General features: G+C 32.8%; 4 protein-coding genes across 4 annotated transcripts; all 4 read left to right on the top strand.

Annotated features, from left to right (window-relative positions):
* The first annotated feature begins 20696 nt into the window (after positions 1-20696).
* Positions 20697-23161, top strand: LOC131650146 (probable E3 ubiquitin-protein ligase ZFP1). The gene is made up of 3 exons (XM_058919874.1): positions 20697-22187; positions 22643-22783; positions 23003-23161. Exons 1-3 carry the CDS (start codon positions 20697-20699, stop codon positions 23159-23161), a joined length of 1791 nt encoding a protein of 596 aa, XP_058775857.1.
* Positions 23162-55595: 32434 nt separating this feature from the next.
* LOC131650142 (uncharacterized) lies at positions 55596-58021 on the top strand. Its single transcript, XM_058919871.1, has 3 exons — positions 55596-57047; positions 57503-57643; positions 57863-58021. Exons 1-3 carry the CDS (start codon positions 55596-55598, stop codon positions 58019-58021), a joined length of 1752 nt encoding a protein of 583 aa, XP_058775854.1.
* Positions 58022-61512: 3491 nt separating this feature from the next.
* On the top strand, positions 61513-62859 carry LOC131650141 (uncharacterized). Its single transcript, XM_058919870.1, has one exon. The coding sequence runs from the start codon at positions 61513-61515 to the stop codon at positions 62857-62859; it is 1347 nt and encodes a 448-aa protein (XP_058775853.1).
* A 3402-nt stretch (positions 62860-66261) lies between these two features.
* On the top strand, positions 66262-67275 carry LOC131650140 (uncharacterized). Its single transcript, XM_058919869.1, has one exon. The coding sequence runs from the start codon at positions 66262-66264 to the stop codon at positions 67273-67275; it is 1014 nt and encodes a 337-aa protein (XP_058775852.1).
* The last annotated feature ends 4814 nt before the right edge of the window (positions 67276-72089 follow it).

Below are 72089 nucleotides of genomic sequence, written 5' to 3'. Positions count from 1 at the left end.
TTTTCCTATTTATATACATTTTATATTAGTATATTTTTCTATAGTCAATGGAATTAAAACCGGAGTATAAGGATACTCCAATCTCTTACAAAAACGGAAAGTTTTTATTAAAAATAAAAGAGCCGTAGAATATTCCACGTAAAAGTTACAATTCTCCGCTAACTTATAACTATATTAGTATTAATTTTATCTTTTAACCAAAGAGAGCCGATTTAAGAATGTTAATAGAATATATTTAATAATAATAAGAAATATATTTAGTAAAATAAAAGCATCATAGCATTATCATTGTAAAGCCTTGAGCTGTCAAAATGGGCCGAAGCCCATGGGCCGGCCCATCGGGCCCAAAAATAATTAGGGTTTGGGCCTTATTTTTCGAGCTCATTTACACCCGGGCCTTTTTAAGTCCGGCCCTAAAAAGCCCTAAAAAATATGGGCCGGCCCGTATGGGCCATGGGTAGCCCACCAGCCCGAATTTTTATTTATTTTTAATATAACTAGAAATTATCCTTTCTTAATTCATAAAGGTATGCTATAAACAATTTGCGTATTATTTATTTTAATTTTTTCTTGGTATTATAAAGGTATAAATATCAAACAAAAGTTTATGGTTTGACTTAATTTTAAACTAAAAGGTTTATAGTATAACAAAGACAACATGATGTATTATAATTAAAAATAAGGTTGAAATGAGATTTAAAAAGTTATGATGTAATTTTTAGGGTAGAATATAGTGCAAATCATATATATAACAACTTGCTATAAAATAATATCCCATCATAAAAATTAAGGGTTAGAATAAATAAATATATATATCCACATGCCCAGGACCTCAAAAAATAGGGGGCCTTAATTTTTATGGTTGTAGTTTAGAAATATAATATTGAAAGAATATATATATATATATATATATATATATATATATATATATATATATATATATATATATATATATATATATATATATATATATATATATATATATATATATATATATACACACGTTTTAGCAAAATTCATAATCATCTTGTTGCTTGTAGTCTAGGGGCATTGTAATTAATTTGGGCATTGTTGCTTCTAAATGTTCAATTATCTAGAAAGAATATGGAGAGATAAACTTGGTTAATTATACCTATTTTTAAAATAAATTGAAAAAGATAAACTTAATTAATTATATCTAATAATTAGTCTTTTTCAATAAATTTTTGATATAACTATTTTGAAAATTAGAATTTCTCAAATTTTAATCATAAAATAAATTGTATATCATCAATTAAACTTTATAATGAGATTTTAAATTAAATTTTATTTTTAATAGTTATTTATTCTAACCCTTATAATTTTATCTTACTTTATTTTAGTATAAATTTTAAAGAATATTTATGTGTTATATAATTAAATATTTAAAAGTTTATCATAACAATTAACTTATTTATTATCAAATTTTTATGATGAAATCAAATATATTGTCGTTTGTGCTTTGATTTATTATTTTTCTAATCAAATTGAAATTCTTTTTATTTTTAAAAACAACCAAGACTTTATATTTTTTATTTTGTCTCTGAGATTCTTCTTCATTTTAGAAACGAATGAAAAATCAACTTTTTGTTATGGGTCCAGATTTTTTTTGCCCTGGACCTCAAAAAAGTCGGAACCGGCCATATATATATATATATATATATATATATATATATATATATATATATATATATATATATATATATATATATATATATATATATATATATATATATATATATATATATATATATATATATATATATATATATATATATATATATAGTAAGAATAAGTAAGTTATATGAGAATGTGAAAATGAGTAAGAACCATCAAATTTAAAAAAAGAAAGGTTGAGATTAAATTATAATTTTCATTAAATTATGTGGATTAAGGAGAAAAAGAAATCATTAATTAAATTTAAAAAATATATTTTAATATCAATCATTAAATATAAATCCAACGGTTACTATTAAAATTTTCACAATTTCATATAACTTATTCATTCTCATATTTTTTTTTTCTGTAAGCAAGATATATTAATTGGGAGAATATAGATGTGAACGTATCTATGAGATACCAGTGATTGACGAATCATTTTAATGTCTATCTTTTAACTATTTGTTTTGTTGTTGTTTTATATATTTGAAGTTATAAAATTAATTAACGGGTAGATGTTAATGTATATATGAAATATTATTGATTGAAATTACGTGAATATTTATGAACTGCAAAATAAGTTATATTATGTTTGATATTTCAAACACATGAATTATGTTTGATATTCCAACCACATGAATCAAATTTTGATAAATGATTATAAGTTATAAATATATTAATGTTACTTAACTGAAAATATGATGTCATATTTAATAATTTAGTCATTGATACGTGTAATATAAATCCATATGTTTATTGTTTTTACTTATAGAGCTAAAAAAAATTAATGTATTATTAGCTCTTTCATTGTTAAGGGATTAACATGGACTAAAATTTGTTTGCATTTTGGTTAAATATATATGGTTGATTTATATTAAAGAACTTTACAAGTGATATTTAAATACATGTAATGTGAAACCTCGACCAGACCCGTGCGATAGTATATGAAACACACAATATTTATATGCCTTAAAGTTTATTCTTAATCATATATTGTTTTATACATTTTATAATGTAGGTATACGATGCATGTTGTTGGCTGGTTGCAATCATACCAGAAGATAGCATCTGATATTTATACCAGCAAATATGTTTATTGTTTTTATTTAAAAACATAAAAAATTGAATGTATTAATAGTTTTTTCATTGTTTTACCGTTGTTTATCATGTGTTTAACATTTATTAATATTTACTAAAACTTGCAAAACACTTTGGCTAAATATAATTTATATAAGGAACATTACAAATGATAGACTGATTCATGTAATATGATCTCGACCAGACCCGTGCGACAGCACGGGTTTCCTACTAGTATATATAAAAGAAGTATCTCTTATATTAAAAAGGGTAAAAAAACAAAAATAGGTTGTATTCATTAAAGAGAAATTGGTAAATGACTTTGGGGGAATGTATAATGACAAATATTGGTTAACAATAGCTATCCATTTAAAATACTGTATCATATAAAATTGGATATTTTATAAATACATGTTTAAATATAAATTAAAATAATATCTACGTTAAAAAAAACTAAAACTCACTATAAATTAAATCTTCTCTAGCTTCATTTCTACCTCTTATATTTACACGGAAGAGAGAGTAAGAGACAGTGAGAGAAAATAGTGACATTGGTAGAAGAGATTAACTTTTAAATGATAATTTGCAATGTTTCATATTCCTAGGTTTCTTAATGAATCTTGAAGCTCATTCATGTATCTATAATTTTTAAATAGAGTCATTTAATACTGTTAGATATTTTCACTTATCACTAAAATTTTCTATGCACGAGTATAAATTGAGGTTCACTGTATTGAAAAAGGTACAGCATGAAACAAAAAAAAATTTCTTCAAAGTAGAGATTATAAGGTTCCATTTTCTTATTACTTCCTTTGCCTCCAACTTTAACTTCTTAGTTCTTGCTTTTTGGTTCTATAGAGGTATGCATTGAACTCTCCTTTCTTTTTAATGTGTGAAATTAATCTTCATTCTGTGTATAGGTTTGGTTTTGATGTTCTAGAATTTGAGTTTTTGTCTTGCAAAAACAAATTGCATGTTTGAAATTTTATGTACGATTATAATACTCATCAAATCTATTATATCTGTTAATTTTTAATTTAATTCAATATATAATAAATTATTATAGATTAATGTCAAACTTTACATGTACGATCTATATGATAGTATGTTTCAATCTAACGGTTTATTTTAAAAAATATTTATTCAATGTGAAAATATTTATTCAATGTGAAATTATTGAACGAATGTAACTCATTGATAATTGTTCGGGTGTAATTTGATCCCTTCTCATATATAGTAGTTGTTTCAACGTTTTTAAACTATTTTATATCAAATATATTTTATTTAGTTACAATAACATTTTTGAGTTTTTTTTTATTGAAATAACATTTTTGAGTTTAAGACAGTATATATTTGCAACATTATAAATATTTTAAAATTGACATTTTTTATTAAAAATAATGTAACTAGAGGTATACATCGAACTCTCCTTTCTTTTTAATGTGTGAAATTAATCTTCATTTTTTGTTTCAAAATGTAAGAGAGAAAAAAAAAATTCACCCATAATCTCCACCATTTATTTTAAAATTCAATGGTTCAGATTCATTCTCACATTCTCATATAAATATGACATTCTCATATGATATGCCCTATATATATATATATATATATATATATATATATATATATATATATATATATATATATATATATATATATATATATATATATATATATATATATATATATATATATATATATATATATATATATATATATATATATATATATATATATATATGAGAGATGTAATTTTAACGTCTGGATAAACTTTCATATAACGTTAATTTTGATATAATTCAATAACATAGTAATTTATTATAGATTAATCTCAAACTTTACATGTACGATCTATATGATAGTATGTTTCAATTCAACGGTTGATTTTAAAAAATATATTCGATGTGAAGTTATTGAGCGATTGTAACTTATAGTATAACTCTTCCGATATAATTTGATCCTTTCTCATATATATATAAAGCAGTTGTTTGAATTTAGAGTTTAAAATTTTTATTATGAAATAGTTTCAACGTTTTTTACACTATTTTATATAGTTACAATAATATTTTTGAGCTTAAGAACAATTTTTTATTTCTTTCCATTACTCACTCATTGTAACAATTCACACTTTAATGCCAAAATTCATTTTAAATCATTTTAAAAATATTTTTAATTCTGACTTTTTGATTAAATATTATGTTAAGTGTTCGTTGTGGTTTGGTGATATGTGTTTTAACCTTAGCATTATAGTTGAATTATATTTAGGCTTACAAATGTGTTAGAAAAATAATGTTCCTGGAAATACGTTTTTTTTTTCAATAGGCAAAGGGATAACTCAAGTGTTGTCTGAAACAATATATCTCATTCTATTTAATAAAGTTTCTTATAATTATTTGAAGATAGACACATATGAATTTATGTTTTGAGGACAACTTCTCTACCTATCACAAAAAAATGAGTAGTGTACATTCAGTCAATTACATATCATCATTTAACTTTTACATATTTAATTATTTATTAAAAATATATTTGTTTGTTGTTTTCAAGACATTTTACACTAAGGGTAACCTTACCCAACTTTTTGAGTTGGGTAAATAAGAATTCACCTTATGTTTTTACATTACACTTATACAATAAATTTGATTGAAGATGTATTTGGTGTACTATACATATATGTAAGATGTATAAGAGTTGATGTATAGTGGTTGTTTGCCATGCATGCAGTTAAGAAGCATGGTCCGATGCATCAGAACAACGCGCAACCTATCACCTGTGTATCCACGCCTTGCAGAACTTGCAGCTCGATCATATTATCATCAAGTTCAAAATAGAACAAAAAATAATAATGCCAATTCTACTTCAAACAATAATGGTGAAAATAACAACGCTATTGCATGTGCTACTATTAAGAAGTCCAAGAGAAAAAGAAAGAAACCAACATGGCTTAGAGATTTCTATCAATTTTAGAAGGGGGTGCAAAAGTAATCGTCTCTACATTATTATTATTATCTTTAGGATGTTAAGTATGTGTTTTGAAAAGTGTCTTAGACCCATCGATGTTTAGAAAACCCTAACTATTTAAGTGTAATGTTGTTGCATTAATGGAGGAATGAAATGATTCCGAAATTTGTTTTATTTTTTTTCCTTTGCAATTTAGATCTATTTTGTCAGTCAAACACTAATTTATCAATTACTATCATTTCTACCGATACTAATATTGCTTCCTGCAAGAGAATTAGATCACCGAATTTTGTGAGAGGAGAGAGTTTAAATCAAAGAAGTAAAAAAGTGTGAAAAATAATAACATGTCTTCAATATCTTCAATTATGATAGTGTCTTTTCAAATAATTTGATAGAAGAGTATTATAGAATTTATATTAATAGTTACTAGTATTGTTATTGGGTTTCCACTAGTATTTGGGCATTTTAGTTATTGGCCCATTAGTAACATTATATATGTAGTGTCATTGATACATTACAAATGAATCAATGAAATCAAGTTTAATTTTATCTTTTATTTTAAGTCCCTTTTATTGTTCTTCCCCTTTCCTAGTTTAAACCCTAGTTTAGAACCTTGGTAGGAATTGCTTCTTATCAATTGGTGCTTTCATCTATGTACTCAAATCCTCCTATGGAGTATCATTTTCATACACCTTCATATCATTCATGGAGTATTCCTCCTACCTATCCCACAAACCCCTCATTTACATCTCCTACCACACCTTCATTTCCATCTTTTCCATGGGAACTTTTTACACCTTATTACACTCATGCATCTTCATCACCAAAATTATATTTAAATCATGGATATTCACCACATTCCCATTACTCATATCCATGGAACATTCCTCCATTTTATCCCACTAACACAACTCTTCCTATTACTTCACAAAGTTTGGATTTTAATGGTTATCCACTCGTTTCCCCACAACAACACACATGTCATACACCACCTTCACCATGGATGCCATTGATTCCATATCCAAATGTATAGTGAAAAAGAAACGGCGCCAGTTGTCTATGAGGGTAGCCTTCCTATTATCTGTTAGAAATGACAAACACAAAATAGGAAAGAATGACGAATCGAAAAAAAGATTCTGAACAACAAACTCCAACGAAATTTCCGGCGAAATACCCGACCATTTCATCAAAGTCATCTCCGATGATATATGTGGCAACAACTGACGACATCCAGGTCGGTGAATCCTATCAACTTCAGGCAAAGACAGTCTCAGATTTTGAAAAGACCCACCTCGCTGACGAATCGGTGACAACACCACCACCATCGAATCCATATGATTCGAACACTCATGATGCTAACACAAAACCATATGAATCAACGGAGGAGAACGAAGTAGAAACTGTTCAAGAATCTTCATTCTTGAAAGAGCAAAGTTATTTTGCCAAGGAGAACCTAGACGGATCATCATATCCGTATGGAACACAACCAAAAGGTTCAGGTATGTTCACAGTGGCTAATCGATTTTCAACCAAGGGGCCAGTTTCATTTGCTCATATAAAGCCACCAAAGGGAAACCAATCATTGACGACACTACCAAAATCACCATCTTCAACAGTCAAGTTTTCATCTCCTCTTATTTTATCTAATTCTCCTCTAATAGAATCAACACTCCGAGTCTTACATCCATCCAAAGAACCGCATCCGAAACCACCAGATCAAATTGATTTTGAGTTTTTGTGTTATGAACCGAGTGAGTCAAACTCAGGTGTTGCCCACAATGTGTTCGTTGAAATACCCCTGCCAACCATTCCCTTATTTTGTTCAAACACTATTATCTTCCAAGACATAGCTCTAGAAGCTGCAAGAAGTGGCATTGTACTTTTGAAAAACATTGACTCAATTTTCCCACTTCCAAAATCAACAAACTCCATTGCAATTATTGGGCATTATGCGAATTCACAGATTGGGGGAAAACTAGATATGGAGTATGAGACGACTGGTGGCATTGATTGTAAGCAAGAGCAGCATATAATGAAGTACCAAAGAGAAAACAATTTAACTTTATGTATAGGCTCGACGAATAAGGCATCTGCTATGATTAATACTTCTTGTTCGCTGTCTTATGCTGCTGCTAAAGCTCCACATCGGCTGAGTGCTGCTATAAGAAACTCTAAACATGACTTGGTGGAAAGTAGTTCTTCTGGCGGAAAGATTTCCAAAACTGCCATTCATAAAAAGTCATGGAAGAGTTGCGCAGCTCATGTTCACATCAGGAAACTCATCCGGAGTTTAGAACTACCAAAACAACAGGTTGCCGACGAACCCGTTCTTTATGAGTGTGATCAAATCAGAGTACACCAAGGATCAAAATGTGGAGTATTTCATGCTATCAATCCCCCTTCACAGCCGCCGCCGACACCACCTGATCGAAGTGTTTCTAGAGAAATCATTGATTTTGAATCTTCAATACCTCTCATGGGCGAGCCTCAAATCGACGATAGTGGGTTTCACGATAATGCTAATTTTGCGATTCCACCAAAACCACCCGATAAGATTGTCATTCAACCATTGTCACTGTTCTTGGTGTGTTTTTCAAACCAATTCGTTCAACACTATCTAGAGAAGGAAGAGGAAGATATATTTTCGATGCCTGATACTCAGAGCCTATGCTATGTATCCGCGGCTTGTTCGTTTTTTAGCAAATGTGTTAAAGATCTTTTGTGCTATCAGAATATTGATTTGACAATACTTATTCTTAAGGTTAACAATGCAGTAGTGGCCACTATGATGATTCAGCGAGCTGGAAAGGCACTAAGGTCTCTTATACTTGGTGTTGTCCTTGCTATTGTTTCTTCTCCTGGATTTTTTCAACCATTGGTTTCTACCAACAGAAAATCTATTGTAGAGGCGCCTAATTGTTCATGGAATGATAAGAGGTCTCGTCAAGGGAGAGAATCATCAATTCTTACAAGATACTGTTTAAACCCTTTAAGCATAGAGGGTGGTGCACCGTGGGCTCTTTTGAGAATGTTACACCTGTACAGCATTGAGAGAATGGATAATGCATCCCTTTGTTGTGCATTGTCAGCATGCATTTCTCTCCTTGATTTGGAAATTGTTGGAATCCATGTTGAGCTGAGGCAAACTCTAATCTTAGTAATTATTGGAATCCATGTTGAACTGCCACTTGATGGAATCCATGTTGATTTAGAGTCTTCCAGAACAGGTAGAGATGACAGCTTGAAAATGCAACCCTGTTTTGAGCTAGTAAATAATTGTCCTCATCTAACCTCTTTATCTCTTCGAGAGTTTAAGCTACATGATTGTAAAGTTTTCATACTGATTAAGGGATTTTGGAAACTGAAATATGTTGATTTTTCAACATCATATTCAATCACTGGAAATTTCTTAAGAAACCTTGGAAGCTCCAATGGTGGGAATTTGCTCGAGGTCTTAATTTTAAGGGATTGCATGCATCTCAAAGAGATGGAAGTTGCTAGGATGTTGACAGCAATTTGTGAAGGAGATTTCAAACTGCTTATAGATCTTGACATATCCAATAGGGAAGGCTTAGCATGGGAGGCTGACTGGTATCATCACAAGTGCTACAACTCTAGCATTATGCCTACTAATTCTTCTTTCATACAGTAGTGTAGCCACAACAATTTAGCATCTTAAGTGTTATTTTACAACCTTGAGGACAAGGTTGTTTTTGAAGGGGTTGGCAATGATAGAAGAGCATTATAGAATTTATATTAATAGTTACTAGTATTGTTATTGGGTTTCCACTAGTATTTGGGCATTTTAGTTATTGGCCCATTAGTAACATTATATATGTAGTGTCATTGAGACATTACAAATGAATCAATGAAATCAAGTTTAATTTTATTTTTATTTTAAGTCCCTTTTATTGTTCTTCCCCTTTCCTAGTTTAAACCCTAGTTTAGAACCTTGGTAGGAATTGCTTCCTATCATAATTTGTAGCAAGTGGTGAACCAATCTAGTGTAACAAAATTTTTGTAACAATCTCGCTTGTTGTTATTCAGGTTTTCTACCCAGACATCTATAATCGATGTCATAGTATGGTTGAACCCTTACTATTCTTACCATCTATATTGTTTCAAATATTGTTAAACCAATAAGGTATACTCCAATCATGTCTTATGACTTATTCTGTAAGCCAAATATTTACATTATGTACTTTAAAAACATAATAAAGTGAAAATATCACTATTAGAATCAGCAACATAGTCATCATACTATACACGAAATCCAACTTTAGATTTTTATTTGAAGAGTTAGAAATCATTCTATATATATATTCATTGATTTGCGTTTGAGTCACTGATTAACTATAGTGATAAATCCGATCTTTATAACATGACGACAAGTTCGCAGAACAATGGTATGAACAAGAACAAGAAACAATCTTATGACATAAAAATTTTCTTCATTTTAAAGGAAAAAGAGAAAAATTATGCCCAATCTAACATTAAAGATCGAGTTCTGGATATCTGTTGCGCAAAAGGAAATCACAATAAAACTATCCATATTTTTTTTTGTTTAAGGGTCATGGGTGGATATTATGAATTAGTCTTTAAATATATGATTTTAGGTTTTTATTTTATTTTATAATATTTTTTTCAAATTTTAAAATATATTATGTTGTATTTTTTTCCGTTATCAGAACTAAATAATCTTATATAAATATTAAATAATTCTTTTTAAATAGAAATTTATAAAATCATACAAATTGTTTTGGGTTGGCTTCATCCACCCTGACCCACCACCATGAAGGAATCTAACTTTTTCCAAAATTTTCTCAGCACACAAAAGTTATCATCTTGATGATTACAAATAGCTAGCAAGTGCATTCAACAACCCTTCATAATTCGCTCCTAACAAATAACGAGTTTTTTATTTCCCTATATATATATATATATCGATAGAGAGAGAGAGAGAGAGAGAGAGAGAGAGAGAGAGAGAGAGAGAGAGAGATAGCGCTAGAGAGATAGAGAGAGAGGGGGAGGGAGAGAGAGAGAGAGCTAAGTTGAGGTAACAAATTTCAATTACCCTTTCAATTAACACTTTTCCTTCACATACTGACTTGAGCGTTGAAGTGTCCTTGCAAGTTCCCCTTTCCACCGCGATGAATCTTATATCCACTATCACTTCCGATCATCACACATATTTGGTTCGAGAACAGAACAGTGGCACCAATTGAAAGAATTAACTTCTGATTCCTATAATTTCCATGATATCATAGTAGCTCGCCGATTTGATTGTTCATAACATCCTTATGTCATTAAATTAAGAGCATTTAGAATCGAACATGATGATAATTCCCATTTGATCTAATCAAGCATCATTTTAACTTTGAGTTCTTCGAACTTCCAAATCTCCAATTCTCACGATTTCAATTGATGGTTGGATCTAAAGCTACTCGATCCACTATTGTGTATGAAGTTATCATTGCTTCTATAGCACCAATCAATCAACTGCATCTACTTCCTCCGTAAGGCAGAGTAAATTTTGGAGCAGGGATTCCATTCCATCAAGATCTGATACAAGCTCCTCAAATAGCTGCATCTGTTCGAGCGCTTCAATTTGAACTTCATATTCCACCTCTAGTCGTACATCCAAAAGCATTGCCTAGCCTCTAAGTGTTACAAGTACAACTTGGTTTGCAAGGTGCAAACGAACAGTTGAACAATGTGTACAAACTCGTTCAGAAATAAAAATCACTTAAGCCAATTATAGAATTTCCTTAAGCCAATTATAATAATTAGGATAAACTTCTCTTAACATAGATTTAAAAGAGGTTTTTGAAAACTTTCCCTTCTGACATGCTTCACAAAGAGCATCTGAGTTGAATTTCAGATTTGGGAGACCTCTTACCAGATTGAGTTTGTTGAGTTGAGATAATCTTCTCAAGCTAACATGTCCCAATCTTCTGTGCCAAACCCATTGCTCATCATTAATAGACAGAAGACAAGTTACTTTCTAAGTTTAAAGTTCAGAAAAGATCAATTTTATAAATGTTGTTCCTTCTCTTACCAGTAAAAAGGATTGATACATCTTTCTGACTAATAGCCTTACAAGACTCTTGATTAAATATTATGTCATAGTCGTTGTCACTTAATTGACTTATGGACAACAAGTTATGAGATAATTCGTCTACTAGTAAAACATTAGTTATAGAGGGAGAGTTACCGTTACCGATAGTTCTTGAACCAATAATCTTTCCTTTTTGGTTCCCTCCAAATCTAAAATTATAAGCTTCCAATTTACAAGAAAGAAACCAAGAGGCGGATTCCAAGAATGTTTTGCTAATATTGATTCCGATCAACTTACTCTTGTGATAATTGATTCCTAACCCCGATACCAATTCGAAAGCTCTTAATACCGCTTTAACCGCCCACACATGTTTCCAAGTGTCTTTTCCCACCAACAAAGTGTCATCCGCAAATTGGAGAATGTCCACTTCACAACAACCTCAAATCTTAAATGACTCAAACTCTCCCACCATTAAAGATTGTTTCACCAGCCTTGTAAGCCCTTCTGTCACCAACACAAAAATAAAAGGCGAAAGAGGATCACCTTGTCTCAAACCTTTACCAACCACGAGAACTGAAATATTGCTCTTAAACACCAACAACTCCATCCAATTCCTCCACTTCTCTCTGAATCCCATCCTCCTAAACACATACCAAAGAAAACTCCAACTAACCTTGTCATATTATTTCTCAAAGTCCACCTTGAAAATTAAACAATCATAAAGTTCTTTCTTAGCATTATCAACAACATCATTTGCCACCAATACCCCCTCAAGCATTTGCCTACCCGGAAAAAAAGCACTTTGATTCAAAGACACTGACAAGTTTAAGATCCTCTTTAATCTTCCTGCCAACAACTTTGCCACCACTTTATACATACATCCCACCAAACATATCGGCCTATATTCATCCAAAGATAAAGGATTTTGAGATTTTGGGATTAAAGTCAAGAAAGAAGATGTAACCGCCTTGGATAAAACTCCACCCTCAAAAAAACTCTTGAAAAAACGCGCCATGTCTTCTTTAACCACGTTCCAAAACCACTTAAAAAAGAGTAACGGATAATCGTTTGGCCCTGGGCTCTTTGCCCCTCCACAACTCCAAATAGCTTCCTTGATCTCTTCTTCAAGAAAAGGTCTTTCAAGAAAATTAGCCTCCTCTACACTAATACTATCAAAAGTTATTCCATCCAACAAAGGTCCTACCTCATCCGATTCAACAAACTTATTTGAGAAGTGTCTATAGACCTCATTTTTCACTTCCTCCACCCCTCCTAACATGCCCGTCGAAGAAAAAATAGGACCTATGTGATTAACTCCCCTTCTTCCTTTGATAACCTTGTGAAAAAATCCACTATTCGAATCTCCATCCGTTAGCCACTTAACTATAGATTTTTGAAGAAGAATGTTATCTTTAATTCTTAAATTCTTCCAAAATCCACAAGTTGCCTCCCTTCTTTTTTCCACTGTTTCCGCTAGACTATCGCCATCCACTACTTCCATCCTACCATCTTCAAGATTTATATCCCTCACTCCCTTATTCACCTCCAAGTTTTATCTACCAAAAACCTCCTCATTCCACTTCCTAAGTTTTACATTAAGAAGTCTTAATTTTTCTTTCAACACAAAGTCCCCTCTCCCCACGACCTTCATACTTTCCCCTCTTTCTCCACGAAAGGAACGAACGAATTGAAAGAAAACCACTCGTTATTGAATTTGAAAGGTTTTAGACCCCAATCAACGTCATCCACCACCAACCAAACCGGACAATGATTCGATATATCTCTATCACCTATCAATTGACCAACCACCCCCACATAGACACCACCGAATCTCCCACAAGGAAACGATCAATACGACTCATCGACTTTCCATCTCCGCTATACCAAGAAATTTATTTCCCTTGCACGGGATATCCACCAAAGCACTTTTTTGAATAAATTCCGAAAAGAGCCTCATCTCATTGAAAATTGTCTACAATCTCCTTCTTTCCCTCCCCCGTTTGGACACCTCCAATCTCCAAGTTTTCAATCCTCCTAACAAACTTGATTCTCCCCTCCACATCCACCATGCCCAAAGCCACTATAGCGGACCAAATTCTATCACCAACATCCTTGCTCAAATGCTCCCATAATCTAACATTGCACCTCTGTATATCAGATTCTTCTCTATGTTTCCCATACCAAACCATAGAGTTTCCCGACGGAGAAGAAATAGACAAAGAAAGAGAAACCTTCACACCCCCATTCACCTCCTTACACTTCCTCTGACCATCCAGAACCCCACCTTTTTTTCTTTTTCCTCACCGCTACCTTTCTCCTATTGTTAGAACTCTTCTTCTTCAAAAGAACACCTAACTCCTCCCACTTTTTCATTTTAACGCGTTTCCCCTTACCCCTCTCCTCCATTACCTAAATCGAATCCGGAACAAAACTCTCCACACTCTCCAAAACTACCTCATTAAGAGCTCTCGCTGCCTTAACAAGGTCTACAGAATCCGGTTTTTTTTGCCCCTTAATTCTAACTACAACATCATCAAAAGTCCCAATGTCTTTAACCTCCTCTACAACCAGCCGATTCTTCTTCTTCTTCTGAATGATAGTATCACGTACGCTTTGAAGCGTCGCACCGAACCCATTGTCAGAACACTGTTCCACACTTTTAACATCCCCTATGTTGGAACCGTTACCATTACTCACCCCCACTCGACCGTCAAGACAACTAAACGAAGATACTGGAACATTATCCGGAAAATCAACAAAGCTATCGCTAGAATCTCCACAACTAACATGGTTTTCACTATCAGCCAGAAATTTCGACCATATAGACTATGAATCAGAAGTTTTAGAAGCAGGTAGATGTGATTTAGAAGTACCTGATAAAATTCTGAGCAGTCCGTGGGCAGCTTCTTCCCTAAGCGTAATCCAGAACATTTTTCCATCTATCGTGATCGACGGAGATTCAACAAGAGAGAACAACATAGAGAGAAGGGAGAGAGAGCATCCTAGAGAGAGAAAATATATAGATTTGATGATATCTGATTGAGTATAAAAATTTTCTTGATTTATTAGGATTTATGTTACGCTAAACAACTAAAAGAGTACTTATTTAATTATGATAAAACTCTCACAAATTTATTGTAAAATTTTAGTTCTAGTTGTAGGGACATAGTAGCTTATGTACTAAAATTATAGGAATTAAATAACAGTGAGAAACTAGTAGTGTTAGAGATTTAGCATGAATAAATTTAACAGAACATAGAGAAATTGTTTTGGCAGAGGTACTAACATATTATTAAAAGGACTTTGTATTAATAGTAGTAGTAAATATAAGTTGTTTCTGTGGATGGGAAATTAAACAGCAGGAATGGTATTATTTTATTAGCAGTTAAATAATAGAACGAGTAATAAAATAGTAGAATTAATTTAAGTAGCAGGTGAAATATTGACATTAGCAATAGTGCAGTGAGTAATAAATTAGCAGAGGTAATTCCAGTAGAAGATGTTATGAAATAGTTGTGTTGGTAATTTTAGCGGTTGATAATTTAACAAAGTTAATAAGTACTTTAGTATACAGTAGAAATAATAGAATTTTTCGCCGATAATTAATTAACCAGAAATAGTCGAAATAGTTTGAATAATTATGTTGTTTGTTTGTAGTTTATTCTGGATGATTCGATGAGTTATATACTTGTCGTAGATTGTGAATTTGCAGGTGATAAAAATTGTGTTGTGTTACTACCGTTGAATTATGATTATTAAGTTGTAGGCTTATGTCAACGTTGGAGTATTTGTTGTTAATTAAATTGTTGATGTTGTTGCTTGTATTGATTTTGTTGATAAATTGAGACGTTGCAGGTTGTGAGGAAATTGGCTGTGTTTTCCTGTGTTGAATTGATGAACCAAGTTGTAGGCCTTGTGCAATGTTGAATGAGTTTTGTTGAATTATCATTATGCTGCACGCTTATAGCCAGTGTTGAAATTATGATAAAGTTGATGTTGATTTGATGTATCCGTTGCTGTTGTTGAGTTGCATTATGTTATCGCATACATTGCATAATTAATTTGGCCTGGATTGGCAAAATTAATAAGTTGGCCTTATTGGCAATTTTTAAGTTGGAGCTAATGTTCACCACGTTGGCCTGGATTGGCAAAATAAGTTGAAGGCTTATTCCTTGTTGACGCCTCGATAACCTGGCGGATTTTTAAGTTGGACGTTCTGCTCCATTGGTACCACATGCATGTGCATTTGAACACGTTGTTACATCTCATGTTGCATTTTGAGTCGTTGTGAATGTTGAATAAATTGTGGAATTGTTTGTCGTGTGGATAATTTACGAAGCGGTGATTTACCTTATCTGAATTCTGATATATATTATTTATCATACAATTTATTAGATTGTTAGATATCTCACCCCTTCTTTTTGAATGTTACCCCTATGTTGGTAATGTGCAGGTAATTGAAGGATGAAGATTCAGTCGCTGCTAATTCGAGTCGGGTTGTCGCTCTGATACGTAACACTCGGGGGGATGAGCGCTAGTTGTTTAGTTGTTTGGTTTTATTGTTGAATAACTATGTTGATACATGAAGAGTAATTGTTGATGTTAAAATGGTTTTAAATTGAAAAGATGCTATATCTTCAAAGCTAATTAATGTAGTTACGCTGCTTAATGTTGATAAAGTTGATTCATGTGGTTTTAGTTCATCTGAGTATTTGTGTTATGTATCTATGATAGCATGATATTATTGTTAAGTTGAATTGTAATGCTCCAATTTTTTGTCGAAAAAAAATTTTATAGCTCTGATTTTCTTAATAACTACTGGGGTAGAATTGGGGTGTTACACCTATCACATAACGACAGTTACTAACACCCCACATGGAATCACCACAAATCAAGAATTTTACCAGCATATCACTTAGCTCATATATTATGCAATGCCACAAAATAATGAGATGCAACATCATTAGACTCATTCATGTGGTACCAATACATCACTGATGACTTAGTCATTATTATTCTCCAAAGATCCCCAACAATAGGACCGATTCTCTCTTAAAAGTGAAGCACATCACAAATTGCACTTAATCCACACAATGGATTAAGGCCGTCACTGGACTAGGTAGTCCTACAAACTTTGTTGGATCATCATCTTGCAAAACTTCACTGGACTACTTATCCGACAATGCTATGAATGCATGATGCTAAACAACATATAATAGTAAAACGCATAACAGACATGGTTGATTCATTCGCACAATAGGAAACATCACTTACTAATATTTATCATAAAACATCATTATCTCATCTCAAAACAATTCTAGAAACCTACATCCTATGGTTCATTTTACTCTCTCAGAATATAGATTATTTTATTAGCTCGCTTACGCTTTGAACGACACAATAAATGGAGTCCAGAAACTCAAGTTAAGACGCTTATAATTTTTCTAATTCAGGTGCCCTTCGCCCGGTGAGTACCCTCCTTCGCCCGGCGACTGAAGACAGTAGGCAACCATTTGAATTTCTCAAGTCTCTCGCCTAATGAGCCTCTTCTCTCGCCCGACGAATCAAGTCAGCAGCCACCCCTCTCCTCGCATGCATCCTTCGCCCGACGTGTCCTGTTTTGATCGACTCGCCCGAAAAGCCAATCAATTCGCCTGGCGAATCAGCGCGATCAGAGAATTTCTTATGTGATTCCTGCATAAAACCAGTCAAATTTCTTGCGATTTCTTCATATTACAAGTCCCAAATTATCATCTAAACTCAGATTTTCAACCTATAATGACAACACTATGTATCATACATTATGGGTATCATTCTATTGCAAATTAACACATCTAATTCATTAAAAGTCATCACCTCATCATCTATTCTTCAAACCCCAAAATCCCCAAAACAAATTCTACAACTATCAATCACTTAAGCCAATTATAATAATTAGGATAGACTGCCTTTACCTTAGATTGACGCATGATTCAAATTCCTCTTCGCATTCTACAAAGCCTTCAAGTTATCCCAAGCCCTAGCTCCCCTCTCTTTCCCGTTCTCCAAAAATTCCACGATCGAATGAAAAACCTTTTTCCTTTTTTTCTCTTTCTGTTCCACTTAACCCTCTTGAATTTACCAATTTTCCCTTATTATTTCTACCTCAATATTATTTTATTTTATTAATTAAAATAATCCCAACTAATTATTCTAAAATACTCCTAATTCCCAATAATTCTTACAACATCTAAGCACCACCCAAAACCGTCAAAACATCATACATCATCATTAAAACAACAAATATCGTCATGAGAACATCAAGACTTTATAGAGACTCATATTCTCACGCCAAATTAATTAAATAACTAATTAAATAATTAATCTAGATTTTCAGGGTGTTACATAATGCCTCATGACTGATGCATCTTCAAATTAGGGGAGACTGTTAGACCATGCTATGATTATAAGAGATGACACATTAGAGATGATGGTAGACTATCTGAGAGGTGACCCATTGGATGTCCTACAAAAGATGGAAGTCACCCGAGGGGTTCGTGCTAGGTTTTAATTCCTAGAGAGGTTGTATAAACAAAAGCTGCATAATACAGAGCTTACCGCTGGTGATGATGAGCACCTTATGTAGTATAAAGCATACACATTGAGAGCATACTTGTTGTACTTAGATAGCACATCTATTTTTATGGATAAGAGTGCCACTATTGTGAATGTGATCTACCTGGGATACTTTGTTGACTTAGAGTAAATCCATGAGTACAACTGGGAGCCCTTGTTTAGTCTAATTGTACTCCTAGTTAGCTGGAGGTTATATGGGGAAGACCAAACAAATGACAGGATATATCACACTGTGAGGCTATGTTCATAACACATTTATGCAACTTTTAGTGTTTGTGTGTCATTTTCATAACTTGTTTGCAACACCATTACTAATGATTCATATGAACCATTTTCATGCTTGGATCATCCAGCACTTCCCACACATATTTGGCTAGTCATATATGTCGACCTATAGCGAGGATATGTCATGTTCTTATGCATTCATCCTACGAAAAAGGAATCTGGCGACAGAGCCATACAGAGTGTATCTTGATTGTATGGTAGTAGAGGATATACACTTTTATGCATACGTCAATCATCTTGAGATTCCTCCCTTGGATAACATTGCCTTCTACTCTGAATGATTAACTTGTGGTTCACATCTTGAGACTCATAGTGCATCAAAAAATACATTTCTAAAATCAAATGGACATTTTTTTTCGAACTTTCATATGGTGTTATGCCATAACATAGGGTGAGGTGAGATAACCAATTCCCTATACCTAATTGTATTTTAGCCCATGACATTAAAGACATAAGGCCCATTTAATTGATTTTATTTTATTATAAAAAAGTAGATGCATGTACAAACTTTTATAAATTTGTTTGGTAAATATTTTTTTTTAACTAAAATGGCTTTTATTTAATATATTTGACCATAGTGGTTAAAATTTCCTAATATTAAAGGTTTCCATAAAATGAGGCTAATAACATGTATTGGGACAAAATATTTGTCAGCGCCAACTAAGCATTCAAATGTTCTATCATATTAAATTGAATTTCTATAAAAATGTTTTTTTGCCATAAATTAAAAATAATATTTAAGTCTAGATGTAGACTCGAATTTTCTCTATAAATTGATATCCAAGGGAGATTTGATATATTCTTGAACCAGCCTTCTACAAGCAGGAGCAGTGATCAGTTCATTCTCGTATCTATTCATCTACTGAGGTATATTCTTGAACCAACTTTTTTATTTTGATGTATATAAGGACCTAATAATGTTGGTTTTATTTGTTTTACATTTCATTTCGATAAACTATATAGTCGATCATTTATATATTAAAATCTATTTACTAACTTTACAATTATTTGTCTCTAAATTTTGTAAATCTGTAAAACTTTTGTTTATAAATTTATTTTGTGTATGGTTTTGATTTTGATGTATATGTTTTGGTTTTGGGCCTTTGCCTTGGGAAATAAATTTAACATTTTTATTAATTTAATTCACAAAGATATCTTGCATGTTCCAATTTTTATACACTTTTTTTTTTATAAATCAGCAATTCATTCATTAATTTTTTTTTAGACACACTTACAATTTACATTTATCAGATTTATTATCTATTATATTTTATGTGTTTCAGTATTCATTCTTTTAAAAATAATCAAAATTTTATGCACTTCAACGTATTTTTTTTGTGCTTTTTTTAATGTAACCATGAAAAACCTATGTATGTGAAAATATTTTTAGCCGTTTAAACTTAATATTTTAACCTTTTTCTTATGAAAATATATATATATATATATATATATATATATATATATATATATATATATATATATATATATATATATATATATATATATATATATATATATATATATATATATATATATATATATATATATATATATGGTTGCAACAATTTTTTTTTCTTCAGAAAGCAGTTTATGCTAACAATTTTTTCAAAATTTATAATTCTGATTTTTTAGTTAATAATTATTTTACAAAGAGAATTTTACTATGTCATCGATTTGATCTTTGTTACAACGGTGAGATTTGTCTTTCATATTAGTTAATATACTGAATTTTCAAAAATAATAGAAAAACCTACGGGCTCTCAAATTTTAACTATAAAAATTATTTTTTAAATTATTTTAACTAATATTTTATCTTTATAATTTGAAGTTACACACAAATGAATATTGGATTTTGCTTCTCACCAATTCAATAGTTCTTAATGAAAATACGCTACATATGTATGTTGTTGAACATTGACTTAATACTTAGACATATTGTGTATGAATTAGCTTATTTGTCTGTGTTATATATTGTTAATTATTTTTTTTATGACATGCGTGTGCAGTTAAGAAGTTATCAAGAATGTCTCATCAATTCCGTTTAGTTAACTGGAATGAAGACAACAGCCCAACTCGTGATGCTAGAACTCTAAGATATTTGATGGATTCTAATTCTCCTTCGTCGTTTGCTTTCAACAATCGCATAGGATTGATTGGGACTAGAGATCAAACTATACCTCTTCACACAAATCCAACAAACAATACTACTAGCCATACTATAAATGGGAATTATCATCCAACAATCACCAACATTAGTAACTATAATGATAATCAAACTTCTCCTTCTCCTCACTCGTCTCCGCCGAAACTCTTTGGTTCATCTCTCATTTTAGCTCCTACTATCAGAAGAAGTACTGTTCAGTATATAAATACAACACAACCATCATCTATGAATTCAAATATGACCCAACTTGGGACAGCTGGATCAAATTTTCATCAAGTTCAAAGTAGAACAACAAATAATAATAATGGTATTTCTACTTCATTTAATAATGGTATAAATAACGACGTTGTTGCATCTGCTACTATTACTTCTACTAGTACTAGTAATGGCTTTCTCAAAAGAAGTAGATCATCAGAGTTTGTGAGAGGAGAGAGTTCGAATCAAGGTTCACAAGTTGGTGCCTTAAGAAGACGCACAAATCCTCCTCCTCATAGTTTCCAACATGAAACTATGAACAATAATATCATGTCTTCGACTCAATTATCAATGCATTACAACTACAATGGTAATAGTGGGTTTTCAAGTATGGTGCCGCAACAAGTGAACCATCATGGTGTAAGTGCAACACAAAATTCTATTATAGATGATTCTCACATAAATAATCGACGTCATGCACATGCTAGTCCGATAAGTTTTTTTGATGATACACCGTCATATAATAGCCCATATGAATATATCATTGATGATAATGTTGCTTGCTTAATATTTCCTTCTCAACAAGAGATTGCTCGAGAAAACTTCACCATGACCCGAAGAACTGAACCTACATCTACTTCTACCTCTACAACATCTTTATATCCTTCCGCAATGACAGGAGGATCAACTCAGGTTACAGTGAGTACATCACCATTTCAAAGAAATAATAATTTCTTGTCTTTTGGAGCCGATTCATCTTTATCCTCCCATAATCCAAGGGATATATTTGATTCTATTGAACAAAGATCTGATGATACATTCATTCAAAGCACCATAAATGTTCAACAATATGTAAGGTTTTTACCAGAAGGCCAGGGGAATAGATTTCTGGCTCCATCTACTGTTCACGTGTGGTCTAATAATTTTGTACCACGATGGCCACAACGACATTCTAATCCTTCAACAAGTGGTTATAACCTAAACCCTCCCCCATCCCATAATGGACCAAGGTTTAGTACTGCTGTTGAATATGATCAATACATGCAGTCTGATATAATACCGACTAGATCGAGGAATCGTCGTCGCAGTAATAACCACATTTTCACCTCAACTTCACGTGAACATAGGGCTCAGAGGAACAGGCACAGGGATGAGGTATTTTTACACCATTTTTTTAATTACTTGTTAATAATGTTTTGATTGAGGAGTAATATCAATTAATTTAGTGTTAGTAATATATTAATATTTCAAATATTTAAAATTTATTTACAATAGTCATATATGTACACATGCATGCATGAGGAAGTTTAATCTTCGATTTGATTGGAAATAATGAAAAATATGCTAATTGTATTTATCTAATTAAGTTGTTAGAATCTATCATAGAAATCTATTTTAAATATTATTATTTATTTATTAACTTAGCATTCAGTTAGTCAAATATGATTTAAATATTTGAGAATGTAATGTATGATACAGGTTTTTAGCACCGGTGACTCTATTCGAGTTTCCAAATTTAATTTAGAATAAATAAGTAATGCTAGACTCTAGCTTAATTATGATTATTAGACAAACATTCAACTAAGATAATAATTTAAGCAATTTTACAGGTGATTTTGGCACTCGAGGAACGCATGAGGGCTGAGGCCAGACTCACAGAAGAGCAGATCCACACATATATTGAAACAGAAACATATGTGTCAAATCCAAATGAAACCAGTACACAAAATGAAACATGCACAATCTGTCAGGTGAGACAAGCTGCATGATTCTTAACTTTGTAAAATAGAAGTTATCGTTTATTTTGTTGCTAATTGTTAAAGATGTTTTAAAAAGTTTATAAATAAGTAACATATTTCATTTTATAAACTGCTTTTGTAAATATGAATTAATTTTAATATTAATTTAAAATTCTAATGTATGACAGTGTTCACTTCTCATAAACTACCTTTCATTTTTATATTTATTAGGAAGACTATGTGGAAGGCGAAATTATTGGAAGACTGGATTGCAAGCACCTATATCATCTTGAATGCATCAAACAATGGTTGATGAAAAAGAATACATGTCCAATTTGTAAGAAAATAGCTTTAGATGTTCACGAAGATGAGGATCATAGTGTCATATAATTGGTTTCGTGTTGCCTCTTTGAACTTTCTTTTGTTTTGAGTCTTGGTTGTTGTTTTTTCAATTTATTATGCTTTTCGTTGTTTGAATTATTAAAGACTTTTTTATTATGTAATTTGGTTTACATGTAGAAATTCTTTACAAACCTTATTTCTGGTTTGGTTTGAGTTAGTTTGTATGATTTATGGGTAATGAAAATTTAATTAGACATTTACCTTATAGAATATTTACTGTAAAATTTTACTTTAAATTGATGAATTTAAACTACCTTCATTTTTGTTAGTATATAAAATATTCGTAAAAGTACTAGGGATAACACATTTTTATAAGCAACATTTCTACTATAAAATGAATACAATAGATACTCTAAATACAAGTATTAGGGGTATTCGAATTCAAAATACAAAATAGAAAAACTTACACGGCCAAAATCACGCTACCTATTAAGGATATAATCCACCGAATTTTGACACCATACAAAGAAATTACAGTGAATGTTCTTTTTTGAACCTATTGCTAACCATTTCTAAGAAAAAAGTTAAATTTGTACAACATCTCCCCTATATCCACACCTCCTCCATTAAATATTATATCATTTCTACAATTCAAGATGCACCATCAAACGGTTAGCCATAAAGCTCCCGCTTTCTTCCCCTTGATGCTTGCCCATTTTAATTCTGTTGTAACCTGCAACATATGTTTATCAAGCCAGATCAGTTAGCTGCCATCAATAATGCCAATAAATCATTTAGCTGTTGTAGCTTCGAAGCAGAGTCAGCACTACCAATTTTGGCCAAATTCAAATTCTATACATTATCAAGCCAAAACCCGAAATCGGTCACAAGCACTCCCTTTTTCGAACAATCCTGAAATAATTCGGGAAATAGAACTGCTAGAGGTTCATATGATATGCATTTTGTTAGAACAAGATTTGGTTTTGCATTCAATCTTTAAGTTTTGATGAAAACGATACATATATTTGTTATGTAACAATTTTGTACTCTATTAGTTTCTTAAGTGTGCAGATTTACTATTTTGGTTAATTGAGGATTGTGATAAGTGCCAAAATGTAGTTTTTTGTGTATATAATTTGTTGCACTTATCGATACTTTTTGTTAATACTGTTTGAATAATTCCCTGTTTTGTGTATAAATACGTATACTTTGTGAATAGTTGTATTTTCATATACTTTTATACCTTTTGATAGTTTTTGGGCCTTTTTGTAGGTATTCTTGTGTGTTTCGAGCATGAGCAATAAAGTGTCAAAGACACAACTTCAAACGCGAGATTTTGAACAACGAAACCAACTCGTCAACGGATAAAGCTCAAAATCAAAGAATAATAAATCATCAATTTAGTTGATATTTTGTCATTGTTATATAAGAAATTGAATAAGTTTTCCAACGCTTCGAACCGGGCGCAAATCGGAGTTACGGTTCTCAAGTTATGGCCAAAACACTAAAGCTGATTTTTCCAAGTCAGCAATCAGCGCGCGACGCGCGCTACACCAAATCCAAAATTGCATAAATAGGGGAAAAACACATTTTTTAGGTTATGGTTTTGGGGTATTTGTTCCCAAAGTCATCACCTTCATTTTTTGTACATTAGAGCTTAGAAAACAACATTTATGGCTTGCTCATGGATGATCCGGAGTCGGGAGCTTAGTGGATCGTGTTTGACACCGCGAGAAATAGTGTTTTCTTCTCTTCCTCTTCTCTTTGTAACTATTTATGTTGGGTTTTTTTGTAAGTATGCTTTGTCTATATGTATATTTATTGCTCATGGTGTTGTTTAATGCTTTTATTACAAATTTTCATTAGTGATTGCTTTCTCTATGTGGGTTTGGATTGTTGCAGAGATGGATGATTCGAATCCGGGTTTAGGAAGAATATTTATTGGGTTTTAACTCTAGATATAGATTAGAACTTAGTATTCACTTTAGTGTCGGTTCTTAATGCTTCAGTGTTGCTCGTGTTGTGCTGAGAGATCGTCGACGCGAGTAATACGATCGTTGTCTCACTTTGCGATAGACATAACCTCCGTGTGAGCGATATGTGATGATGTTGATTAGTAGTTTAGGTTGATTTCAACTGAGTAGTAAGTTTAAGTATTTAACGGTTATATGAGTTTCAAATCTCGAGAGTCTCTATTGTCCGACTAATGAAATTCTTTTGTGTTCATAAGTTAAATTTCCGCATTTACCGTCTAAACCCATTTTAACCTAAACTCAAGAACTAAGAATCTGTTGAGCGGTAATTCAATAGCACTAATCTTTGTGGACACAATAATTTCCCGGATAAATACTTCCAAAACTTTTGTTGATTGCTGCTTTACCGCTTTCAACAGATTGTTGTCCAAAAAGTCATCAGAATCAGCGTCACCACACATTAGAAGAACTATTCATCTCAATTCTGAAGTGACATCGAGAGTTCTGAAGAATGTTAAATGACTCATCCAAAAAGTATTTACAAATATTCTGAAGCTAAGCTACTCTTCAAGATCAGAATTCAAGAATTCAAGCTCAAATAAGCTTACGCTTCCAACTCAGAAAAACAAGAATGCATCGTTCAGATAAGCTGCTGCTTTCAACTCTGAAGACTTCTTTCTGGTTCTGAAGAATATTTTCTGTTGGAACGTCTACGTTACATGATCTCTTCCATGCATTCCCTACTTTAGATAAGAAATACATCTCAAAAGAAGAATGATAAGATATCTTGCAATAGAAGAAATATGGTATGATATTACATCACCTTTTTCCACTATTGTAGGACGTATTGTATGATTCCGTGTTTGGTGAGTTGTTTGTCTCCCACGATCTTTTGGAGCCATTACATTAAGCTGCAAGGAAAGTTTCAACTTATCCTTCTCAACGATCATTTTATTGGGGCTATATATATGAGACAATATCTTTTGAAGAAGATACTAATTCACAGAAAATAACAACGCTGCTAAAAGCTATATTTCAAAACTCATCAAATTAACTTCAAAGAGAAAAAGAAAAAGAAAAATCTTAGAGAAACTGTACTGAACACTCCATCATGAGAAATCTAGTTTCTAAGAATCTCTAGAACACAAGAGTTGTTGCTCATTAGACTGTGTTAACATTTATTGTTAATAGTTTATGTTTCAATTTTCTTATTAAGAAGCAATGTCGTGTAAACATTATCATTTGCAAATATGTTGACATTTGTATTCCTCAAGTGACTAGGTTGTTAGTCTGTATACTTGAGAGGGTTAAGGTGTCTTTCTAGACTCTTAGAGGTTGCTTGTAATCTTTCAAGATTAGTGGATTAAGTTCTTTACTGGTGGACAAGATTAGCCTATTCTAAGGTCAACTTGTATAACTAAACATGTTCTTCTTCTTCTTCACCCTCTTAACTATCTCATTGACTTTTGTGAATAGTTTTTATAATAAGAAAAGTTTTTAGAAAACCCAATTTAGATACCCCCTTTCGTTTGTTTTGTCTACCGTCAATTAGCATCAAAGCTCCGACTCTTTGTTGATTTTTATATCAAACACTTAACCGTGTAGAGAGGTCGAGTGTGAGAAAAACTTCTAAATGGTTGCCGGTGCTAACACTCAGGAAAAAGATAGTTACAATGCTAAACCTCTATTATTTGATGGAGAAATATTTGACTATTGTAAAGAATGACTAGAAAGTTTATTTCTAGGCTATGATGTTGATCTCGGGGTGACTGTCACAAATGGTTATGAAGAACCTATTTCTGTTGTTGATATTCCAATTCCTAGAAGCAGAATGAATGTTGAACAGAAACGTGTATTAAAAAATCATCACAAACCTAGAACCAACATTCTCAATGTTGTATCCTATACTTAAAATGAATTTTTTTTACAAATAGAGATATAGAGAAAGACATTCTTGATTCATTAAGAATGACACAGGAAGGAAACACTCAAGTTAAAGAAACAAAGGTCTTGGCCTTAATTCAAAAATATGAGGCTTTCAAGATGGAAGAAGAAGAAACTATGGAAACTATGTTTTCAAGGTTTCAAACTTTGGTCGCAGGACTTAAGGTTCCGGACAAAAGTTTATACTAGTGCTGATCATGCTAAGAAGATCATCAAAAGTCTAACCAAGAAATGGAGACATATGGTAACTGCTTTAAAACTCACTTAAGATCTTAACAACATAACTCTTGAGGAGTTGGTTAGCTCTCTCAAAAGTCATGAAATATATCTAGAAGAAGATGGGCCTCAGAAAAAGAGAAAATCAGTCGATCTAAGGTCCAAATCAGAAAGGGCTAAGTTAGAAAAGATTAAAGCCTTCCAAGCTAAAGAAATGGAAGATTCTGACGATGAAGTTTCTAATGATGAAGACGAGTTTTCACTTTTGTTCAAAAGAGTCAAAAACTCTGGAAGAAAAGACAAAACAACTTTTGAGGATCCAGAAATAGAGAAGATCGTCCAGAAACATCTGGAAAAGGAAGATCAAGTAAAGAAGTTACGTGCTACAAATGCAAGGAACCAGGACACTACAAAAATGAAGTCCAAAGCTGAAGAAATAAAGCATTCAAAAAGAAGACTTTAGAAAAGGAAATTTTAAAGGCAAGAACAAAGGTCTCATGGAAACATGGGATGATTGTGACTCTGAAGCATCAGGATATGACTCTGATGAGGAGCATGCAAACATAGCATTCATGGCTACAACATCAGAAGGATACTTAACAGATACTGAGTGTGACTTAGAACATTTATTTTTTGAACTTTCTCATGTTGAATTAGAACTAAGTTAATATGAATCTCCGAAAAGATATTAGAAGCTTCAACGAAAATTCAAGAAACTTAAAAGTGTTCATGAATATAAAGTTGAAGAATATGGTAAGTTAGAGAATTAATTTTTTGAACAAAAAGGAAATGCTTTCGTTTTAGAAAAAGAAAATGTTTATCTCTAAATAAAAAATGTTCAAAGCTTGAAGAAGTTGTTAGAAACTCTAGGAAAACTAATTTGAAAGGACCCAAAAGATAAAATAGTTATGATGCAAATATTCTATATAGCAAAGTCAAAACACTAGTCATGGTACCTGGACTCTAGATGCTCGCGTTACATGAAGGGAAGAAAGCATATGTTCCAAAACCTGGAACTTAAGGATGCTGGTTACATAGGCTTTGGAGGAAATCAAAAAGGAAGAATCAGAGGATCAAGAACAGTTGGTAATGAATCTCTTCCTTCTATTTCTATTTTACTTTATGTTGAAGGGTTAATGCATAATTTATTATCCATATAAGTCAATTAAGTGACAATGGTATGGCATTATATTTAATCAGAAATTGTGCAAGGCTTTTAGTCAAATTTGAGTTTCAAAAGTAGTAATTCGTGATCATTTTGTCTCAAACCTGTTCCTATTTTGTTCATTATCCATCCCTGAAGCTTAAGTTTCTTCTAGTTTTGATTTTGGTCGAGTTTTAAATATTTCATGGTGATTTTAAAATTTTCAATTTCTTTGATTTTTCTCAAATCGAGTAAGATGTTGTTTGAATAAAATTTTCAAGAGCTAGTGGTTGAGATCGTTTGAAGAGACGAATATAATGATGCCACTCATGAATGCTAATTTTTCCATTTGAGTAAGCTGCAATTCGTATTAATTTTGCTGACTTTTCAACGTTCCAAGGTTGAAGATGATGACATGGATGTGTTCAACTAATCAAAACACGCCTTACTTATTTTTAAAATCTGATTTAAATGTGATTCAGTGCTTTATTCATTAATGACCATAACATGCATAACGCGTCAGATCCATTGGATTCGATTACTAAGACGTTTTGACATTGATTAGACGGTCCACATTATTTTGGTTTTATTTTATTTTTCAAAATTGTTTTATCTTCAAAAAATTAATAACTCTTTCATTTTTATTCCAAAAAATTCCAAATCTTTTGCAAAATTTCTCATTTAATTTTCTCTTTCTGATGGTTATTTTTTCATATTTTTAATTTTGATTTACTATTTTTAGCTATTTTTGCTTTCTTTGCTTGATTTTAAATGGTTTAAAAATAGTTTAAAAATCTACTTCGTGCCTGAGGTAAGTATATTTGTAGTAGTGACCACACCGTTCATTACTATGGACCATCACCCGTAGTTAAATTAATATATCAATCGTGATAAAATGTACTTTTTATAATAGTGAAGATATTATGACTTCGAACATTTTGTTCCCTAAAATTGGACCAAACATATTCATAATTATATAGAAAAAAACTTAATGTGAATATATTCTGTTATTAAAGATGAAAATGGTTATATTTAAAAAATACAATAATAAAAACTGTATTTATAGAAAAAATGTTGATGTCTATATTTTCTAATGATAAAGATGATAATGGTTATATCCAAAAAATAAAAAACAATAAAAAATTGTATTTATAGAAAGATATTGATGTATGAGGTGGGAGATGCATACTGACAAAATGTTGGAATTAAGAAAAAAAGGCATCCATAAAAGAAACTGATAAGTGAGTAGGGCCCCTACTCACTTATCAGTTTCTTTTATGGAGGAGCGGGTTTTGGCGAGCGGCGGGCTTTGGCGGGGCGGGTATGGCGGGCGGCGGGTTTTGGCGGGGCGGGCTTTGGCGAGCGGCGAGCCTAAAATCCCAACCCAACCAGCCAATTTTTGGCGGGTGCGCGGGCGGCCCGGCGGGCCCCGGCCCGTTTTGCCGCCCCTAACACTACGCCAAAATTGGCTTTTAAAAGCGCACCTACAACAGCGCTTATTCACAAAAGCGCTTTCGTAGGTTTGGTTAAAAACAAAGTAAAAAAACACGCTAGAAAAGCGCTCTTAAAGGGGGGGCAATGAAAGCGCTTTTCAAAAGCGCTCTTATAGGAGGTGGGTATGAAAGCGCTTTCCAAAAGCGCTCTTAAAGGGTGGGTTATGACAGCGCTTTTCAAAAGCGCTCTTATAGGGGTCTTATAGGGGGTGGATATGAAAGCGCTTTTGAAAGCGCTCTTAAAGTGGGGGGTTACGAAAGCGCTTTTAAAGAGAAAGCGCTGGTATAGAGTGGCCTATGAAAGCGCTTCTGAAAAGCGCTCTTGTAGCCCTCATTAAAATAAAATTAATTAACTAACAGAATAAAAATAGGGTTTGTGTTGGTCAAAACACGTTCTTTTCTTCTCCTCAACACAAGAACGACGCCCTTCATCTTCAACAAAACTGTGGCGGCTTCTCTCTTCCTTTGATCGTCTTCCTCTTCTTCTCCGATCAATCACCGGTGACTTAAACCCTCTTTCGATTTCGTTCTCTTTGTCTGACGTGAATCTCCGTTCGTCCGCTTCTTTCTTCACAACAAATCTATCACAATTATCATCTTCAGGTAACTTCCTTCTCCGTTTCTTATCTCAAAGTTTCTAACTTTATATTTATTTCTCTCTTTACTTTTTGAATTATCTTCTGGGTATAGGAAATTTTCATCTAAGCTTCACTGGGTTGTGAAAAACCCAGGTGGGTCTTTTAGTCTTTATGTGAAAAATCGATAATTTATGTTTTTTTCATTCATATATGTGTATTTTACATTGATGGGTTTCTCATGTTTTTGATGATTTAGTTTCCTTTATGTCATGGTTGTGTTAGTTTTGTTCTAAATTAAGGTTTTTTATTGACTTGCTCTTTTTTTTATGGTTGACTAATTGACTTGGTCTGTGTGAAGTTCTGAACTGTGTTTCTGTTATTTTTATTTATTTTTTCAGGGTGTGTTCTTAGGAGAATTGTTTTTAGTGCTATGGAAACTGATGAATGAGGTTTCTGGATTACTACTTTTAGGTTTGTGTTTATGATTTTGATGAAGATGATGGTTGTTCTGAGTAGCTGGATTTTCAGTTATCATGTTTTTGTTAGTTTCTTGTTGCTGATTAGTTCTGGTATAAGCTATGGGACTGAAACTGATATCTTCTGTTTGAAAGCTATAAAAAATTCTATCAAAGATCCGAATAATTCTGTTGTGATGGAGTGTTTTGTTATGCAGATTAAACGAAGAATTCTTTTCGGAATTAAAATCTGAGTTAGGGCAGATTCTATTTGCGGTTAACAAAACCCCGGTTGGTTGGTTTCTGATTTGTGTTTTGTTGGTTATATTTTCTGTTGAACATATTGTTTTAGTGTTTGGCCTTTTTTGATGGTTTTTTCAGGCTATGGAGGATAGATTGGCCTTTTCTGAGTGAATGTGATATTTGCGGTTAACACTAATTACGTTTTTCGATTGTAGGTTGAGCTTCAAAGTTTACTTCTAAGTTTAATGTGAATGTTGTGTAAATAATCACGTTTTTCTATTGTAGGTTGAGCTTCAAACAGTGGATGGATTGGTAAAGGATAGAACACAATGTGCCCCTTCCGATTATGTTCCACAGAATATGAATCAAGTAATGTACCCCGAAGTCGTCTTCTGTGGCAGGATCGTTCGGGGTACAGTTATTTGATTCATATTCTGTGACACAATACAACATAGCTCAGGTGACTACTAGTTCTCCACTAAAGCATCAATACAACATAGCTCCAGATAATACAGGAAGCGTACATTGGTTGCATAAGAACTCGGAAGTTGTTTCCCATTTAGTTGTTTTGGTTTAGAAATATGTGAATTGGTTTAGTTGTTTTGGTTTAGAAATATGTATATATGTATTTTGATTTACATTAATGGTATATAATATAATACTTTTTTTGTATATAATCGATATCGATTATAATGGTATATATCGATTTGAAATGATAAATTATAGGTTCATGAAAAAATACTGCCAAAAAATAGTAAATTACAGGTTCTAAAATATTGCTGCCAAAAAGTGCAGGTTTAGAAATAATAAAAAGCATAAAAAAAAAAACGCAACATACGAAAGCGCTTTTGAAAAAAGCGCTCTTATAGGGGTGCCTACCAGAGCGCTTTTTCCTGAAAAGCGCTCTTAAAGGGGGGCCTACAAGAGCGCTTTTTCCAGAAAAGCGCTCTTATAGGGGGGCCTACCAGAGCGCTTTTAAAAGCGCTTTCGTAGCCTATAGCAGCGCTGGCTTTGGCAGCGCTTTAAAGCGCTGTTAAAGGCCAATAAAAGCGCTTTTAAAGCCCTTGAACGGCGTAGTGTAAGTAGGGGGATGCATAGTGACAAAAATTAGTCAAAAATTACCAAGTTATTTTGGATATTTTATAAATATATACATTTTTCAATAATTAAAATAAGATCTTAGTCAAAACAAAAGAATAAAAAAAACTAAAATTTTCTCTATAAATTAAACTTCTTTAGTTTCATTTTTAAATTTCATATTTACACTAAAGAGAGAGTGAGAAAGTAAGTGTGATAGTGGTAGCAGGGAGTAGCTTAGTCTTAGATTTTTAGGTCTATTCAGGTAAGCATTTTTGAACTCTCCTTTCATTTTTATGTGTAAAATTCATCATTAATTTTTGTAGGGTTAATAAACTTTTTGGTCCCTCTAAATATTGCAGATTTCGTTTTTAGTCCCTCCAAAATTTTCCTTTAAGAAATCGTCCCTTCAAAAATTTTCGTCTAAACTATTGGTCCCTAACGTCAAATTTGCTAGAAATTAGCTACGACTTTAGCCACCGATTAACTACGAAATTTGACGTTAGGGACCAATAGTTCGGAAGAAAAATTTTGAAGGGACGATTTCTTAAAGGAAAATTTTGGAGGGACTAAAAACAAAATCTGCAATATTTAAAGGGACGAAAAAGTTCATTAACCCATTTTTGTATATATGTACTTTTTATTGAGTTTTTCTTAATTTTTTTGGTGTTCATACAGAGTTTTGATACGTTTCTTATGTGTTTGGTTTTAATCACTAATTGGTCAATTAATTATTAAATTATATTTATAGAATTTATAATAACTTGTGTCTTATTTCCTTAAAAAACAGTTTTGTTTATGGGTTTGGTTTTGATGTTTTAGAATTGGTTTTTGTCTTGCAAAAACAAATTGATTAGTCTTGTTTGTCTTATTTTTACAAATTATGTAAACACCATAATTTCTAAAAACATTTTTGTTTCCATCACTCACTTATGATAAGAATTTCCGTATTGATGTCTAAATTAATTTTTTTTGGATATGTTAATGGTATCTGTATGTAAGATGTATAAGAGTTGTTTGGTGTGCATGCAGTTAAGAAGCATGGCCCGGACCATCAGAACAACGCGCAACCTATCACCTGTGTATCCACGCCTTGCAACACTTGCAGCTGGAGCTACACCAATATATTATCATCAAGTTCAAATTAGAATAAGAAAAAATAATAATAATGGTAGTTCTACTTCATGCAATAATGGTAAAAATAACAACAACGCTATTGCATCTGCTACTACTACTGTTAAGAGGTCCAAGAGAAAAATAAAGAAACCAACATGGCTTAAAGATTTCTATCAATTTTAGAAGGGGGTGCAACAATAGTTATCTCTACTCAGTATGTTTAATATGTGTTTGCAAAAGTGGCCCAATCCATTTGTGTTTTGAGAACTCTAAATATTTAAATGTAATGCCGTTGTATTAATGGTGCAATAAAAAAAATTATGAAGTTTGTTTTTTTCCCTTTGCAACTCTAAATATAGTATGGAACTATGGATTGTTTTAGCTCTTTCAGAATTATTAAAAATTTTTGGCCATGGAATCCTAACTATTCATACCATTTGTATTCCTTCAAACAATGTTAAACCAATTTAACCAATAAGTGACTTCAATAATGTTTTACAATTTATTATGTAAACTAAATCTTTATATCAAGAAAGATATTGATATATTCAACTTTTCATAAATCCAATTGAAGACTACAATAAGTAAACAATCTATAGATTAAAAAAAATAATAACAGTGAAAATATATAACTTTTATTAAAAAAAACCAATTTGCAACTCTAAATAAATTGTTAATTAAGACAATCAACAGAAGATTTTATGTCATCATCTACATAAAAATTTGACACAATCTAACATTAAATTTGACACAAGATAACATTAATTTTTTTAGAAATTACCTCCATTTTTAGACAACTTGTTGCAATGGAAAATAGAGATTCATCTGTGAATAATGTACCTCCATCGGCTTCTCAATCTGAAAAATACAAAGACCATAATAAACGCATAAACATTATACCAATCTTTTTTTCAATAAGCAAGGCTTCTATTAAATAGAGTATCAGGTGTATTCTTGCCCGATTACAACAATACAGAAGAGGCAAAAAAAAATTAAAAGTGAAATTTAAAACCAACACCACTTTAGGCAAGAGAGCTAAGAGGAGCCATACAAAAATCTAAAAAATTAGAGTTGGAATAGGAAATATCTCCTATTATCGACCACTTCCAAGCCACCAACTTGATGGACCAAATCAAGTCCTATACATTACAAACTGCATCGTTAACGAAGATAGTGTTATGATTTTAAATACACCAAAAAGTCGCCATCCACAATAATCCTTCCATCCTCCGTTTATTCTTCCTACCAATATTATGATTCCAAGCAGAAATACCAATCCATAGAAACCTCAGTCCAATTTAGAAAATCTATAGAAGTGGGTGACTTTCAAAGGTTTTCGATTAATAGCTCGTGTAGTGTGGATGTGCTCCAATTTGCGGACGACACTCTAATTGTCGGGGAAGGAAATTGGAAGCATGTGTGGGCGATAAAGGCGGTGCTCCGGGCATTTGAATTAGTGTCCGGGCTTGGGATAAACTACCATAAAAGCAAGTTGATTGGCATTAATATGAATAGGAGTTTTATGGAGGCGGCTTCTTTCATTCTCTCTTGTAAGGTGGAGGATTCTAACTTTTATTTTCTTGGTATTCCCATAGGTTTCAATCCGAGGAAGGAAGATACTTGGAATCCTCTTTTGCTAAAGACGAAGAATCGTTTAAAAGGGTGGATGAACCGTTCCTTGAACTTGGGAGGTAGAATCACTCTTTTAAAGTCCGTGCTTAGTTCTTTGACCATTTTTACCATGTCTTTTTTTAGAATGCCTAAAAAAGTGGTGAAAAGGTTTATATCTTTGCAAAGTAAGTTTTTGTGGGGAGGAGTGGAGGAGAAGAGGAGGATTCATTGGGTGAAGTGGGAGGATGTGACTTTACCTTTGGAGAGGAGGGGGTTAGGAGTAAAAAATATTGATTTGTTCAATTTGGCTCTTCTTAACAAGTGGAGGTGGCGGATTCTCCAAGGACACGATGGTGTGTGGTTAGACGTTTTGAAAGCCCGATACGGTGACATTTCCACTTTAGCTTTGTGTGGTGGTAACGGTTCTAATTTTCCTTCCTCTTGCTCCGTTTGGTGGAAAGATTTGATGAAGGTTAGTTCCTCTTCTTCTATGGATCCTATTGCCGAGTGTTGTTCTTTCTCCACCAATAATGGTTTCACTACGCCGTTTTGGGAATCAAAATGGTTGGGTGATACTCCTTTGCTAGTAGAGTTTCCGGTCTTGTTTGAATTCTCTAACTTGAAGAAAGTCTCGGTTGCGGCTATGGGAGGTTGGTTAGATGGTGTTTGGTATTGGGGTGATTTTGGAGTTCCCGAGGTTTTTTTGTCTAATCCCGTTGTTGCGGAAGAATTGTGCACTTTGAGGAGGAGGTTGGAGGATTTTAGGGGGTGGAATTCCGAAAAAGATAAAGTGTTATGGCCCGGAAATTCCGAAAATTCCTTCTCGGTAGCTTCGTGTTATTCCTTCTATGATGCTAGTAGATATCCGTTCGGACCTTTAAACATTCATGAAGGCGTCTTTGGTTTGTTGTGGAAATTGGAGGTTCCTTTTAAGATAAAAACTTTTGGTTGGAGGTTGTTTCTTGATAGATTACCAACTAAGGACCTTTTGGAGATTCGAGGTATGCAATTTTCCCATGAGAATTTATTATGTTCTTTTTGTGGTAATTGTTCGGAAAGTAGGAATCATCTCTTTTTTGGTTGTGAGGTGGTTAAAAATATTTGGGGAATTATAGCTTGTTGGGTGGGTAAAGGGGAAAGTGGTAGTGAAGAGTGTTTGTCGAATTTTATGGATTGGCACTTATTTTTTAGTGTGAATATGGTGAAGGATAGAAAATTGGGGATTATTTGGCTTGCTACATCTTGGGCTATTTGGTTGGTTAGAAACGGTGTGTGTTTTCGGAATGAGACTTGGAATGTCAACGACATCGTTTGGAACATTAAACTTTTGGCTTGGAGGTGGGCTTTTTGTGGGAATATTACTCGATCCAATTTTTCCTTTTACGAGTTTTGTAAGGAACCGTTGTTCTTTCTCTCGTAATTGTAATTGGTTTGTATTTTTCTTTTTGTCGGTTTTTACCGATCTTTTTGTAATCGGGTTGGAGAACCCTTAGTTCTCCCTTTTAATATATCTTGATTACTAAAAAAAAAAAAGAAACCTCAGTCCAAATCCTCTTTGAAATGCTGTAGAGAAAAAATAGATGATGCAAGTCTTCCTTGGCTTGAAAAACAAAACACTTTAGCCTTGACAGGGATAGAATATTTCCACAGATTGTTAAAAGATTTCTTCTTAACCTCATCTATATCTTCCTGGTCTCTAACTTCCCGAAGAATACCTTAGCAAGATTTCACTGAAAAGCCATAACCCACACCCGGACTCCAATTTATAATGTCTTCTGATCCTAAGAATTGGAACTTCGTCTTCCCGAATTGATAAAAGGTCCTGCAACCTAGTTTGGAATGGTTCGATCAAAAGTTTTGCAATCCTAAGATCTCCCCAAGTCCACGCCTATGTAGTCTAGCACCCCATGTTAGCAACAAGATCAATCTTCTTGGTGCTAGCTTCAAATAAGTTTGTTGAACAAGCTTATCGCTAAATGTAAATCTGCTTTCATTCCTTCTCGGAACATGCTTGATGGAGTGTTTGTTGATGAGATTTTGGACATGGCTAAGAGGAAGAAGAAGAAATGTTTGATGGTGAAGGTCGATTTATAACCAAGTCATCATGTTCTTCTTGCTTCCCTCTTTTCTACCATTGCGAGTTTCTAGCAGATAAAAAAACCGCTTATACTTTGTTATTTCGGTTTCGTTTATCATAATAATTCGACCGTTGAGAAAATATTTGTTAATGATGTGCAATATTTTTTATTTTGAAGGTATCCCAATAAGTTTTAGAGGCTCTATTCGATGAGAAGGTACAACCACCTACTTTGATACCAAATCAAGTCTAGTCAAATATAGAAGTATTCAAAATAAGTTAATGAGTTTTGATAATAAATTGACTAGTCCTTTGTTACATTATTATTGTAATGTTAATTAAAATGATGGAACATAGTACTAATTTATTGTATGGTATTTTAATGAATCCATGCTTTTTCAATTGAAGTTCCCTCCATGGAAGTTTATAGAAACACTGATTATAATGAAGCATAAGTATGGTGCCAAAGATTATGTAACAAGCAAGAACAATAGCCTTTTATATCCTGGCACATTCTATCTCACTAAAGTTGATACCAAGTGAAAAATAACCATCAAGTCGATCTAATCATTCAAAGAGCCATAAAAGAAGAATGATACTGTGATGCAACTTTTTAAAGACATAAACTTGATGCTGAACTTGTGAGTTCTTATGAAATTTATTTAATGTTTACTTTTCCATGAATGTCTTTGAATTGTGATGGAAAAATAATTTTATAAGGATTAAAACATGACATTTTTTGTAGAGATTAAAAGTCAAATTTAAAATATTTATAGGGACCAAAAATATATTTAACCCATTTTTTTTTACGTCAAGACAACACTTTCCTCACCTGCTTGAAAAGTTTAAATCTTGTGAGTGTCAGTTAAGAATTATTGAATGAGCTTGTGTTGTCTCACTCAGACCATTAGTTTCCTTAATCTAATTTTCTCCACGAATTTGGCCTATTGTATCTTGATTCAAATGTTAGTGATGATGATTTGATTATGATTTCTACTCCATATACCTTAAGTTATTACTTCTTAACCCTGAATTGATTTTTGACTTGTGCGACGTAATGAATTAGTCATTTGTTTGTGCATTAATTGTGAAGTCTACACAGTCTTTGAGAGGCAACCTATGAAGAAAGAGTGCAAAGAGTCAAGATTTGACTATATGAAAAGTCATGTGATCCTCTCTGATATCATGTTGATAGAGGAGTAGGACTGTTTATGGAGTTGTAACTTCTGTCATGCATTCATAAGATGCTAAGTATTAAATGTATGTGTGTCACTTAGGTATCATTGATACAGTTATCTAAGTGTGTGTTTCTTGTGTTTCAAACTATTGTTCTTAATCAAAGTTTTTAAGCAAGATCAAGTATTTATTGATTAAGGGCGTCTTAATTTTGTATTGTTTGTAATTGACAATTGTGGTCAAGAGCCTTCAATATCAGTAGCTAGGGTCGTTATTGTGAGACATCACTGCGGTTATTGAAAGTGAGAGGGGTTTCTCTTATCTAGGAAGTTCTTAGGTAGAAGTTGCACTGGGTAGGGATTAAGTGGGAAGTTGTAAATCAGAGGTTGTTTAGCTTCGAATTGATACTGCTAATAGTGGATTTCCTTCCTGGCTTGGTAGCCCCTAGAGTAGATGTTGTTGTACACCGAACTGGACTAACAATCCTATGTGTTCAATTACTTTTGAGCATTATTTTAATTTATGAATATATGTCTGTTGTATGTTGTGTTAGATCAAATGTCCCAAAAAATCATAGAACATCTTGAGTCTGAAGGCCAGAATTTCATTCTGGTTTTAGGATGTGTTGAAACTATCTGGGCTAAGAGACTTGTGTAGGATCAGTTATGTTATAGTTAACCATAATATGTTGTATGCCTTTAAAGAGAGATGACACTTAGAGACTTCATCTTTTCATCTTCCACATGGTGAAATGTTTATCACACCAAACGATGTCTCATGTTTGATGCATTTTCTAATAAGGGGGAAACTGTTAGACCATAACATGATTAGCAGATATGCCACATTAGACATGATGGTTGACTATCCAGGAGTCGACCCAAGGGATGCCCCATAGGAGATGGAAGTCACTAGGCGCTTGTGCTAGGTTTCAATTCCTTGAGAGGTTGTATACACGGCGATTGCATAATGCACATCATATCGTTGGTGATGATGAGCATGTTGTGCCGCATAGAGCATACACAATGAGAGCATACTAGGTGTACTTAGTCTGCAGGTCCATTTTTATGGACGAGAATGCCACTTATATGGATGTGATCTATCGGAGATGCTTTGCTGACTTGTAGTAGATCCATGAGTACAACTGGGGGCCACTTGTTTGGTGTACTTGTACTCCAAGTTAGCTGAAGGATGTATGTGGAAGATCAAACAAATGACATGCATCATCACACTGTTGAAGATAATATTTCTGCGTCTTTCAATGTTTGTGTGTCATTTTCATTACATATTTGTAACGCCATTACTAGTAATTTATATGTACTATTTCTAAGCTTGGATCCTCCAACATTTCCCATGCATATCCGACTAGTCATGTATGCGGGCCTACAATGAGTATAAGCCACATGCTTATGCACTCATCATGCTCAAAGGGAATCAGAGGACGAAGGCATGGTAGCCGAGGATATACACTTCCGTACTTACGTCAATCATTGTGAGAAACATCCCTTAGACGACATTGCCTTATACTCTGAATGGTTAGCTTGCGGTTCACATCTGATGTATCCGCATCTGCCTGAGTGTGTCGTGTGGTAGTTTGTTCCTAGAGACTCTTTCAAGTATGTTCCTCCTGTTATGGCATGTGCATATAAGGTGTCATTTATGATGATTACCTTAATCATCTAGTATTGAATGAGGCACAAAGTACCATAGCTCCTAGATATTATAGTGTTATACACAACTACATCTGGTGTATTTCAGAGTGTCACATCCTTATATGACACCAGAAGCTCTAGGGGATCCACCTAGGCAAGCTCATTAGAAGATACTAAAGGAGGAGTAGGCTAGGGTGGATCATGTTATTGATGTGTTTCCTAGATGTCGTCGTATCATGGAGATTGGGCAGGCAGGTACAAATAGAGGACTCTTTTAGAATGGCTTTGAGGTGAGGGATATTCTTGATGCCATGACGAGGGAAACATTGTAGTATATGAGACATCGTAGGAACAAGGAGGTCTGAGTCCATCATACGTAGTAGTATATAGTATTTGTATTGGGAGTAATATTTTGGGTTCTATTTTATTTTGATTTCATTGTATACTTTGGATTTATTAATTTATAAATGTCATTTTTATATTATTCTAAAAGTGTATGGTTTAACTTGGGTGCAGTTACCGTGCATAGATAAAAATCTATGCATCATGCATAGATTATTATGGACCCTTGGATCAAATTCTAGACATCAATTGTTATTACTCAATACTCAATACTCGCCACTCAATACTCAATACTCAATACTCAATACTGGATTAAAAACATGATCCAATGACTTATGTAGGCTTATGCATGGTGCATAAGAAAATTCTTATGCATATTAGCCAAAGCCGTTTAATTTATACAAAATTAAAAATGATAGTATAACTATAATACATTGTCAATTTAATCGTAGCATCTTTAAAACAAAGTCAAAAATTACTCTATGTGAATACGGAAATGTATCTTCAAATTATGTACGGAGATGCATCTTCGAATCAGGTTATGTCAAAAAAGGGTTTTTTCAATTAAAAATGCACAAGGTGTACAAGGGATGGTAAATTTTTAAAAAAATTATTGGGTGAGACTAAAGTGGGACGTGTTTTTGGTGAGACCTATGATCCGTTCAAAAATGCATCATCGAAACAAGATGAATTTTTTTTTTTGAATTTTTTAAAGATATTTTTCCATCACTTAGGGTGACATAAACAATTCTCTATGGCTCATTGTATTTTAGCCTATGGCAATAAAGACATAAGGCCCATTAAATTGATTCTGTTTTGTTATAATTATAAAAACAATTACCAAATATTACCATATGATATTTAGATGCATGTACAAACTCTTTAAAAATATTATGCGTATATATTAAAACGGCTTTTTTATAAATATATTTGACTATAATGGTTAATGTTTCCTAATATTAAAATTTGAATCAATTATTTTAAAAAAATAAAATATAAAAAAAGCTAATATCCATAAAATGAGGCTAGTAACATGTATTCGGACAAAATATTGGTCAGCGCCAACTAAGCATTCAAATGTTTTATCATATTAAAGTTAATTTCTATAAAAATGTTTTTTAGCCATAAATTAAAAATATTCTTTAAGTCTAAATGCAGACTCGAATTTCTCTATAAATTGAAACTCTCTATCATTTCAATTTTGCATTTTATGTTTACATAAAAGAGAGTAAAAGTGAGAATAAGAGAATTCAGTTTTGATATTAAGCAGGAGCAGTGATCAGTTCATTCTCGTATCTATTCATCTACTGAGGTATATTCTTGAACCAACTTTTTTATTTTGATGTATTTATGCATGTGTTCTGTTATACTCCCCTTTATTTAATTTTCATAAACTATTTAGTTGATCAATTATATATTAAACTTTTATTTACTAGCTTTACAATCATTTGTCTCTAAATTGTGTAAATCAATAAAACTTTGGTTTATAAATTTATTTGGTGTTTGATTTTGATGTATATGTTTTGGTTTTGGGCTTTTGCCATGTGAAAATGAATTTAAAACGTTTGGAGAAGTTTAAACAGCAAAAGCAACTGACTACACTCCATGGCAAAATTTTATATTAAATGCATTACTTGTATGTCAAAAAAATAAAAGTATGGTTTTAAGGTATTAAATGCTCTTTGGAATGCACAGATTTGATTGATTGAAAATTACCACATACAATAACGCATGCGTGCAGGGTTATTAAAAACAAAAAACACAAATTTAGTCTTTTACATTTCCTTTGTTTCTCTGACTCAGTCTCTTCACCAAGCTAATACGACTGAACCACCCAACACGATACCGGAGCAATGAGTGGAAGAAGAAAACCCTGCCATGGTTGGATTTCAGATGACGACGTGTCAAGCATTAGGTCAGTAACTGGTTTCCCTTGGGTTTTCATTTTATTTTGATGTATTATGTATTTTATGATATCAAATTTGATTATGCTTTAGGGTTCACGATTTGTGTTTATTCACGGTATAAATGTATGCAATTGTTAGGAATCGAGTGGTATGTAGATTTAAAACTTTATAATTTTGGTTACCGATTGCGGTTAATGTCAGTTATTTTGGTTGATGGTTATGATTAATGTATCATTCATATAATTAGTTCTATTCATCAGGGGATTCTAGAGATAGGGTTTATAAATGTAAATAGTTCACTATGTTAATGATTTAAGTAAAAAGTTTGTGTTTTTTGCTGTTTATGTATCATTCATAGTGTTATAACAAACATAGCATCGTTATTTCAGTGGAGACTCAACAATGGATGAAATACAGAAACTTGTTGATGAGGTTGGAGAATGTTCTGCAACAAAAACTTCTGCAAAAAATACTTCTCCTAAGGGCGGCCAGAAAGGAAAAGTCGTTGCTAAGAAATCGCTTAGGTTTGAAGAAACTCGAAAAAATACACCTGTAGTTATTCCAACTTTCAACTACATGAATGTTCCTATGAAGGATGTTAAGGTTGAAGAAGTAGATGTCCCCGTTGTTTATAAGAATGAAAAGGAATCTAGTAAAAAAAGAATGAAGACATCTAAAACTGTTGTGAAGAAAGCAACGGTCACTCAGAAGAGAACCAAGAGCAAAACTTTGTTTAGGACAGCCAACAAAAAAACTGTTACAGATGGTAATGTGAAAAGACCAATCAAAGTTGGGAAGAAGGGAAACAATCAATCCAATGTTAGGATAAAATGGTTAGGGGGAAAGAAAACATATTGCTGGGATATTGCTATACAGAATTCCAAAGTCAAAAAGGAGAATGTTCACGTAATCCAATTTGAAACTTTTCTGTTATTTTAATACAGTGTTGATCTCAAAAACTAATCCAATGCTGTGTCTTTATATTGTTGCAGCATTTCCCAAGAGAAATATCAAAAGATTGCTTGCGAATCAATCAGAAAGAGATAACGATTAGAGATCTTGACTTGCATCAAGAATTCAAGTGTATAATCAAGACAGCAACACGTATGGGGGTACCAAGCCCATCTGAGAAATACATGACTCAAGGATGGTACAACTATGTGCACACCAAAGGGTTCAGAAACAACGACACGCTGATATGTCAAATGAGTCGATTTTCTCCGTTTCTATTAGTCAAATTGAAGAAGAAATGAAGGAAGCTGCTAAGTCCAAGTGTGGATTGTGAAAAGATGTTGTTTCTAAGAAGTTGTCTGATTATGTTTTGTTGTTTTTTTTTACTATTTTAAAGACAATATAGGATGGTCATGTTTTCTATGTGTTGTTTTAAAACTTGTTTAGATGTTTTGTTTGTTGTTGGATGATTTCCACAACAAATGGCGTGTTATGGATAATAGTTTGCACTCTTTTATTTAGTTTTAATTATTATTTATTAATATCAATGTTTTATTACATATTAATGTTTTTTTCAAGGATTACTTACTATATGAAAATAGAGTAGTTTCTATCAATGGCTGTCAATTTAGATTTCATATTTTTTACCATTATAAGTATCTTATTTTCTATTTGAAAAAGTAGGGAGATTTTTGTTGAAATATTATTTATCATAACAATAAATAATTTGGCTACAAAAAACATTATATAATCAATAGTCTACTTTAATATTCAACAACAAAAATTTATGTAGTTATAACTCATTTAGCAATATGAGTGGATAATTGTACATATCAAACATAGGCCTATAGCTGTTTACCGACCCAATTTCTAAAGTGTAAATATATCTATATATAGGAAGTATTGAAATAGTGCAGCCAAATACTGTCTTATCAATTGAACTTTGGAGATGGTGAAGTGGGGGGGTCCCCTTTGTTCCTTCTCCATCCTGCAGGTAAGTATTTTTTGCATGCATCTTATGAGAAAATAACTGGTTTCCCTTGGTTTTTCATCTTGTTTTTTTAACAACAATGATACTATTTTATATTAATGTTTCAGTGATCCTGAGAGAGGCTGTCTTGAATGGGCACGTAACATCAGAAAAGAGTTTGAGGAAGAGCAAGCTAAGATATTTGAAACTCTCATAAAAGATGGGTTTCTTACTGAGGCCGAACGCACGACTGATTATAACGGGGAGGTAAACTGGAGGTCGAATGCCACCGAGTGCATAGACCACTTTTATGCACTGCTGTATATAGTGCTTTAGATCTTTGAAATTAATGAGTTGGGTGTCACAATGCAGAATATTCCAATAGAAATATCAAGGACATGTTTTAGTAAAATGTAAAATGCGATAAGGATGGTAGATCTGATTCATGGAAAAGGATATCACTGTGTTATTCTTAGAGCTGGAAGGAATGAGTATGAGAAACATATTGGGCTTGGATGGGATGGTTTTGCGAAAGCAAAGAAGCTTTAATCAGGAGATGTGATTTAATTCTCCATGATTCCTTTTTCAGATCTCATGTTTGTGTATTTAGTGAACCGAAGTATATGATGATTTCAAAGTTCTTACATGAGGGTGTAACTTTGTTGTTGATTGTGTTGTTACTGTAAAATACTTGTGTTGTGTAATGCGTTTAGTCTATGGTTTTGTATTTCAAGTTGTTAGTTCCTTTTATTGTAATACCGGTGTTGTGTAATACATTAGCTTATGTCAAGTAATATCAATAGTTCTTTTTGTAAAAAGTGCAGTAAACGAAATATGTTATTAGTATCCAAAGGGGATATTCTATCTTTAATTTATCACAGTTAATAAATTGTTCAACGACTAGGATTTTGGGTAAAGGTATACTATGACCCTGCAAATCAGAGAATCGGATTAGAATTAGGATACAAATACTCTTATAAGTCGTATGTATATGATGACGAAAAATGACAAACCTCATCAGTAATATAGTCTTTTTCAATTTCCTTGACAAATCCTTCATCATATGAAAGTTTCCAAACAGATGCTTGGCCAAATGTTGGCTGAAGTTTAGCTCTGAACGCCATTCATTTATCGAGAAGCATGTCAAGTTCATCGGGATATACCATATGATCGTCTTCACCTTCCTAAACATTGAATTTGATGTAAGTACAACTCTTAGTAAAAATATTATTAAAATAGATAATCAATTATACTATACATTCAACACTGCTTTATAAATACTACCAGCAGACTTTCCAATAATGTCGGCACAGTCGATATCACAAAATACAAAGCGAAACTTTGATTCACCATCAATAACATAGATGTTAGCTCTATACCTTTTATATCAATGCATATAATGAAGAAGTAAGAATAATTACATTATTGAACATAATAAACGAATTCAGTTGGTATAAAATTGAAAAATATAACCTTGGTATGGCTTGTTCAACAATTTGTCCACATGAACATTTGTATGGATTGTTCACATCATATGCCTTTAAAGAGCATTTAATACATCCATAATAAAACCAACCATGTTTTGACACAAAAAAAAATTTGAGCTGTTCCAACAGTAACACATAACATGTCCTAAAATACAATAAGTTGAACATTATCAGATACATCAGTCACACATAACACCGTCCATATAAAAATGAATGAGCTAACTTTTGGAAATTTTGCATACCAATATACCTGTTTGACCTTGCAAAGCTCACTTAGAGAAATACATTTGGCCTTATGGACGAAACTTTCAACTGGGTGATTTGGGAGGCACCAGACCAAAGAGACATACTTTTTGATGACTGAGAAGGATTTTCAGTCTGCACATTTGCAGGTAACCTAGAATCTATCATAGAAATCTATTTTAATTAATATTACTTATTTATTAACTTAGCATTTAATTAGTCAAATATAACAAAGATTTGATAATGTAATGTATGTTATAGGTTTTTAGCTCTCTACAACATCTGCTTTGGATAATATGTGGAAGGTTAGAATTCCATCAAAAATTCATTTTTTTGGATGGAAGTTTATGCACAATAGAATAGCAACAAAAGATCAATTGTTTAAAAGAGGGATTTTGTTGGAGTCTAAGGATTTAATGTGTGTTTTGTGCTTGAAGGAGGAGGAATCCCTTAATCATTTATTTGGTGATTGCGATATTGTTGTTAATATTTGGAGGAGAGTGCATATTTGGCTTGGTCCTTCTCTTGGCTTGTCTTTGGAGAAGTTTGTTTCGTTCTTCTATCATTGTGAGGAGGTGAAGTGTCCGAAGAAGAGAGCTACCGTGGGTTTGGTTTGGCTTACAACTATTTGGTGCATTTGGTTGAAGCGGAATGCTATCATCTTTAAGAAGGAGGTTTTTAGTTTTACGGAAAGTTTCTCGAACATTATGATTTCTTCTTGGGGTTTTATGTTAGCTTTCCATAAACTTTGTAAGCATTGTAATTACTACTCTTGGAATATCTTTCCGCTCGATTGTTTCGAGTAGTTAGAGCTTTCCGTTTGTCTCGGTTGGAGTACCTTTCATACTCCTTTTCTTAATTCATTGCCTATTAAAAAAACATCTGCGCCGGTGGCTCTATGCGAAGACCAGTAAATATATTTTGATACATCATACATTTTCATATTTTTTTCTTATGACTAAGTTATCTTTTAAATATTATTATACGAAATCATTTTAACCATATATTTCTTTTCATTTTCATAAATCTTGCTAATGTGTGACAGAGGACATGTTGACAATTGATTATTTAATTGTGTTAAATGTGTTTGATTCTTATGAACGTCTCGAAATGCTACACAATATAGTTGATTGGCTGTATGAGGTAAAAATTATTATGTATTTATTAATGTACAATCTATTTTTTATTTTTATATATTTCTTACTCAATTTAATATTTTTGTCATAATTCAACATGTTCAAATTTATAAATTTAATTTAGAATAATTAACTGATGCTAGACTCGAGCATTATTATAATTATTAGAAATATATTCAATTAAAAATTGTGGGAAAATTACACACCCCAATTATTCGTTCTACGAGTTTAGCAAGGATCCTTTGCTCTTTTTGTCGTAGTTGTAATTGGTGTGTAATCTTCGCTTTTTGGCGGTTAATTTCGTTCTCTGTGTAATCGGGTTGGAGAACTCTTAGTTCTCCGTTATTAATATATCTTGCTTACACACAAAAAAATTGTATAGACCCTTTTAGCCCTCGAATAACCCATCAGGAGGGTCGAGACATGGCTTACTGAAGAAGAGATCCACGCATATATTGAAACAGAAATAAATGTGTCAAATCCAAAGGAAACTAGTACACAGAATAAAACCTACACAATTTGTCTGGTGAGGCAAGCTGCATGATTCTTAACTTTGTAAAATAGAAGTTATATATTTTTTTGTTGCAAATTTTTAAGATGCTTTAAAAAGTTTATAAATAAGTAACATATTTTATTTTAAAAATTGGTTTTGTAAAGATGAATTAAATTTACTATTAATTTAAAATTCTTATACATGAGCGTGTTCACTTCTCATAAACAACCATTCATTTTCATATTTATTAGGAGGACTATATGGAAGGCGAGATCATTGGAAGACCAGATTGCAGACACATATCACCTCGAATGCATAGAGCAATGGTTGTTGTTAAAGAACATTTGTCTTATTTGTAAGCAAATAGCTTTAGATTTGTGGGTTACTCGTTCAATTTGAATTAGTTTGTATGATTTGTGAGTTATGGTTAGACATTTATGTTGCAAAATATTTACTATAAATTTTTACTTTAAATTGTTGAATTTGACTACTTTCATTTTTGTTGGTAAACAAAATGTTAGTAAAAGAAATTTTGAAAACACATTTTTATAAGCAACATTGTTACAATAAAATGAGTACAAGAGCTATTTTAATATAGTTAATTAGTTTACACTTAATTCATTGAAGACAATATAGAAACTAATAACAACAATCAGAAAATTTTGTAATTCTTTCTACCATACTCTTGGCTCTAAATTCCTTTGGATTTGAGTTATCTCTTTTAATACGGCCTTTGGAGTTTTGTTGAAGGAGAAATGGTATATTACACTACAACACGGAACAACTACAAGAGCACTTTTTTTTGGCTTTAATAGCGCTTTAAAGCGCTGCCAAAGCCAGCGCTGGCGTAGGTAACGAAAGCGCTTTTAAAAGCGCACTGGTAGACCCCCTTATAAGAGCGCTTTTTCTAGAAAAAGCGCTCTGGTAGACCCCCCCTATAAGAGCGCTTTTTCTGGAAAAAGCGCTCTGGTAGACCCCCCTATAAGAGTGCTTTTTCTGGAAAAAGCGCTCTGGTAATATTTTCGACCTGTAATATTTTCAACCTGTAATATTTTCGACCTGTAATATATTTTCGACGATATATTTTCAACCATAGGTAGGACTATATATATACTAACATAATACCATTATAATATCCAAAATTATATATATACATCATTATGTCAAACAAACTAAATCTCTAACATCAACAATATTATACTTCAAATATTGGCAACAATATGATCAAAGTTAGTAACCATATATCCTAGAGTACTATAATATTCTCTTCAAATCGACACAAATCCTACTGCCTGAATAGATGATGAATATTAAATTGACACAAATCCTCTTTGATTTCTTCCAACTTAAGTCTCGTGTAAGAAACAACACGGAATTCGTCAAAATACTACAGAATAAAAACATAATATGAATGATTTAGTTAAATGTAATAAATTATAAGAAGTTATCTAATTAAGTTATAAATCCATACCGTGATTGGAATCTCTAATTGATTCATTTGAAGGATTTCTTTCATAAACCTCAAAACAAAGTAAGAGAAACCTTCACACCCCCATTCACCTCCTTACACTTCCTCTGACCATCCAGAACCCCACCTTTTTTTCTTTTTCCTCACCGCTACCTTTCTCCTATTGTTAGAACTCTTCTTCTTCAAAAGAACACCTAACTCCTCCCACTTTTTCATTTTAACGCGTTTCCCCTTACCCCTCTCCTCCATTACCTAAATCGAATCCGGAACAAAACTCTCCACACTCTCCAAAACTACCTCATTAAGAGCTCTCGCTGCCTTAACAAGGTCTACAGAATCCGGTTTTTTTTGCCCCTTAATTCTAACTACAACATCATCAAAAGTCCCAATGTCTTTAACCTCCTCTACAACCAGCCGATTCTTCTTCTTCTTCTGAATGATAGTATCACGTACGCTTTGAAGCGTCACACCGAACCCATTGTCAGAACACTGTTCCACACTTTTAACATCCCCTATGTTGGAACCGTTACCATTACTCACCCCCACTCGACCGTCAAGACAACTAAACGAAGCTACTGGAACATTATCCGGAAAATCAACAAAGCTATCGCTAGAATCTCCACAACTAACATGGTTTTCACTATCAGCCAGAAATTTCGACCATATAGACTATGAATCAGAAGTTTTAGAAGCAGGTAGATGTGATTTAGAAGTACCTGATAAAATTCTGAGCAGTCCGTGGGCAGCTTCTTCCCTAAGCGTAATCCAGAACATTTTTCCATCTATCGTGATCGACGGAGATTCAACAAGAGAGAACAACATAGAGAGAAGGGAGAGAGAGCATCCTAGAGAGAGAAAATATATAAATTTGATGATATCTGATTGAGTATAAAAATTTTCTTGATTTATTAGGATTTATGTTACGCTAAACAACTAAAAGAGTACTTATTTAATTATGATAAAACTCTCACAAATTTATTGTAAAATTTTAGTTCTAGTTGTAGGGACATAGTAGCTTATGTACTAAAATTATAGGAATTAAATAACAGTGAGAAACTAGTAGTGTTAGAGATTTAGCATGAATAAATTTAACAGAACATAGAGAAATTGTTTTGGCAGAGGTACTAACATATTATTAAAAGGACTTTGTATTAATAGTAGTAGTAAATATAAGTTGTTTCTGTGGATGGGAAATTAAACAGCAGGAATGGTATTATTTTATTAGCAGTTAAATAATAGAACGAGTAATAAAATAGTAGAATTAATTTAAGTAGCAGGTGAAATATTGACATTAGCAATAGTGCAGTGAGTAATAAATTAGCAGAGGTAATTCCAGTAGAAGATGTTATGAAATAGTTGTGTTGGTAATTTTAGCGGTTGATAATTTAACAAAGTTAATAAGTACTTTAGTATACAGTAGAAATAATAGAATTTTTCGCCGATAATTAATTAACCAGAAATAGTCGAAATAGTTTGAATAATTATGTTGTTTGTTTGTAGTTTATTCTGGATGATTCGATGAGTTATATACTTGTCGTAGATTGTGAATTTGCAGGTGATAAAAATTGTGTTGTGTTACTACCGTTGAATTGTGATTATTAAGTTGTAGGCTTATGTCAACGTTGGAGTATTTGTTGTTAATTAAATTGTTGATGTTGTTGCTTGTATTGATTTTGTTGATAAATTGAGACGTTGCAGGTTGTGAGGAAATTGGTTGTGTTTTCCTGTGTTGAATTGATGAACCAAGTTGTAGGCCTTGTGCAATGTTGAATGAGTTTTGTTGAATTATCATTATGCTGCACGCTTATAGCCAGTGTTGAAATTATGATAAAGTTGATGTTGATTTGATGTATCCGTTGCTGTTGTTGAGTTGCATTATGTTATCGCATACATTGCATAATTAATTTGGCCTGGATTGGCAAAATTAATAAGTTGGCCTTATTGGCAATTTTTAAGTTGGAGCTAATGTTCACCACGTTGGCCTGGATTGGCAAAATAAGTTGAAGGCTTATTCCTTGTTGACGCCTCGATAACCTGGCGGATTTTTAAGTTGGACGTTCTGCTCCATTGGTACCACATGCATGTGCATTTGAACACGTTGTTACATCTCATGTTGCATTTTGAGTCGTTGTGAATGTTGAATAAATTGTGGAATTGTTTGTCGTGTGGATAATTTACGAAGCGGTGATTTACCTTATCTGAATTCTGATATATATTATTTATCATACAATTTATTAGATTGTTAGATATCTCACCCCTTCTTTTTGAATGTTACCCCTATGTTGGTAATGTGCAGGTAATTGAAGGATGAAGATTCAGTCGCTGCTAATTCGAGTCGGGTTGTCGCTCTGATACGTAACACTCGGGGGGATGAGCGCTAGTTGTTTAGTTGTTTGGTTTTATTGTTGAATAACTATGTTGATACATGAAGAGTAATTGTTGATGTTAAAATGGTTTTAAATTGAAAAGATGCTATATCTTCAAAGCTAATTAATGTAGTTACGCTGCTTAATGTTGATAAAGTTGATTCATGTGGTTTTAGTTCATCTGAGTATTTGTGTTATGTATCTATGATAGCATGATATTATTGTTAAGTTGAATTGTAATGCTCCAATTTTTTGTCGAAAAAAAATTTTATAGCTCTGATTTTCTTAATAACTACTGGGGTAGAATTGGGGTGTTACACCTATCACATAACGACAGTTACTAACACCCCACATGGAATCACCACAAATCAAGAATTTTACCAGCATATCACTTAGCTCATATATTATGCAATGCCACAAAATAATGAGATGCAACATCATTAGACTCATTCATGTGGTACCAATACATCACTGATGACTTAGTCATTATTATTCTCCAAAGATCCCCAACAATAGGACCGATTCTCTCTTAAAAGTGAAGCACATCACAAATTGCACTTAATCCACACAATGGATTAAGGCCGTCACTGGACTAGGTAGTCCTACAAACTTTGTTGGATCATCATCTTGCAAAACTTCACTGGACTACTTATCCGACAATGCTATGAATGCATGATGCTAAACAACATATAATAGTAAAACGCATAACAGACATGGTTGATTCATTCGCACAATAGGAAACATCACTTACTAATATTTATCATAAAACATCATTATCTCATCTCAAAACAATTCTAGAAACCTACATCCTATGGTTCATTTTACTCTCTCAGAATATAGATTATTTTATTAGCTCGCTTACGCTTTGAACGACACAATAAATGGAGTCCAGAAACTCAAGTTAAGACGCTTATAATTTTTCTAATTCAGGTGCCCTTCGCCCGGTGAGTACCCTCCTTCGCCCGGCGACTGAAGACAGTAGGCAACCATTTGAATTTCTCAAGTCTCTCGCCTAATGAGCCTCTTCTCTCGCCCGACGAATCAAGTCAGCAGCCACCCCTCTCCTCGCCTGCATCCTTCGCCCGACGTGTCCTGTTTTGATCGACTCGCCCGAAAAGCCAATCAATTCGCCTGGCGAATCAGCGCGATCAGAGAATTTCTTATGTGATTCCTGCATAAAACCAGTTAAATTTCTTGCGATTTCTTCATATTACAAGTCCCAAATTATCATCTAAACTCAGATTTTCAACCTATAATGACAACACTATGTATCATACATTATGGGTATCATTCTATTGCAAATTAACACATCTAATTCATTAAAAGTCATCACCTCATCATCTATTCTTCAAACCCCAAAATCCCCAAAACAAATTCTACAACTATCAATCACTTAAGCCAATTATAATAATTAGGATAGACTGCCTTTACCTTAGATTGACGCATGATTCAAATTCCTCTTCGCATTCTACAAAGCCTTCAAGTTATCCCAAGCCCTAGCTCCCCTCTCTTTCCCGTTCTCCAAAAATTCCACGATCGAATGAAAAACCTTTTTCCTTTTTTTCTCTTTCTGTTCCACTTAACCCTCTTGAATTTACCAATTTTCCCTTATTATTTCTACCTCAATATTATTTTATTTTATTAATTAAAATAATCCCAACTAATTATTCTAAAATACTCCTAATTCCCAATAATTCTTACAACATCTAAGCACCACCCAAAACCGTCAAAACATCATACATCATCATTAAAACAACAAATATCGTCATGAGAACATCAAGACTTTATAGAGACTCATATTCTCACGCCAAATTAATTAAATAACTAATTAAATAATTAATCTAGATTTTCAGGGTGTTACATAATGCCTCATGACTGATGCATCTTCAAATTAGGGGAGACTGTTAGACCATGCTATGATTATAAGAGATGACACATTAGAGATGATGGTAGACTATCTGAGAGGTGACCCATTGGATGTCCTACAAAAGATGGAAGTCACCCGAGGGGTTCGTGCTAGGTTTTAATTCCTAGAGAGGTTGTATAAACAAAAGCTGCATAATACAGAGCTTACCGCTGGTGATGATGAGCACCTTATGTAGTATAAAGCATACACATTGAGAGCATACTTGTTGTACTTAGATAGCACATCTATTTTTATGGATAAGAGTGCCACTATTGTGAATGTGATCTACCTGGGATACTTTGTTGACTTAGAGTAAATCCATGAGTACAACTGGGAGCCCTTGTTTAGTCTAATTGTACTCCTAGTTAGCTGGAGGTTATATGGGGAAGACCAAACAAATGACAGGATATATCACACTGTGAGGCTATGTTCATAACACATTTATGCAACTTTTAGTGTTTGTGTGTCATTTTCATAACTTGTTTGCAACACCATTACTAATGATTCATATGAACCATTTTCATGCTTGGATCATCCAGCACTTCCCACACATATTTGGCTAGTCATATATGTCGACCTATAGCGAGGATATGTCATGTTCTTATGCATTCATCCTACGAAAAAGGAATCTGGCGACAGAGCCATACAGAGTGTATCTTGATTGTATGGTAGTAGAGGATATACACTTTTATGCATACGTCAATCATCTTGAGATTCCTCCCTTGGATAACATTGCCTTCTACTCTGAATGATTAACTTGTGGTTCACATCTTGAGACTCATAGTGCATCAAAAAATACATTTCTAAAATCAAATGGACATTTTTTTTCGAACTTTCATATGGTGTTATGCCATAACATAGGGTGAGGTGAGATAACCAATTCCCTATACCTAATTGTATTTTAGCCCATGACATTAAAGACATAAGGCCCATTTAATTGATTTTATTTTATTATAAAAAAGTAGATGCATGTACAAACTTTTATAAATTTGTTTGGTAAATATTTTTTTTTAACTAAAATGGCTTTTATTTAATATATTTGACCATAGTGGTTAAAATTTCCTAATATTAAAGGTTTCCATAAAATGAGGCTAATAACATGTATTGGGACAAAATATTTGTCAGCGCCAACTAAGCATTCAAATGTTCTATCATATTAAATTGAATTTCTATAAAAATGTTTTTTTGCCATAAATTAAAAATAATATTTAAGTCTAGATGTAGACTCGAATTTTCTCTATAAATTGATATCCAAGGGAGATTTGATATATTCTTGAACCAGCCTTCTACAAGCAGGAGCAGTGATTAGTTCATTCTCGTATCTATTCATCTACTGAGGTATATTCTTGAACCAACTTTTTTATTTTGATGTATATAAGGACCTAATAATGTTGGTTTTATTTGTTTTACATTTCATTTCGATAAACTATATAGTCGATCATTTATATATTAAAATCTATTTACTAACTTTACAATTATTTGTCTCTAAATTTTGTAAATCTGTAAAACTTTTGTTTATAAATTTATTTTGTGTATGGTTTTGATTTTGATGTATATGTTTTGGTTTTGGGCCTTTGCCTTGGGAAATAAATTTAACATTTTTATTAATTTAATTCACAAAGATATCTTGCATGTTCCAATTTTTATACACTTTTTTTTTTATAAATCAGCAATTCATTCATTAATTTTTTTTTAGACACACTTACAATTTACATTTATCAGATTTATTATCTATTATATTTTATGTGTTTCAGTATTCATTCTTTTAAAAATAATCAAAATTTTATGCACTTCAACGTATTTTTTTTGTGCTTTTTTTAATGTAACCATGAAAAACCTATGTATGTGAAAATATTTTTAGCCGTTTAAACTTAATATTTTAACCTTTTTCTTATGAAAATTTATATATATATATATATATATATATATATATATATATATATATATATATATATATATATATATATATATATATATATATATATATATATATATATATATATATATATATATATATATATATATATATGGTTGCAACAATTTTTTTTTCTTCAGAAAGCAGTTTATGCTAACAATTTTTTCAAAATTTATAATTCTGATTTTTTAGTTAATAATTATTTTACAAAGAGAATTTTACTATGTCATCGATTTGATCTTTGTTACAACGGTGAGATTTGTCTTTCATATTAGTTAATATACTGAATTTTCAAAAATAATAGAAAAACCTACGGGCTCTCAAATTTTAACTATAAAAATTATTTTTTAAATTATTTTAACTAATATTTTATCTTTATAATTTGAAGTTACACACAAATGAATATTGGATTTTGCTTCTCACCAATTCAATAGTTCTTAATGAAAATATGCTACATATGTATGTTGTTGAACATTGACTTAATACTTATGCATATTGTTAATTGTTTTTTTATGACATGCGTGTGCAGTTAAGAAGTTATCAAGAATGTCTCATCAATTCCGTTTAGTTAACTGGAATGAAGACAACAGCCCAACTCGTGATGCTAGAACTGTAAGATATTTGATGGATTCTAATTCTCCTTCGACGTTTGCTTTCAACAATCGCATAAGATTGACTGGGACCAGAGATCAAACTATACCTCTTCACACAAATCCAACAAACATTACTACTAGCCATACTACAAATGGGAATTATCATCCAACAATCACCAACATTAGTAACTATAATGATAATCAAACTTCTCCTTCTCCTCACTCGTCTCCGCCGAGACTCTTTGGTTCATCTCTCATTTTAGCTCCTACTATCAGAAGTACTGTTCAGTATATAAATACAACATTACCATCATCTATGAATTCAAGTATGACACAACTTGAGGCAGCTGGATCAAATTTTCATCAAGTTCAAAGTAGAACAGCAAATAATAATAATGGTATTTCTACTTCATTTAATAATGGTATAAATAACGACGTTGTTGCATCTGCTACTATTACTTCTACTAGTACTGGTAATGGCTTGCTCAAAAGAAGTAGATCATCAGAGTTTGTGAGAGGAGAGAGTTCGAATCAAGGTTCACAAGTTGGTGCCTTAAGAAGACGAACAAATCCTCCTCCTCATAGTGTCCAACATGAAACTATGAACAATAATAACATGTCTTCAACTCGATTATCAAGTATGGTGCCGCAACAAGTGAACCGTCATGGTGTAAGTGCAATACAAAATTTTATTATAGATGATTCTCACATAAATAATCAACATCATGTCCATGCTAGTCCATTAAATTTTTTAGATGATACACCGTCATATAATAGCCCATATGAATATATCATTGATGATAATGTTGCTTGCTTAATATTTCCTTCTCAACAAGAGATTGCCCGAGAAAACTTCACCATGACCCGAAGAACTGAACCTACATCTGCTTCTACCTCTACGACATCTCTATATCCTTCCGCAATGACAGGAGGAACAACTCAAGTCGCAGTGAGTACATCACCATTTCAAAGAAATAATAATTTCTTGTCTTTTGGAGCCGATTCATCTTTATCCTCCCATAATCCAAGGGATATATTTGAATCTATTGAACAAAGATTTGATGATACGTTCATTCAAAGCACCATAAATGTTCAACAATATGTAAGGCTTTTACCAGAAGGTCAGGGGAATAGATTTCTGGCTCCATCTACTGTTCACGTGTGGTCTAATAATTTTGTACCAGGATGGCCACAACGACATTCTAATCCTTCCACAAGTGGTTATAACCTAAACCCTCCCCCATCCCATAATGGACCAAGGTTTAATACTGCTGTTGAAAATGATCAATACATGCAGTCCCATATAATATCGGCTAGGTCGAGGAATCGTCGTCGCAGTAATAACCGCATGTTCACCTCAACTTCACGTGAACATAGGGCTCAGAGGAACAGGCACAGGGATGAGGTATTTTTACACCATTTTTTAAATTACTTGTTAATAATGTTTTGATTGAGGAGTAATACCAATTAATTTAGTGTTAGTGATATATTAATATTTCAAATATTTAAAATTTATTTACAATAGTCATATATGTACACATGCATGCATGAGTAAGTTTAATCTTCGATTTAATTGGAAATAATGATAAATATGCTAATTGTATTTATCTAATTAAGTTGTTAGAATCTATCATAGAAATCTATTTTAAATATTATTATTTATTTATTAACTTAGCATTCAGTTAGTCAAATATGACTTAAATATTTGAGAATGTAATGTATGATACAGGTTTTTAGCACCGGTGACTCTATTCGAGTTTCCAAACTTAATTTAGAATAAATAAGTAATGCTAGACTCTAGCTTAATTATGATTGTTAAACAAACATTCAATTAAAATAATAATTTAAGCAATTTTACAGGTGTTTTTGGCACTCGAGGAACGTAGGAGGGCTGAGGCCAGACTCACTGAAGAGCAGATCCGCACATATATTAAAACAGAAACATATGTGTCAAATCCAAATGAAACTAGTACACAAAACGAAACATGCACAATCTGTCAGGTGAGACAAGCTGCATGATTCTTAACTTTGTAAAATAGAAGTTGTCGTTTATTTTGTTGCTAATTGTTAAAGATGTTTTAAAAAGTTTATAAATAAGTAACGTATTTCATTTTATAAACTGCTTTTGTAAATATGAATTAATTTTAATATTAATTTAAAATTCTAATGCATGACGGTGTTCACTTCTCATCAACTACCTTTCATTTTTATATTTATTAGGAAGACTATGTGGAAGGCGAAATTATTGGAAGACTGGATTGCAAGCACCTATATCATCTTGAATGCATCAAACAATGGTTGTTGAAAAAGAATACTTGTCCAATTTGTAAGAAAATAGCTTTAGATGTTCACGAAGATGAGGATGATAGTGTCATATAATTGGTTCCGTGTTGCCTCTTTGAACTTTCTTTTGTTTTGAGTCTTGGTTGTTGTTTTTTCAATTTATTATGCTTTTCCTTGTTTGAATTATGAAAGATTTTTTTATTATGTAATTTGGTTTACATGTAGAAATTCTTTACAAACCTTATTTCTGGTTTGGTTTGAGTTAGTTTGTATGATTTATGGATAATGGAAATTTAATTAGACATTTATCTTTAAGAATATTTACCATAAATTTTTACTTTAAATTGTTGAATTTAAACTACCTTCATTTTTTTTTGTTGGTATATAAAATATTAGTAAAAGTACTAGTGATAACACATTTTTATAAGCAACATTTCTACTATAAAATGAATACAATAGATACTCTAAATACGAGTATTAGGGGTATTCGAATTCAAAATACAAAATAGAAAAAATTACCCGGCCAAAAGCACGCTACCTATTAAGGATACAATCCACTGAATTTTGACACCATCCAAAGAAATTACAATGAATTTTCTTTTTTGAACCTATTGCTAACCATTTCTAAGAAAAAAGTTTAAATTTGTACAACATCTCCCCTATATCTACACCTCCTCCATTAAATATTTTCTCAAATCGAGTAAGATGTTGTTTGAATAAAATTTTCAAGAGCTAGTGGTTGAGATCGTTTGAAGAGACGAATCTAATGATACCACTCATGAATGCTAATTTTTCCATTTGAGTAAGCTGCAATTCGTGTTAATTTTGTTGACTTTTCAACGTTCCGAGGTTGAAGATTATGATATGGATGTCTTCAACTAATCAAAACACGCCACACTTATTTTCAAAATCTGATTTAAATGTGATTCAATGCTTTAATCATTAATGACCATAACATGCACAACGCGTCAGATCTATTGAATTCAATTACTAAGACGTTCTGACATTGATTAGATGGTCAACAGTATTTTGGTTTTATTTTATTTTTCAAAATTGTTTTATCTTCAAAAAATTAATAACTCTTTCATTTTTATTCCAAAAAATTCCAAATTTTTTAAAAATTTCTCATTTAATTATCTCTTTCTGATGGTTATTTTTTCATATTTTTAATTTTGATTTACTATTTTTAGCTATTTTTGCTTGATTTTAATTAGTTTAAAAATGGTTGAAATGCCAAAAATTATCAAATCCTTTTTTAAAAATATTAAATAGTTTTTTATGATTTTATCATAGTTTTATTTGAAATTTATTCTGTGTTTAGATACTCATTAAGTATTTCAACAAAAAAATTTCATTATTTGACCATTTAAAATCCCTTTTTATTTCTTTAAATTATATTTGTTTGTGACTTTTATTATAATTTGTGACATAATTCATCTCTTCACCTATTTTCTTTTGATTTGTGGGTGTAAGTCTTGATAAATCTATTGTTGTAGAGGTTATGATTTAGTTATTTATCTGATGGATCATTAAGATAAAATCTCATAATGATAAAAAATCAGGAGGTATGTGGCACGATAGTTTTCAAAATAAAATTTACTATTCCTGGAGATCAAAACAATGACCATTTCAACTATCCACTCGATTATTCAAAAATTGACGTAAAGTGAAAGGTTTCTTGTCAACCTTTGTTATCTCGCTTGTCTTACCGAAGTAAAATCTACTTCGTGCCTGAGGTAAGTATATTTGTAGTAGTGACCACACCGTTCATTACTATGGACCATCACCCATATTTAAATTAATATATCAAACATTTTGTTCCCAAAAATTGGACCAATAACATATTCATAATTATATAGAAAAAAACTTAATATGAATATATTCTGTTATTAAAGATGAATATGGTTATATTGAAAAAATACAATAATAAAAATTGTATTTAAGGAAAAGATGTTGGTGTCTATATTTTCTAATAATAAAGATGATAATGATTATATTCAAAAAATAAAAAAAAAATAAAAAATTGTATTTATAGAAAGATATTGATGTCTGAGGTGGGAGATGCATACTGACAAAATGTTGGTCAAAAATAAAATTAAGAAAAAAAGGCATCCATAAAAGAAGCTGATAAGTGAGTAGGGGGATGCATAGTGAAAATAATTAGTCAAAAATTACCAAGTTATTTTGGATATTTTTGAAATACATACATTTTTCAATAATTAAAATAAGATCTTAGTCAAAACAAAAGAATAAAAAAAACTAAAATTTTCTCTATAAATTAAACCTTCTTTAGTTTCATTTTAACTCTCCTTTCATTTTTATGTGTAAAATTCATCATTAATTTTTGTATATATGTACTTTTTATTTAGTTTTTCTTAATGTTTTTGGTGTTTATACATAGTTTTGATACGTTTCTTCTGTGTTTGGATTTGATCACTAATTGCTCAATTAATTATTAAATTATATTTTACAGAATTTATAATAACTTGTGTCTTATTTCCTTAAAAAAAAAAGTATTGTTTATGGGTTTGGTTTTGATGTTTTAGAATTGGTTTTTGTCTTGCAAAAACAAATTGATTAGTCTTGTTTGTCTTATTTATACAAATAAAATTTTATGTTGGAAATTTTATGTACACTTATAATATTTCTCAGATATGTTGTTATTTATGTTTGCATGTTCTAAATTTTATTTACACTTAAAATATATATAAGATATGTTATATATGTCTTTATATTCCTAAGAGTTTAAAAGAGATATACCGACACGAGATTCATCATTGTGATTGGTTGACAGTGTAAAATTATTTTACATTCTCTATCTCTATCTCTATTCCTAATATTTTTTTGAAAGAGTTAAAACAATTCAAAACTATAGATTTTTTAATTATTTATATAAAATAAATTTTATTCGATTACAATAATATTTTTTTACTTCATTTCAACTTTTTAAATATTTTTAATTCTAACTTTTTTATTAAAAATGATGTAAGCGCCATAATTTCTAGAAACATTTTTGTTTCCATCACTCACTTATAATAAGAATTTCCAAATTGATGTCAAATTAATTTTTTTGGATATGTTAATGCAGTTAAGAAGCATGGCTCGGACCATCAGAACAACGCACAACCACGCCCTGCAGCACTTGCAGCTGGAGCTACACCAATATATTATCATCAAGTTCAAACTAACAACAACAGAAACCAACATGGCTTAAAGATTTCTATCAATTTTAGAAGGGGGTGCAACAATAATTGTCTCTACTTTATTATTCTATTTAGTATGTTTAATATGTGTCTCCAAAATGGTCTAGGTCCATTTGTGTTTGAAAACTCTATATATATTTAAGTGTAATTTCGTTGCATTAATGGTGCAATAAAAAAAATTATGAAGTTTGTTTTTTCCCTTTGCAACTTAGATTTATGTTGTAATATAGTATAGATTTTTTTTTGCTGTATCAAATTATTAAAAAAATTTGGCCATGGAATCAAACAATGTTAAACCAATTCAACTAATAAGGGACAGTGTTTTTTTCTCTCTCTTCAATGTTCGCTCTCTTCTCTCTCTAGAGGGAAGGGTTTTGGTTGTCAATGGCCGTCGGCGGTTGGGAGACGGTCAGGAGAAGGGCCGTTCGGGGTTCGCAACCTAGGTGGGATGTGTTTCCGTGGGGTGGAGGTATGGTGGGTAACCGGAAAGGGTCGATGACTTCAGTGTATTTCTCGAATTTTCCTGAATCTTTCTCTGTGAAGTCGTTTTTTGAGCTTTTCGCGTGTATTGGGAAGGTTATGGAGGTGGCAATTTCACCGAGAAAGAATCGGTTCGGCAGGAAATTTGGTTTTGTTAGGTTCGAAGGGGCGGAGGACAGTAGGCTGCTTGCGATTCCCTGCGACAACGTGATGATTATGGGGGTTAAAATCCACGCTAATCTTCCCAGATTTGAACGTCCTCGGTTCGAATCGGTCATGGAGGGTGGGTCTAAGGTCTTTCATGGAGGGGGAGTTACTCAGAAGAAGGAGGCGACGATGGGTGGTGGGGGGTTTGCTGGGAGAGTTGGAAGGGATGGTAGATCTTACGCAAAGGTGGTACACGAGGGTGTTGGGGGCATTTCCATTGTATGTTCTGAGTCCCGGCCAAAACTCATATATTCCTCTAAAGATGTCGACAAAAACAGATTGGTGAAAGCTTATGTCGGTGTTGTCTCTATTCCCGGGTCGACCTATAATATTCAGTCCCACTTTAAAATGGAGGGGTACTTTCTGGTGAAGGTGACTCCCATGGGGGGTAATTTGTGTTTGTTGGAAGAATCAGAGGAGGGTGTTATTGAGGATCTTATCGGGGTCGGAGAGACTTGGTGGAAGCAGTGGTTTCAAGTGATAAGGAGGTGGAATGAGCTAGATATAGATGATGGCAGAGTTAGTTGGATTAGCGTCTATGGGGTGCCTATCCATGCGTGGAATGCTGAGTTTTTCATGGCAGTGGCAAATTCGTTGGGATCATTCATTTTCCTCGACGAATCGACGGCGGAAGGATCTGTTTTCGATACGGCAAGGATGATGGTGAGGGTAAAACTGAACTATGAGTTACCAACATCGATGGAGGTTCTTATCGACGAGAGGAACTTCGTGCTGTTTCTGAAGGAAGATGTTGTTGGTGCGATGCGCAATGTTTTAGGTACGCGTAAAGTATGTTCTTCGGTCAGTTCTGAAAACGATTCTTTGGACTCTGTGGATAACATTCCTGTGCATATGTGTGAGGAGGAGAAAGAATGTGAATCTGATGATGTTATTCTGTTATCTAATCCAGTTAGGCTGGTAGTATCAAATTCTGAAAATGTGTTGGTTCCTTTGTCTGTTAAGCCCAAGAACCATGTTGAACCGAACTTGATGCAGAATTCAAAGCCAGGGGAGTTTACAGGGGGCGGAGGTTGGAGGGAGTAAAGGTTGCGGAGGGAGGAACGGTTTTCAGTGGCTGCATTGGGGGTGGATCAGCTAGTTGTGAATCTTCCAAATACTCTTTTGATGAAACGTTGCAAGAGATAAGGAATTCGATGTCGTCTTTTCCGGGGCAGTTGGACAAAACCAAAAGGGAGGGAGTTTTTGACGAGGCTGTCAAGCTTAGTCAGGATGGGGGGCTGTTTCAAAGGGAGATAGGGGACTGGACGTCACTGAAGTGCCGTCAGTTGGAACCGGGTCTCGGTGTGTGGCTGTTACTGGGGCAGTAGCCAAGAATTTAAGGTATAAAAAGATTAGCAATCTGGGAAAAAATAAGGGAGTGCTGGGAGTTAATAATTTGAAGTGCATGCGGAGTTGCGGCAGGACAGGTTTGAAGTCGAAGGGGAAATCTGCCACGGTTGCTTCGCTGTACGCCTCTAATTCGGTTTCAATTTGTTCTTTTGGTAGGAAGGAACCGGATCGGTATGGTAACCACGAAGAGGAATCTGACATCCAACGTAGTAATAATAGACAATGGGGTTTTCTGGATGGGGAAGGTGGGAAAAAGCTTGGAGCGGGCATTGCCGCATTAGGTGTGGGGGTGCAGGGGGGAAAAATTAATTTGTTAGACAAAGTTGAATTTTTGAGGAAATGTGGGGAGGATGGTAAGAAGAGTGGGAAGGAGTTATTAGTTTGTTTTAAATGATTATTGGAACTATGAATATAAGAGGAGGAGGTAGCTCTTTGAAAAGAAAAAGAGTGAGATCTATCATCATGAAAGGCAAAGCGGACATCTTTATGATTCAAGAAACTAAATTTAAAGATTTTATGGACCATTATGTTTCAAATTTGTGGGGTGGGTCGGATATTGGCTTTTCTTATTCGAATTCAATTGGTGCTTCGGGAGGTTTACCTACCTTATGGAAGGGGGATAAAATGGAGGCGGTGAATAGTTTCAATGGGGATGGTTATCTTGGCGTTAAGGTGAAATGGGAGAGTAAGTGGTATTATGTAGTGAATGTGTATTCTTCTTGTATGTTGGATAAGAAGAAGGTGTTGTGGGCTAACTTGTTGAGATTGATTGAGAACTTCAAAGATGGTGGGTGGATTATTGGAGGGGATTTTAATGCGGTTAAAAATGTGAATGAAAGAAGACGGAGAGGGATTGGGGAGAATGTGTACAATAATGAAATGAGACTTTTTGCGGAATTCATCCATAATACTTCTTTGGTGGATTTGCCGTCCAAAGGGAAAAAATTCACTTGGTATAGCGGAGATGGGAAATCTATGAGTAGAATTGATCGATTTCTTATTTCGGAGGATTTGATGGAAAGATGGGGTGTGGTAGGTCAAATGGTAGGTGGTAGAGATATTTCGGACCATTACCCGATATGGTTGATGGCGGATAAAGATGATTGGGGTCCTAAACCGTTCAAATTCAACAACGAATGGTTTTCTTTAGATACTTTTTATGCTTTTGTGGAGAAGGAGTGGAAGAATTTGGTGGTGGTGGGGAGAGGGGATTATGTCTTGAAAGAGAAGTTAAAATTGCTTAAAGTTAAACTTAAGGGGTGGAATGAAGAGGTTTTTTGTAGGTATCATCTAAACGTGGAGGAAGGTAAGAGGCGTATTAATTTGTGTGATGAAATGTTAGAATCGAGCAACGTGGAATCGATTGAGGAGGTGGTTAATAAGAGGAGGGAAGTTTCTAGTAGATTTTGGAGGGATTTGCAAATCAAGGAGAATATGTTACTTCAAAAATCGAGGTTGAAATGGTTGAAGGAGGGAGATTCTAATGGTGGTTTTTTCCACAAGGTCATTAAGGAAAGAAGGAGGATTAATCACATTGGTCCTATTCTTTCTTCGAGGGGAAATCATGAATCGGTTAGGGAGATCAAGGAGGAAGTGCATCGGCATTTCAAGGAGAAATTCAAGGAGGATGTGTTGGAAAGACCATTGTTGGAGGGGATTATTTTCAACAATATAAGTGAGGCTGATTCGGCATTGCTTGAGAGCCCGTTTTCGGAAGAGGAGATTAAGGAGGCTATTTGGAGTTGTGGTGGGGGGCGAAGAGTCCGGGCCCGGACGGGTATTCTTTCCTTTTCTTCAAAAGCTGTTGGTCTTTTTTGAAGGATGATATAGTTCACTTTTTTAAAAGCTTTTACGAAGGAGGATCTCTTTCTAAATCGGTAACTTCTTCCTTTATATCATTGATCCTTAAATCTCATAATCCTTTATCCTTAGATGATTATAGGCCTATTTGTTTGGTGGGGAGTATGTATAAAGTGGTCTCGAAATTTTTGGCGGGTAGATTAAAGAGAGTTCTTGGCTCCGTTGTTTCTTCGTGTCAAACCGCCTTTGTTCCGGGTAGGCAAATGTTGGAAGGGGTGGTGGTGGCAAACAAAGTGGTTGATTATGCGAGGAAAGAGGGAAAGGATTGTATCCTTTTCAAGGTAGACTTTGAGAAGGCTTACGATAAAGTGAATTAGAATTTTTTGAGGTATTTATTCGGGAGGATGGAGTTCGGAGAAAAGTGGAGAGGATGGATGGAAAAGTTGGTTTTCAAAAGTCATATGTCCATTCTTGTGAATGGAAGTTCGACGGAAGATTTTTAGGTGGGTAAGGGGTTGAGACAAGGTGATCCCCTATCACCTTTTCTCTTTGTTTTGGTGGCGGAAGGTTTAACGGGTTTGGTGAGGAAATCTATTAAGATTGGGGAATTTGATTGTTTTTCAATCAATCAGAATTGTCCTATTTATATCCTTCAATTTGCAGATGATACTTTGTTGGTAGGAAAAGGAAATTGGAAACATATTTGGGCTATAAAGGCGGTGCTTAAGGCTTTTGAGTTGGTGTCGGGTTTAGGCATTAATTATCATAAAAGCAAGCTTATTGGGATCAATCTTAATGGGAGTTTTTTGGAAGCGGCCTCGAATGTTTTATCTTGTAAGATTGAAGATAGTAATTTCTTTTTTCTAGGGATCCCGGTGGAGTATAATCCTAGAAAAAATGAAACTTGGGAACCTCTTTTATCCAAGATGAGAAACCGGTTGGCGGGTTGGAAAAATAGATTTTTAACTCTAGGAGGGAGGATTACTTTGTTGAAGTCCGTTTTGAGTTCGCTAACCGTTTTTGCAATGTCCTTTTTCAAGATGCCGACCAAAGTGGCGAGGGAGTTCACGCGTCTTCAAAGCGGTTTCTTATGGGGGGAGGTGAGGATAAGAGATGTATCCATTGGATTAGTTGGAGGGAGGTGACCCTTTTGAGAAGGGGGGGTTAGGCATAAAAAACATAGAGGATTTTAATTTGTCTCTTTTGAGTAAATGGAGATGGAAGATTATTCAAGGGGCGGATTCTCTTTGGTACAAGGTTCTAAAGGAGAGGTATGGTGATTTGGTGTTAAAGTTGATGGGAGGGGCCGTTGATCCCATAGAGAGGAGGAAGGCGTCGATTTGGTGGAAGGATTTAGTGAAATTGGGGAGTAACTCTTTTTTTGACCCGTTTGTTTCTTCTTGTATGTTTCTCTTACGGAATGGTTATAATATCCCTTTTTGGGACGTTATGTGGATGAATGGGTTGATTTTGAAAGAGGTGTTTCCAAATCTCTATGAGGCTTCTAGTTTGAAAATGGTGTCGGTGGCGGCAATGGGAGGATGGGTGGATAATAGGTGGACGTGGGGTAATTGTGGTATTTCCGAGAATCGGCTTCTTGAGCATGAGGTGGCGGTTGAATGGGGCATTTTCCGAGGATTTTTGGAAGAGTATGGGGTGATAGGTTCGGAAAGAGACAGGGCGGAATGGATCACTCCGAGGGGTGAAGATTTCTCGGTGGCGTCTTGTTATGAGAAGTATGCTTTTTACCGTATTCCGTTTGGTCTGATTGGTAGACATAATGAAGCAAAGATTTTGGTTTGGAAAACGGATGTTCCTTTCAAGATAAAGGCGTTTGGATGGAGGCTTCTTGCTAATAGGCTCCCTACAAAATATCTCCTCGCGATTAGAGGTAATCCACTATCTTTTGATGCTTCCTTGTGCTCTTTTTGTAAGATTGATCCGGAGAATCGGGATCATTCTTTCTTTTCTTGTTCTTTTGTAAAGAATATTTGGAGGGACATAGCGGTGTGGATAGGTAAAGAGGGGTTAGTTGAGGAAGAGAGCTACTCAAGTTTTATGGAATGGCATTCCTTTTGTATATCTAAGAAAGTGTTAGATAAGAAGGTAGATATTGTTTGGTTAGCAATTACTTGGGCTTTATGGTTAAGTAGGAATGGAGTTTGTTTTAGGGAAGAGGTTTGGAGCTTTGATAATGTTGTTTGGAACATCAAAGCTTTGGTGTGGAGGTGGTCTTTTTATGGAGAAAATACTCATCCCAATTATTCTTATTATGATTTTGTCAAAGATCCGATCCGATTCTTATCATAATGGCAATTGGTTTGTATTTTTTCCTTGCCCTGGCTTGTGCCCCCTTTTGTAAACAGGTTGGTGAACCCTTAGTTCACCGTTATATGTTATCTTGTTTACTAAAAAAACTAATAAGGTACTTCAATCATGTTTTACAACTTATTATCTAAACTAAATCTTTTCTTATATCCAATTGAAGACTACAATAAGTAAGCAATCTGTACATTAAAAAAAATAATAACAATGAAAATATCACTGTTAGAATCAACAACATATACATCAGAAAATTGTTTAGACAATCAACAGAAACTCTTGTTCCCCATACATTCACTGATTTGAGTTTGAGGAAATAAGGTGTAATGTAAAACCATATTTATGTCATCATCTACATAAAAATTTGGCATAATCTAACATTAAAATTTGTAGAAATTAGCTTTGTTTTCGTACAACATGTTGCAGTGCAAAATAGAGATTCATATGTGATAAATGTACCATCAACATTCAGATTCCTTAAAGATCGAATTCTGGATATCTGTTACACAAAAGAAAATTACATTAAAATCATGCTAGAATTCTATTACAATCTAGTTTGTGAAAAATAAACAACCTCGAGCTCTCGATTAAATTAAAAAGAAATTCTTTAACAATGATGATGACATGCCAGCTGAACAACTCTTTCATCTATGATACTGGTCAGACCCCATAATAAAATGAATGTATATTGGTGCTACACTTTGCATGTGATATTTTGATAAGTCCAACATAAGTTATTTGAGAACTCCATCCGCTTCTCGGTCTGAAAAATACAAAGACCATAATAAACACATAAACATTCTACCAAATTTTTTTTCTCCCATTAGCAAGGATTCTATTAAATAGAGTACAAGGGAAAATCTTGCCCGATTACAACAATATAGAAGAAGCCATAAAAACAAAAGAGAGATTTCAAGGGTTGATCTCAAAAAACAAACTCAATTCTTCAAGAGTATTTCACTCTTGAAAAAAAACATGCACAACACCAAAATATTATTTTCTCACAAAGAAAGAGAAAAGAAAGCGAGAAATTGTAAAGAATTAGGAAACTCCAAATTCTATTGTGAAATTAAGTGAGAGAAATCCTTCTTTATGTAGAAAAAAATTGGCTAAAAAATGAAACAATCCATTGGCCAAATTGATGGCCTAATCGATTAGGTCTTTCAAATGATTAATTATTGAGAGTCAAAATGAAAGGTTTTGATATAGAGCCATTAATAACCATCAGGAGAATGGTCTAATTGATTACAGACTCAATTAAGTATCATCTAATATATTAGGCAAAAAATTCAATCAATTAAACAGTTAAAATAAGTCTCCTAATCAAATAGACATTCCTCTAATAAACTGGCTAGGCCTTACAAAGATTTTTTGTTGATTTTTTTAAGTAAAGGGATGCCTTAAACATATTTTAATTATGTGTGAGTTTCATTAATATTTTAATAGTTACTCTTCTACTTTCACAAAACTCTGACTACTATGACAGAAACGACTAGATGAGCTTTCACAGTTTCTCTTTTTCACAAGTTTGAAGTTTTCAAGTTCATTTTCCTGATATACCGATCATATAAGCACTTCTATGGAGTTGTGTATCATCTACTTGACAAGACTTTAAATATACTTGATTTAAAAATTATAATCAAATTTTTATAAAGATATCAACATAACTTCAACATTCGTCAGCGTTGTCGTCATCATAACATTAAGAAGGTTGTTGACATTAAGGTCATCAATTTCATATATGCAAGCACATAAATCCACAATTTTCTCCAAGCAACATCTTTAGAATAGGCTTTCGACAAAGGGGAATCTTTCTATTCTTTAACTTTCCACCATTCTTATACTACCTATTCCCTATCATTTTTCATCATTTTCAACTCAAGTTATTTAGTAATATCAATTCATTATATTCTACAAAATTAAAAATAGTACACATTGATAGGATGACACGTCAGTAAAATTTAATTTACTTTAGAGTATATATAAATATAAATTAATGGACAAAAATGTAAAACAATTTCCCTTTAAATTGAAATGGGTGTTTTGAAGCTTGTATCTTTTAGCCAATTTGCCTTTGTTCCTGACTGGCATACGTTTGATAGGGGTGTTAGTGGTTAATGAGTCAATTAACCAAGCAATAAAAAGCAAGAAGGAGTGCATGTTTCTCAAAGTAGACTTTGAGAAGTATTATGATAAAGTGAGTTAGTATTATCTTATATGTATACTAAAGAAGATGGGCTTTGGGGATGTGAGGGGGAATTGGATAGAGGCATGCATTTTCAAAAGTCACATGTCAATGTTACTCATGCATTTAAGTGGATATGTGGTGTGTCTTTCATAAAGTGTGTCTCAAGTGTAATATTTTCCCTCGTTAACCTCCTTGAAGTGCCTCCTACAGTGGTATTATGAGCCATTGGTTCGAGAAATGGACTGAATTACTTGTAGTTGAAGAAAGTAAACGTATACAAGTGAATGTGGAAGAGAGAGCTTTCACATGAGGGGGAACATTGTATAGACTCACACTTGAGGGGGAGTGTTGAGAATCAAATGTGAGAAAGAAGTGAAAGGGAGAGCAATGTATAGAAAAGGAAAGAATTAACACTTTATAAGTATGCGGTGTATCTCTCACAAAGTGTGTATGAGGAGTAAAATGCTCCTTCTTTGATCCCTTGAGTTGTCTCCAACAAATAAGACAAGGAAGGAATGATATGATTGACTACTTTTTAGTGCATTTGAAATCAGATGAACACGATTTTATTCAATGATTCTTTGTGTAACGGGGAAATATTGTGTGGTCTATTAAATTAATGACTTGAAAGTGAAGTATTATAGGAGAAATTACTAAGTCCACTATAACTTTTATAATTTTTAATTAGCTCCACTTAGTTGTCTTAAAGGTTGATGTTGGTGTATAATCTCTTTGTTTTTTATGATTGTTGTCGTACTGGGCTTGAATACCATTATGCTCCGATCTAATATCAATTCTTATTTATAAGAAAACTCATTATTTAAATAATCCATTTTTTGCATATGTAAGTGCTTACATAATCTTAAAAAAATAAAAGGAAGAATACAATGATTCTTGTATTAAATTATTTATTTTATTTTTAGTAATTACATATGCGTATCTTTAAAATATCTTCCTATTTATATACATTTTATATTAGTAATTTTTTTTCTATAGACAATGGAATTAAAATCGGAGTATAAGGGATATTCCAATCTCTTACAAAAACGAAAAGCTTTTACTAAAAATAAATGAGCGGTAAAATATTCAACGTGAAAGTTACAATTCTCCGCTAACTTATAACTATATTAGTATTAATTTTATCTTTTAACCAAAGAGAGCCGATTTTAGAATGTTAATAGAATATATTTAATAATAATAAGAAATATATTTAGTAAAATAAAAGCATCATATCATTATCATTGTAAAGCCTATACATGTTTCAAGTTTCAACTATGGGATCCTGAAAAATGGAGGGCCTCAAAAAATGGGGGCCTCAATTTTTGGGATAGTAGTTTAAAAATATAATACTGAAATAATATAATATATATACGTTTTAGCGAAATTAATAATCATCTTGTTGTTTGTAGTCCAGGGACGTTGTAATTAATTTGGGAGTTGTATGTCACCCGTTCGATACTTAGTGGCTTCTAAATGTTCAATTATCATTTTTTTAAAAACACTTCATTTATAGAGAATATAAGTGCGTTCGATACTTAGTGGCTTCTAAATGTTCAATTATCATTTTTTTAAAAACACTTCATTTATAGAGAATATAAGTGCAGTAAGTAAATATAGTCATGGCAACGGGGCGGGTCGGGGACGGTTTTCACCTCCCCCAAATCCAAACCCGAATCTGCCCCAAACCCAAACGGGGATAGAGAATTAAAATCCAAACCCGTCCTTAACGGGTTCGGGTAGGGTTCGGGTATCCCCGGCCCGCCATCATGTATTTCGTAAAATTCATTTTTTTAATAAAAATATTTACTTTTTCAAAAATCAAATTATATTATAAATAACAAAATAAAACAATCTCAAAAAATTTCATACATATATTTCAAATATTTAAAATAATAAATACAAATCAATTTATTAAAACATTAGCCACATATTTAATAATATAAATTATAAAATATAAATAATAATGTACATATTGAAATAAATGGGGTGGGTTCGGGGTGGATACTAGTGTCCCCATTACCCGACTCATCCCCATGTTTTCTAATCGGGGAAAACCCAATCTCAAACCCAGTCAAAGCGGATTTTCCCCATCAACTTGGAGCGGGTTCGGGTGGATACCTGTGGGTCTGAATTTTATTGTCGTGTCTAAGTAAATAACTGTAGTTAAGTATTATGGTTGATTTAGAAAGAATATGGAGAGGTAAACTTGGTTAATTATACCTATTTTAAAAATAAATTGAAAAAGATAAACTTAGTTAATTATATCTAATAATTAGTATTTTTCAATAAATTTTTGATATAATTATTTTGACAATTAGAATTTCTCAAATTTTAATCATAAAATAATTTGTATATGATCAATTAAACTTTATAATGAGATTTTAAATTAAATTTTATTTTTAATAGTTATTTATTCTAACCCTTATAATTTTATCTTACTTTATTTTAGTATAAATTTTAAAGACTATTTATGTATTATATAATTAAATATTTAAAAGTTTATCATAACAATTAACTTATTTATTATCAGATTTTTATGATGAAATCAAATTTATTATCATTTGTGCTTTGATTTATTATTTTTCTAATCAAATTGAAATTCTTTTTATTGTTA

The sequence above is a fragment of the Vicia villosa genome, linkage group LG2 (genome assembly GCF_029867415.1).
Source record: "Vicia villosa cultivar HV-30 ecotype Madison, WI linkage group LG2, Vvil1.0, whole genome shotgun sequence".
In the NCBI taxonomy this organism is placed as follows: Eukaryota; Viridiplantae; Streptophyta; class Magnoliopsida; order Fabales; family Fabaceae; genus Vicia; species Vicia villosa.
The sequence above is the reverse complement of the archived record's forward strand: the minus strand, read 5'-3'. Positions and strand labels throughout refer to the sequence as shown.

Bases quoted from the DNA above. Each gene is read 5' to 3' on its own strand.
- LOC131650146 (XM_058919874.1), top strand. From the start codon at position 20,697: ATGTCTCATCAATTCCGTTTAGTTAACTGGAATGAAGACAACAGCCCA. The intron at 22,188-22,642 runs GTATTTTTACAC...GCAATTTTACAG, and splicing joins GGAACAGGCACAGGGATGAG to GTGATTTTGGCACTCGAGGA. The intron at 22,784-23,002 runs GTGAGACAAGCT...TATATTTATTAG, and splicing joins AAACATGCACAATCTGTCAG to GAAGACTATGTGGAAGGCGA.
- LOC131650142 (XM_058919871.1), top strand. From the start codon at position 55,596: ATGTCTCATCAATTCCGTTTAGTTAACTGGAATGAAGACAACAGCCCA. The intron at 57,048-57,502 runs GTATTTTTACAC...GCAATTTTACAG, and splicing joins GGAACAGGCACAGGGATGAG to GTGTTTTTGGCACTCGAGGA. The intron at 57,644-57,862 runs GTGAGACAAGCT...TATATTTATTAG, and splicing joins AAACATGCACAATCTGTCAG to GAAGACTATGTGGAAGGCGA.
- LOC131650141 (XM_058919870.1), top strand. From the start codon at position 61,513: ATGGCCGTCGGCGGTTGGGAGACGGTCAGGAGAAGGGCCGTTCGGGGT.
- LOC131650140 (XM_058919869.1), top strand. From the start codon at position 66,262: ATGGGAGGGGCCGTTGATCCCATAGAGAGGAGGAAGGCGTCGATTTGG.